The sequence below is a fragment of the Chroicocephalus ridibundus genome, chromosome 2 (assembly GCF_963924245.1).
Source record: "Chroicocephalus ridibundus chromosome 2, bChrRid1.1, whole genome shotgun sequence".
In the NCBI taxonomy this organism is placed as follows: domain Eukaryota; kingdom Metazoa; phylum Chordata; class Aves; order Charadriiformes; family Laridae; genus Chroicocephalus; species Chroicocephalus ridibundus.
The window spans coordinates 29,997,787-30,069,875 of NC_086285.1; positions in this window are offsets into that span (position 1 = coordinate 29,997,787).

Consider the following 72,089-nt stretch of genomic DNA (forward strand, 5'->3'; position numbering starts at 1 on the left):
ATCTGGGAAATATTTTCATTTCTGAATTAACAGACCTGTAGCAGACCATTTCAGGGGCTGATGGACAGACAGAATATGTATATACGGGAGAGGTGAAAATTCCAATTTCTTAGTGGGCAAAAAACCCACACTATTATCTGTCTGAGGCATGTAAAAAACATCGAGCTAAAATTCAATGGTTATTTACATAAAAAGTTTACAACCCAAAATCATAACACATTTGTCAACTATTAACTAGATACTTTATATCCAAAAAAGTTGGATGATAGGACTGGCAACATGAGATATTCAGGAAGTAAAATTCTTGTTTATTGGATGATTTGACTAGAAAAGTTGGCCTACAAACACAGACTCTACCACAGAAAATAAAGACCGAAGTGCTGAGATACACAGCACCATTGGGAATCTCACTAATCTTAGAATAAACAAGAATGTAAAATGCTATGTTATGTATTTCTTTAAAAATCACATTTGTATTACATCTGTTTGACCGTTGCAATATGAATCTTATCTACGCAAATGAAAATGGTTTCCCTTGTGTTCATTATATCAATGTGCAGTATTCTTTCTTGGTACTTTTTATGTGTTAAATATTAAAAGTCACATACTGAGGGCCTGAAAATTAAATCAGATAAGATTTCTAATGTTTTTATGTTTCTCCCATCCACACCATTAGAGCAATGTATTAAATGTCCCTCAGTTATCTTACTTTTTTATACAGTTAGGCTGTATTTTGTGTAGTCTTAGCAAACTTCTGATTAGTATAGTCACTGGCAGCAGGTACTTTCTTACAATCTTTTTTCACCAAAATGCACATCAAGACTATTTCACTGTGTAGCAGCTGACATAAACTGCAAACAGACATCCTACCTTTATTGTAATTATTTTCCTGCAAAAACAAGTTTATTGGAAAATATACCATTTTTTATTTTCTTTTCTCTGTGGTCTGTGAAGCCTATTTCCTTACTATTCAGATTGCCTAACAAAGTGCTTCAATATCTGATCCAAATCTGTGTACACCTTCAAAGTAAAATTTAATCTTGCTTCAATTTGAATGTGATAAATAGGCAATATAAATAATTTTTTGATAAATCAGATTACTCAATACAACTTCAGAAGTTCAGTTGAACTAAGAGTCTTATTTTACTATTACATACAAAATAGTTTTCAAGTTTTCCATGATTTTATTTATTAGTGAGTGGTAGTGGGAAATGAGGCTTGCTAAACAGGACTCCGAAATTATAATTTATTAAACAAGACTTAACAAGGTTAGATACTATACAAGATAATTATAGTTAAATAGAAAATTTTAATTTGAAAGTATATTCATTCTCTGTATAAGCAGTTAGATAGCTAAGATGAAGCTTGCCCAGCACAATGCAGATTTAGGTTGTGGTTGGTAAGTGGTCTGCAGTACAGATTCCACCTTCCACCTTGGGACTGACTTTTTCCCCAGTTTCTATTAATCTAGCCTTTGAGAATCATTTCACCAATCGGTTCCTCATATTACAGGATTACCCTACACGTACAGGGTATATTTAGAAGCCTTAAGAAGAGAATGCAAAAGGAACATCTTGTTGCAGTCTTTAGTTATGTGTAGGAGCGTATAGAGAAGACAGAACAAGACTTTCCTAGAGGTGCACAGTGACAGGTAATGGACGCAAGTTGCAGCAAGGAATATTACAGTTAGGCATAAGGACAAACTTTTAATGAAAGAGGTTCTTAAATATTGGGACAGTTGCCCAGAAGGTGGTGGCAGAGCCCAGAAGGCTCTATCCTTGGAGGTCTTTGGAGCTGATTTGAGTGGAGGAGTTGGACTGGATGACCTCCAGGGCTCCTTCCAACATGCTTGATTCTCTAATTCTACTCAACAAAGAAAATATTTTCCAATCATTAATCTTAGTATTTGTATGAATGAATACTACTTTTTAATGGGACCTGAGACATAAATACTGAATCTGTATTCCTACTTGCTGTTAGACATTGTTTTGGCAAAATCTCCATAGTCTCACATCCCTCACATATATACCAAAGCCTTTTCACACAAGTTTAGCAAGGTCTTTTCCCTTTCTCCCAAATCTTAGCTCTGGGTCAAAATTGAAGGAGGTTTGTAAGTGGACTGGTCCACTGCTCACTTTGTGATACACATTAGGGATCTAGAAGAGCAAATTCTTCAATTCAATCTTATGTTTTTTAAAATGAGGATATACCAATTTTTCTTGATGTAAAATTAGTGAATTAGTGGGTAAAAGTGGGTAAAGTGGGTAAAAATTGGGTAAAAAAAAAAAAACAACAATTATTCATTATCACAGAACCTTCACCTTATCACCAGTCTTAACATGTGCCAAAAATCACAGACACGAATGCAACTTCTCAGCTAAGCTAACCTGACAGCTCAGAGCTTGACATTCACTGTGCGATGGAGACACACTCTACATCTGAAATGATTATCCAATGAACTGCACAGAATCCCTAGAGTGATAGGGATTTCTCCTTTTCTTTGCACGTCTCTTGTATTACATATGGGCTGGATTCCAAGTGCTCCTATTATTGGGAATAATGAAGGTTGCCTTTATATAGACTTGAATAGAAATGAAGTTTGCAATTATCTTGCCTTTAAGATGTACAAGCATTCCTGTCCACAGGAAAATACTGCTGAGCATTTTCTGAAAAAAACAGACACATGAGGTAGCCACGCAAATTCAACACCAGGTGCTTAGTTCAGGATCAACAAACTAAATCACTTAATCTAAAGAAATATCATATTGACCAAAGTCAGATTTGCTTCTTAGTAAAAATGTGAAGTGAAACTTGACCAATAGCTTGAAAGAGACCTTATAGGCCAATCCCCCTTCCTTGAGGCAAGGTTAACAATACACAAACAATTCCAGACATGTCTAAGTTGACCCAATTTCTGAAAACGCCAGTGGACTTCCAGTCTATTCTAGTCTAGCCTTGTACTTAACTAATCTTACACTCAGAAGTTGTCCAAATCTCTTATGGGATTATTTTACATTCTACACACAGAAAACATGGAAAGGAATGTATTCTCTTACTTTTGCCCAGTTTATATTTCAAGGCTTACTAGGAAAAAATCTTGGAAGCAATCAGAGTCACCTCTTGGCTTTCTACAATGCCTAAACTAGCACTTCATGATGACCACCCTTGAAGACAATATGGATTACATTAGACATGCATTTCATCACATTGGTGCCAGAATAAGCATAGAATGACTTTCCACTGATAAAAGATAAAGCCTTTCTTTTGCATCACATACTTCCCTATGGCACATCAAACAGTCAAGAATGCCAGGCATTCCCTGAAACTCTCAGAGATTTTTTAGACATTTTTCTTTTAACCATTCTGATTGGAGTGATAAGGCAAGTAAAAGCACAAACACAACTTTTCTTTCAGCTTTTGGAAATTTATTCTGTGGTTTCCCCAAAAGACACCATAGTTATTTTTGTTGTGTTTTTTTTTTGTTTTTTTTTTTTTAACTTCTGTTCTTTCCATTTCTTTATGTTCTGGAAATATAATATATCACGTAAAAATCTGCACAATTACATCTGATCACAGGACCAACATTGCCCCTTGAAATCACATAGTGATGTATGGATACGGATAAGATTTTTAGGCGTTTGACTATATATATGTATCAGACTATAACTTCTGCTCTGATAGTTACAATGCTAGCTCAATGGCTATAATTTCTGTCTCTGTTCAGCAGTTTATTTAAAAACTGACTTTCCATTACTGTATTCAGATTTTATATGCTTAAGAATGTCTTTTTTAATTGAAGTTCTTCATAATTGAATCTTGAAGACTAAAAATGCATCTTTCTTTATTATATTTTTCCCATCCACAACTTTCTTGTCAAAGAAAGTCTGTTAATGACATATTAATTCAGCTGGCCCCTGCTCTACAAGTAACTACGCAAGCAAACTCTTGTAGCTACAGCAAATGTGTGGAGGCCCTACAATGTTGGACAAGCTTTCCAGATCCTAGTCCAGAAATCAGCTGCTTATTTAAGATTTAATGTGCCCTGCATTAGGTGCTGGATTTTGATCAGTGCAGCCAGTTTGCACAATATCAAAGCCCATGTATTCATTTATTAACATCTTCGTGATGCTGACCTTTCCTCTCCTCCTGTCACCAAATAGCAACGGTATCAGCACTTACTTTCTTATGTCTAGATTGTCTGCAGCCTAGGGTGTGTTTATTACGCATGGTGTATACCTTGCTAGCCCTCAAATGAGAATCCTGATTTCAATATGAGTGTCCAGAGGCTCGAAATAGAGCATGAAAACTGAATACCAGTAAGGCATTTTTTTTATTATATAAATATCCATTTACCCCCTTAAGCAAACCTGATAATTTTTACTCCATTGGAGTCCCACTTTTCTATTTTCCCACATATATTTGAGATTTTTAATAACTGCTAAAAGTTGCCAAGAAGGACATAAAACTTTAAAGTGTGAAAACAAATTTAGGAAAAAAAGGGATTGTTTTTTAACTGGTAAAAGTTAGATAATTCAAATACCAATTTGTGAATCATACAAATGCATAGTCTTGCTGCAGAGGAGGCCATGTGGGGTCATGTGAGGTTACGTGCTTAATTTTTAAGCCAGAAACGTGCAATGATCCTAAAGCATTTAAAACTTCAATGGGGAAGTGTTTAAAGGTTGAGGACAAACAATCAGAATTATTTAAATACATCCAAACCACAGCAATGTCCCAAGACAAGACATTCATACTCTCTGAATATGCTGCATATTGTTGAAAATCAGAGTTGACTATGACTTTGGGAACAGATACACGAATCTCCTTTGCTGCACATCTCTGCCAATTGGTGTCCTGTTTTCACAACCAACCTAAGGGTTATTTCAACATGAAGAAAGAAGTGATTTTTATACATTCACATTACAAAGCTTCCTGATACAGGTACATGTGAGGGTCAAATTTGTAAAATTATATGAGCCATTATTTTTTTTCCCTATGTTGATTGTAATTACAACTGACCACAGAATAGAAGCCTTGCCTCATGGCTGAAGTTCACGTGAGCTCAATCTTCCCCAAAGCTAGAAATGCTCAAGGACCAGCCATCAGTGTGGAGTTGGTGGGCTTCGGAGTAAAATCATGGTTATTCCAGAATTGTCCTTGAGAAGGCTTCTTGCATCTTCCTTTGCAGCGGATGTGATCGGTGATCGCCAAAGTTTGGGTGCTGGCAGAGATGAGTTATAAGGTTCATAACTCCTGTCAAATGTAGATAGTTATTTGTTCTGAGGGTCTGCAAGCTAGTGCAGATGAAAAATAAAAGACAAAAAAAAAAGGAGCAGTATCAATCAGATTTTACTTTCTTCCACTAAGAACTGTGCCACATAGGAGCTGAAAATTTTCATTTTCCTGTAGTGGTTCATTTTTGGATTTTACTCTGTTCCCTCTCCAGGCACATGAACCAGTACATATTGAAATAATTAACATGACCTGACCTGTATTTCTTTTTCCCATAGACTTGAGTCCTTGCTCAGATCATTTAATAAAAGATAATAAACATATATTCAGTGTTATTGGACAAAAGGACTGCATCCTAAGATTCACTGTAATGAAAGGTCTATCAACAAAAGGACTTAAAAATAAAGATACAGCACTGGAAGAGGAAAAAATGAAAAGAAACAATCCAACTAAGCAAAGAACAAGTGTGAAAGGTATTAAATTATGTAAAGTAGATGACAGATCCTGACTTTGATTCTCCCCCCAAAAAAGGAGACTACAATAAGGCATGAGTATTATACTGGAATTTAGACTGCTAAAAGCACAAAGTCATTGATCTTTAAAAAGCACTGCAATTATTTGAGCTTCTAAAGAAGCCAAGACATTTCCCCTTCCAGAGAGATTATTGGCACAAGTAGCACAAAAGAAAGGAGACTTGAGGGGAGAAGAAGTGAAGGAATGAATAGGGAAAACATCTGTGGGAAAAAAAAATCTGCGGGAAAACATTTTACGTCTATTTTTGATGTTTGAGTTAGAGTTCAAGAGACTGCGTGCAGGTAAGAAGGGGGAGATGACAGAAGGGAGATATTTATACATAAACACACGTGCTAGATATTACAGTGGCAAAATCAAATACTTACAACTACAAAATGAGAGAACTCAACAGTCTTTGCAGTCCTAGTTCTTTTCCCTTGAGGAAATCCATTATGACACAGGCTTTTAATACATAATTGCACACTGCATTTTTTCTACACAGGACCCCTACCCCATTGAGTGAACAGAATGGATGGTGATCAATTAAAAAAGAACAGCTATTCAATGTTTTGTTTTGCCCTCATTGTTCATTTTGTGGACTTAAGCCTTATCTACTGCACACTATTCAGAGGCTGCAATGAAGACAGAATTATTAATTTCCTCGTGGACTTTTCTCTGGCACTCAGCTCTGTGATGCTCCACAAGCATTAATTTATCTTCACAAAGTGCAATGTGATGTGAGGGGTTACTGTTATCCCCACATTACAGATAGCAAGCTGAACCAGCGAGACAGTGAAAATAAAAGTACCTGCTTGCTTATAGTACACAATTTAGGACTTAACAACTGATTTCTCCAATTACATTCTCAAATTACAAGTAGCACTTACCGTGTTCAAGACAATATTCCCATAGACTTCAGCTGTATCTGAGAATGGACAGAACAACTCAGAACAGCAGAAATCAGAAAAGGGAGAGCAGTGATTAGCTAATTCTACTATAACACCAAACTGTACCTCTGTAGCAGAGACAAAAATCCAAATTTCTGTTTCATTCACACCCCAACTTCATCAGTAAAAAGACAGGTCATATGAAATGCACCCCAGATTCACATCCCCAGAAGGTCCAGATAATACTCTGAATAAAGCATGGGCTCCCATGGAAGATCCAGTAAGTGACCATTGAATCAAAGTGACTATGCATATGCAAGAGACTTTTGGATTGGTAGTAAATTAAATTAATTTTCCCCAAGTTGAGTCTGTGATGGTAATTGCTGAGTGATCTCCCTGTTCTTATCTTGACCCATGGGCCTTTTGTTATATCTTCTCTCCCCTGCCCAGTTGAGGATGGGAGAGATAGGGTGGCTTTGGTGGGCACCTGGCAACCAGCCAGGGTCAACCCACCACACCTCATTGAATCAGTGACTTCTTTCTTTGGGCTAGGCCTAACAAGAAAGTCATGAAGACCATGCAAGAGGCAGACTTCAGCTCTGTGGTCAGCCTTAGCTCAGGCTTTCTTAGACAAGCTGTCAGCCTTCGCTACAAAGTCCTGCTTCATCCCTTAAGCTTTGGACTGGAAAATGGTCATTTTTGCTGTGGTTATCAGATGTTCTGAGAGAGTCTGGACTAAACTTATTAAGAACAGAATCTTCTTAGACTTAGCAGCTTTTTTTTTGTGGGCTGTTTACTAGTTAGTAAATCAGAATTCTGGATTATAAAAATTAATGGTCTTATCAAATTTCATGTAAATTGGAAGCAATCAACAGGGAAAATTTAATTTACATTATTTAAGTCTGAAACTTTACAGCTGAAAAGATCCTTTTATGAGAAAATTATACAGCTCTAACATAGATAGTGCTCCCCACTCTTGTTTTAATACACTTTGAAGAGTAAAAAGAGAAGAGATAGAAACATCACAGACATTAATTAAATTTAAGATACATAAGTGAAAGAGAGGTGACAGTTCTGGACAATTTCCAAAAGATATTGTTTAAACACTGTCTGTCCCATAAACACACGCTATTCTAAATCAAGAAAGTATTTTAGTATAGCCTGGATGCTAATGTATTTTCTATAATCAAATAGAAAAAGATCAATAATGTAGTGGCAAATTTGTGTCCTCTTTGTCCTAAAACCATGTTTAAAGGAATGGTTTCTCCACTGTCCCTGTGAACTGAGGAGTATCAGCCAGATCTGTACAAACATAATTTTAGAAGCAGCCCCTAATGACCAGGGTACATGAGTATTACATTACTTCATCTTCTGCTCTCCCCTTCCACCTCTCCAAGACACAAAGAAAAAAAAGAAAGCAGCAAAATGCATATTTAAAAGTGGAATTCTGTAATCAAGATCACAGAAAATATAGTGAAAACCACAGATAAGAGCTGGGAAACTGAACTAACTACTATTAATAACTACAGAATGTATTTAATATTAGACATATAGAATACTATTATGTAGTCCACTTTCCCTTCTCCTTATCTAAGGATGCAGATTATCCAAATCCTAAATTTTTAAGGAGCAGTACTTTTAAGACTATGTTAGTTAAGCTGATGATTATATATATGAAGACAAAATCTTGCATTTACTGCACTTGTGAAACATACTCATCCTGAGACACATCTAACCTTAGCTTGTGTCCAGATGGGTAATGTAAGCATAAGATTTTTTTTGTTCTGTTTTCTTCGCTGCATAATTGTTTTGAGTGTGAATATTACAAAACTGCAAGTATGTGTAGGAGCAAAATATGGTAGTAAGGAAAACTTTTTAAAAAACAATTATGACACTACATGTTGTTGTCCAGATGCAAAAGGAAAAACAACAACAGCCTAGCAGTATCTTTGCAATTATTTAAAGACAGGCAAGGATTAGAGTACATTCACTAGGTGTTTTCAAAGTAAATCAGTAATAAAGTCAGACTGATAATTTTATACTGTGTTTCTCCAGCAATCATTAGTACTTGTATTCCACTGTATAAGATCATGCATCCATCTGCCTCTCATACTGCACACCTTCTACTCTAGACAGCAACAAAGTTGAGTATCAGTATATTTCTAATCATATCACAAAACCGTGTAACAGAGGAATGGTGAAAGTGTAGCCCATTTTGAAAAAATATGGGTGCAATTTAGTATCAAAGGCAGAATATGACAGCCAGGTATATTTATAGCAGCTTTTCTTTGGATGAGGTGTTTTCAGGTGAATGCATCCTGTACTTGTGGCTTTCACTGACTTCCTTGTATATCGAAGTGAGGTAGGAAAAGTTTAAAAAAACTTTTTTTTAATCTCACAAGTACATTGCACTGATGAGAAAGCAATGCCATAGTCAGCTCAGATGTAATCAGAAGAGATTTTTGAAGGTGAAACTGACAGTGAGAAAGTAGAGGTTAAGTGCAGGACTCAGCTCTGCTGGCACTGGTGAACACCCGAGAATAGGAGACTCATTTTTATCAGCAAACTTCAGTGTGGGGTCAAAAGTAACAGAGTAGCTCATTCACTTAAAACTTTCTTCATTCTAAATGTAGAGACCATTGATCTTCAAACCTCGCAGGGACAATTCCTCACTCAAAATCCAGTCTCTAAAGTAACTGCTTCCCATAGAAAGAAGATGAGCACCTAGAAATAGTGTGAGTGATTTCCTTCATTAGAGAAAATACTTAACAGAAACCTCAGGCCATCTGTCCCCTGGCACAGCAGTTGAAGACTGAAGGCCATATTTTCAGCAGTTGCTCCAGAAGCGCCCTGATAACTACTTAACCTCTGCTGGTGAAGTCCTAAGACATCCTCACAGCTCTCCTGTTTTACCAGCTCTCTGCGTACCTCTCCATATTCTGTGATACTTGGAGAGACAAAGAGTAGCTTAGACTAGCTGAGAAGATGAATGAATGTACACTCCTTCTATGAGTGCAGAGACCACTTTGTGTACAGGAGACTGCTTCAAATATATTGCATCATTTTGTCAGTTTTTATTGAGATAATATGTTGTTGAAGTCAAAAGTGAAAATTATTTACGTTGTGAAGACCTCTAGCTCCTCACCAGACAAGGAAGAGCCTCAGACTTTCTTCCTGTCTTCAGTCTTGCTTTAAATGGAGAGGATCAATGAAAAATATCTAAGCTTCTTTATAAAACAATGGGTGAAGTCCACAAATTTTCCTTGTTGATGAAATAGCCTCCATCTAAAGACAAAAGTGTGTGAAGTCTTGGTAAGTCTTCTGGTTGTCTATTATTACACAAGAGCAGTGGTATGAATTTTAATTAAATTTGTTCGGCTCATCCTTTGGTAAACAAAACCTCATATATAGGTTTGCCTGTGTACTGGCCATGTTTTCAAATTAGGGTAGAGATTGTCCACCCTATTTTTTCTCAAAATATGGAAGGTCTATGAATTACATGCTAGAGAAAAATCCATAGACTAATGATGGAAGCTGTGTTTCTGTGATTTGAAGGACAACCAGTTCTGCAATTTGCATCATGGTAGCATCTGTGAACCAGATCAAGATAAGACTCAGCTGCAACACAATATGCGATTCAGTGTTAGTTTGGGTAAAGACAAACAAAATACTTGTTATTTTTTACCATCTACTTATTATATTCCATGTTTAAACAATAATGATGATAAACCTTGAGAAGAGACATTATCTAATGCAGTTACCTCATGCTTCTCTGACGGCTAAAAGCACTAATGAGCCAGATTCAAATGTCACTTCAAAATTAATAAAAACATTAAATTAGTCTCCCCTCTTCCACACATCAGGAATTTGAGATTATCTTCTGTATATATTTTTAAGGAGCAGTATTTCCCCTTTTGTGAAGGGACTCTGGATGTACAGAATAGAAAAAAACCAAAACTACAAAAGCAGAATAAGGTATAATAGACTTCATTTATTACTCCATGACGAATTGCTTTGATTGAACACAACTCCCTTTGCATCCCCCATATATCTCTAGAGATGCCATTTGAGGAAAGGGGCAGGCCTGCACAGTGGTTTGAGTGTATCAGAAAAAGACTTTAGTGTTTTTTAACAAGAACAAATTTTGTTGGGATGTCTGGTATCTAAAACACTTCATATTTATGTACTTAGAAGTCACCACCATTTTCTTCTGATTTCTGACCATACCTTTTTCATAACAATGCAATCATCTGTTTCTGTCATGGGTTTAGGAGTTTTAGTTCAGTAACATGGGGCTTTAAGAAACCTTCTGAGTTATCAAAAAGTTTTATCAAAGACATCTTATAATCCTATATAACTGTATCTTCTTTCGTCTTGAACTCATGGGTTTCCTTCTTCCACTACATCTTTAATTCTTACAGTCTTTTTTCTAATAGCCATCCTAAATGTATTTCATATTAATTATAATTATTTGTTCCTATATCAACGTTATACTTTAGTTTACTAATTTTCTCCTTGCCTGATACTCCCTTGATGTGTTAACTTAAAGTAAGTATTTTCCCTTCAGCCCTAGTTTGCTAAGTTAAATAAGCTGATCTTGCCTCCTTTCTTTGGGCAAACATGCCTTTCCCTCTGACATCTCAGTCATTCTGTAAACCTGCTCCAGTTGGAATTCATCTTGCTTAGCATGAACAGTTAGAATTTTACACAGAATTACAGGGGTGTTTCACCACATAAGAAATAATACATTTTCCCTCTAGTAGGAGCACCATGCCTGATAGTTTTGCAGGATTGTATCTGCCTTTTTCACAGCATTCTCCTAGTGGTGACTCTGCCACCCTTTGCCTAACTAACACTCAAGATTTACTACCTCGTCTTTCCAGAGGACAATCCCCTGACCTTAGGCAATTCCTTCCATTGTCATGCTTAAATCAAATTGGATTAGCACGCTTCTATTTCTCATATGAAAGTCATTATAAATGCTTTTTTATTTGCTAAAGTTAAAAAAAACCCATGTGATTGGCTAGTTTCCTTTATCTAGAAAACCAGCTCTCTGATAAATTGGATATATTTAGTTTGATCTGTGAACTTTATGTAAAAAATATTACATTTTTTTCCATTTTAATTTCCCCTTCCATTTTAACAAAAAACATTGAAAAAAAAATTAAACCAAGTACAAAATAAAGAGCATTTAATTTCCAGATTGTTTCAAACCTTCTTTTAAAAATAAATGCAGAATTCACTGTTTCTCAGTCATATAACAACTCCACTTTTGAATATTTCCTTCCTAATAGACACATAATTTAATCTGCTGGTTGTTTCAGAAATGTACAGTAGATTTGTTTTATTTATCCTAACCAGAGCAAGCTAAAAGTTTGAATTTTGTTTTGATATTGAAAGGAGTAATTTCCATGCAGTCATTCTCCTTTGCTATTAAAAATAAGATACTGTTTTGATCAGCATCACCTTTTTACCAATATTGAGACAAATATGTACCTTAGACTCCTTTTTATCTCAATAGCATCATTATTATGGCATTTATATATTTTTGGACTGATTTTATTTATTTCATTGCAGCATTTTGTAATATTTCTTTGCTTTCTTATAATGATTATGTCTCTCTCACTTTGCCAATTCTGCAAGTTTTGACCTTCAAGATGTAATTTTCTTGTTGATTATTACTGGTTTTTTCCATTCTGTAGAATCTTGACTCACTACTAATAGTCTCTTGAAGAAGTTTATTATCCTGCAAGTCTTCCATAAAAGGGTTTTTTTCCCTTTTATTAAGATGCAGTTCTAGACAGTGTTGACCTGAGGAAACTTCTACATTCAGTCACTCCCATTTGTATTGGCTTAAATAAAAGAAAAAAGCAGGGTAAGTTTTTTTGCCAAAACGTGCCTTGCTGAGTAAAAAAACAATCAGTTACTTGTCATTTTCTGTTTATCCTTCCATTTACTTTAATTTATCTTTGCTTAATGGTTTCATGCTATTTGCCAAATCTGGAGGTCAGAAGTTGCTACATATTCTTGGTTTAGTGATTATTTGGTGGTGGATTTGTTTGTGTTACAGACAGGTCTTCAGAACTTCCTGTTGGAAGCGCAGGTAGATGCCTATTCAGTATGTTAGGGGTTTTATGCTTTTCTTATATATTGTATTGCTACTCTATACACTTCATAGGGATGCTTAAAAAATGCTACAATACTTAGCAGTGTGACAACTAAGTCCCTTTGTGGGTTCAGTTCTTATCCATTAAAATCACATATTGACTGAATGCATGAAGCGTGCCCACTAAAATCAGTTAAGCTGATCTTCTGATCGCTTTCCTACCACTATAGAACAAATATAGACTGATATAGACAAATATAGAACAAATATCAACTGATTTCAGTGGAGTTATGTCTGTGTGTAGTAGCTGAAAATGAGCCTATAACTCCCAACTAAAATTAAGAGACCTCCAATGAACAATTTATTCTCAAAGAAGCTTTCTAGGAAGTTTCTCTCTTAGAAATATATAAAGCATAAAATGATACAATAAGAACACAACAGGTTAGTCAAAACCCCACAACAGTTAGCTTTGCCAGGTATCTGTCACTCAAAACTCCATTTCTCAAAGGTTTCCTCATGGCATCCATTACCTTTTCTCCATACTGTAACACTATCTAGCACAAATTCAAAATATTCCCAGGAGTTGCCATACAACTGTATTTGACATTTAGTTAAAGACCAGATCTACTAAATTACCAATTTTTCCTCATCTCTAGAGATGTTACTAAAGATATGTTTGCCTGTATCATTTCCTGAGTTACAAATAACGTTAAAGACTTTAAAAAAATGTTTTTATTGTGAAAATTTGGTTAGACAATTGCATGCTAGAGAGGGGTAAGCCAAGAACATTCCCCAATTCTATGATATAATTTTGGAAGTGTCTGTACTACACACTTCAATAAGATGCACTAAGTTCAGCTTTCCCTGTTGACTCGGGTCTGCTGACCAAGGTAAGCAGGACTAAGGATACTGTTTGCCATTTGTTCATTTAACCATGTTCACACCCTGGAGGAGCGCAGTAGCGCTGTTACCAATAGGTACTCTGAATCCTTATGACCCAAGAAATTTGTTATTCTTTTTCCCGCTTCAACTTTAGCAGGCATCCATCTCACAGAATATGTTCATACACAGTCTGGGCAAGTTACCATTAATACTTTTAATTGCCCTATAATGTTTTACAAAACTTCACCACAGTTTTGAACAGAAAAGTGTATATCTTTTCTTATTTTTAAGAAAAAACTCATCCTGTTTTTAAAAACATCTCCTCTTCCTTACTAACATTTGCATACCAAGTTGTTCCTTTTTTATGGGACTTCAAGTTGCAAGTGCCTTGCTGCACCTGACAAGATGTGTCCCAAAGTCCTGAGGGAATTGGCTGATGTAACTGCCAAACCACTCTCCATGATATTTGAAAAGTCATGGCAGTCAGGTGAAGTTCCTGGTGACGGGAAAAAGGGAAACATTGCACCCATTTTCAAAAAGGGGAGAAAGGAGGACCCTGGGAACTATCATCTTGTCAGCCTCACCTCTGTGCCTGGGAAGATCATGGAACAGATCTCCTAGAAGTTATGATAAGGCGCATGGAAGACAGGGAGGTGATTCGAGACAACCAGCATGCCTTCACCAAGGGCAAGTCCTGCCTGACCAACCTCATGATCTTCTATGATGGCGTGACTACATTGGTGGACAGGGAAAAGCTACAGATGTTGTCTGTCTAGACTTCTGTAAGGCCTTTGACATGGTCTCTCTAATTGAAGAGGTCTGGATTTGATGGGTGGACTGTTCAGTAGATGAGGAGTTGGTTGGATGGTCGCATCCAGAGGGTAGTGGTCAATGGCTCAATATCTAGATGGAGGTCAGTGACAAGTGGTGTCCCTCCTGGGTCCGTATTGGGAGCAGTACTGTTTAATATCTTCATCAATGAAGTAGACAGTAGGAATGAGTGCAGCTGTCAGCAAGTTTGCAGATGACACAAGGTCAAGTGAGTGCAGGGTCCTGCACCTGGGTTGGGGCAACCCCTGGTATCAATACAGGCTGGGGGATGAAGGGACTGAGAGCAGCCCACCCAAGAAGGACTTGAGGATACTGGTTGGATTAAAAGCTGGAGATGAGCTAACAATGTGCGCTCACAGCTCAGAAAGCCAACTGTATCCTGGGCTGCATCAAAAGAAGCATGGCCAGAAGGTCGAGGCAGGTGATTCTGCCCCTCTGCTCTAGTGAGACTCCACCTGAGTATTGCATCCAGCTTTGGAGTTCTCAGCACAGGAAAAACATGGAGCTGTTGGAGCAGGTCCATAGGATAGCCACAAAAATGATCAGAGGGATGGAGCACCTCTCCTATAAGGAAAGGCTGAGAGGGTTGGGGTCGTTCAGCCTGGAGAAGCTCTGGGGAGACCTTATTGCGATCTTTCAGTACTTAAAGGAGGAAAGATGGGCACAAACTTTTTAGCAGGGCCTGTTGTGATAGGACAAGGGGTAATGGCTTTAAACTAAAAAGGGAAGATTTAGGCTAGATATAAAGAAGAATTTTTTTACAATGAGGGTGGTGAAATACTGGAACAGGTTGCCCAGGGAGGTGGTAGATGCCCCATCCCTGGAAACATTCAAGGTCAGGTTGGACAGGGCTCTGAGCAACCTGACCTAGTTGAAGTTATCCCTGCTTATTGCAGGGGGGTTGGACTAGGTGACCTTTAAAGGTCCCTTCCAACCCAAACTATTCTATGATTCTAATTTTCAAACTAAAGCAGACGGAGCAAGGATTTAACTTAGAAACCTTCCCACTACTTGGTGACTAATATTAATGTCAGCAGAAGCCCAGATCTATATCTTACACATACATCATCCTACTGGCTGTTTTCACCAAGATCAACATGGGTTTGGGTTTTGACCAGAAATTCCATCTTGACTATAAGAAATCTTTTTGCAATTAATTCTTATTAAAACTGTTTTATCAAACAATATACTCAAGCAAAACTTTAATATCAATAAATTAAACATCAGAATAAAACATGTCATCATAGATTTCTAAACCAGGTGTTCTTTTGTGGGCATCTTTAAAGCACAGGAGTATCACATCATTGAAAAGTAGCATTCCTACTACTGAGATAAGTGGTGGTGTCTTTGAAAACTGATCCGTATTTCTGTAGTGGAAAAATATTTAGTCCTTCAGAAGGAAGGAAGGGGCAAGTTTGCTGACTGACGTTGTCCTTCCTGTCGTCAGTTTTTGCTACCCTTTTCTCTGCCGAGTTCCTAGCTGTTCTGAATGTCTGTAGTTGATGCCAAGAGAGAGTAAGGCATGAGCTGTTCCAAAGTCAACAGGATATCTGAAAGCACCAGAAAAAGGGGAAAAGCACATGTAATCAGCATGTTGTTCTGTACTTCCCATGACAACCATGTGTTGCTGCACAGATAAGCCAAGAAACTTGGCAGGGCTAATAAAGGTTGGTTCTATTAGAGGAGCTTTCCAAAGTCAGCTTGGAAAGATTACAAGTCAAAGTTAATTCATGCATAACAAAACTACTGCCAGATAGATAGATCTTTAAAAGAAAAGTAACTTCCCAAAATCTTAACTCGATTTTGGTATTATTTTCTTTCATATGAACTTCTTTACTTTAACATTTATTGCCATGTTTCTTTTCTGTAAATCCTTTAATAGAGACATTTTAGGAATAAATATGTCCAGACAAAAAGGGCATATGCATAATAAGCACAAAGAGAATTAATGAAAAAAACAAATTGTAATTCATTTATTATGCATTAGTGTTATGAGAGTGCTATAACTGTGGCTTTGTTACAAAATAAACCATGATACAAAATAGTAATGAGTGTAACTGGCAACAGATGAAGTCATGATCTGTCCAATTGGAAAAATTTTTGTGAAGTTTCTGAAATTATTCATTTATAATGAGGTAGTCTTTTTTAGCACTTGGTTATTTCATCTTTCCTGGTGAATAGAGCCAATTATGGTCTTATCTTGTTTACATGCATTCCTTTTGCTTGTTGCAGATCAAACTGATTGTGTGGAATCAAATAAAAACCATACTCCTGAGAATAAACCTGCTGTTAGTTGGGTGATATCTTGATAAGAATCCAAGATTATTCTTATGTTCTCATAGAAATAAAGACCTCATATTTTATGATACTTCCCTTGATTTCTTTCAAGTATATTAGAGCTGCTTGACATGTTCATGTCTGCTTTGGGCCTACCAACAAAGAGAAAGTCCTAAAATGTGTATTTCCCTGCAAATGTAAAGGGGGTGTTTCTTTTCATATGTACAAAATATGAATGTTCTCCTGCAGTCATCATAAGTCATACGTACACAGTCTTGAGGTCCAAGACACAGGAAACTCCCGCGTCTCTACAGCGCTTCCTGCCATCCTTGTGAAGCATCTCTGGACAGCTTGATCACATTCAATTTGTGATTAATTGTTGGTGTTGCCAGTAAATACTTCAAATGCTGTAATCTCTTTTTCTTTTTTTGACATACCTAAGCCTTTTCTTTTAGGAAAATGTTTCTCAGATGTAGCCATGTAGTCTGAACTACGTGGCATGAACATGTGAAAAGGGAAAATTCAGGATACGTGTGTCTTAGGACATGCAAGGAGCAGTGAACTAAACCCATATATCTTTATGTGTTCATTATTTACAAATTTGTGCATAAATGTTGGTCTGTACCTAAGAATAGTTTGGAACTTATCTGAGTTTCTTCCACCATTAGTGTTCTGGGCAGTAGCTAAGAAGCAAATTAAATGCTGGGAGCAATTAGGAGAATATAAAAAACATAACATAACTAATATCTGTGCCACTGTGTAAATGTTGGAAGTGCACAATGTCATGTCCATTTTCCATCCCCTCATCCCAGAGGAGATAGAGTAGAAAAATTTAAAAGAAAAACAAAAAGGTAGTTAGGAGGAGTCTCTAGAGGTGATCTAGTTCAATATTCATTTCAAAGCAGGGCCAGCTTCAGTGTTATGTTAGGCTGTCCAAAACTTTGTCCAGTCAAGTTTTACAAATCTTCAAGGATGGAGTTAGACAAGTTCTCTCCCGTGCTTGACCACTCTCACTGTGACTTTTTTTTCCTTATATTAGATGAAATTGTTCTTGTTGCAACATCCAACTGCAGCCTCTGCCTTTCCACAGTGTACTTTGGAAATTAGTCTTCTCTATGAACTGCTCTTAGATACCGAAAGACCACAATTAGGTCCTTCCTTGGCCTTCACTTCTCTATTGAGTTCATTCAGCCTGTCCTCTGTCTTAGTGGCTCTCCACTGGACTCATTCCAGTTTGCATATTTCTCTTTTGCACTAGAGGCTCCGAACTGGACAAAATACTCCAGATGAAGCCTTTTAAGTGCCAAGTAGAAGGGAATAATTGTTTTACTTTATTTGATTCCAATTTCTTGCTAATGCAGCCCAATATGTGGTTAGCCTTCATCAGCATAAGGTCAAACAAGTGGCTTATTTTCAATTTATTGTCCTCCATGACCCTCCAGACTTTTTCAACAGAGACACATTCTACCCAGTCATTTGCATCCCCGTATTACTGTAAAGGATTTATTTTATCCCAGGAACTGGACTCTTTTGTATTTGCCCTTGTTGAACTTTGTAAGGTTCCTACCAGCCCATTCCTCCACCTTGTCAAGGGCCATATGGATAGCAGCCTTTCCCTCCAGAAAATCAATACACCACACAGTGTGGTGTATCTGCAGACACGTTGAATTCCCTCCCATGATCCAGATTATTACTGAAGATGTTAAAGATTAATGGCCCTGTACCATCCCCTGAGGAACACCACTCATCCAGCTGTCAGTCAGACTTTGAATCGCTGATCACTGTTCTCCGAGTCCAATAATGCAGGAAGTTTTTCAGGCACTCCCAGATCCATGGTACTATAGCAGACTACATCAAGACCTTTGTCAAAAGGGTACTTGTCTAAAGGGGTATAGGACTTTCTGTGACATGCAGGGAGAAGAGTATTTTGAGATTGTGTAAAAGTTATTATGACATGTTCTAAAGAGACTACGGTGATGTGCAAGACTCGTTATGTGAAGTTTCCTAAAGGTAGGGAAAGAGAAGGATCAAGTGGGTTGAGGAGGAACAAGCAAGGGAAAAGGGGATAAAGGGAGCAAGTATGAACAGTGCTGGTCAGTGTGCTTTTCTGTCTATACCTTGCACTTCATCACTGCAGTCTGTCCTATGTTCTCATTAAATTCTGTTTCTAACTCTGTTTTGTCTAGTGGCACTCCCTATTCTAAGTGAATACCGTTGAATGCTAAAAAATTTCTCACTGGATGCGCATGAAAATAAGATAAGTGGCCTGACAATGAGCAATAGAAGTTGGAGTGTGAGCCTCAGTGGCTGGCAGATTCAAGTGCCAGCAATTTTGGCAGGCCAGGGATCCAGGAGCCATCCACTGGATAAACTGGGTATCTCAGATCAAATTACATTAAATTTCTGCGAAATTGTTTGAGGTCTGAGTATCAGCACTCAGAGTGAGACCACAAACTTTGGGGGCTCATGAAGCCCAGAGCCAGCAGCCAGAGGAGACCAGGGGACACAGGAGTCAGTATACCTTCAGTGTTTAAGACCATCTACTGAAGTAATACAGAGCATATGAATGAAGAAAAAATATGCAATCGATTCTGAATATGTGCAAAAACCAGACATATCAAGTAAAAATATGCAGATTTTGGATAATGTTTTCAGATTTTCAGATTCAGAAGATCGTATTTCTAAGAATAAAGATGTGCCACAAAGATACTAAACCTATCACGAGTGTTTATAGAAGAATCTGATTACTTAACAGAATATTCATCATATGCTTTTTAAAAAGGCTGTCCTTTTTATATATATGCTCTGTTTGGTATTCTCTTCTATTTAACTTCATGAAATATTTGTTAAATAGTTGGTTAATAATGAAGATCTGATAAAATAAAACAAATGTTAACATATTCTTTTTTCCCTTTATAAAGCGAAAGCTTTTCAATGTTCAGCAGTTTCTGAATAAAAATGCTAAATCATTCATGAGGTATCCAAACTAATGTTTGCAACTATATTAGTAATAAGCTCTGACGTAATGCACTCTCAGATATCCGATTAAGCCAATCTAGAATTCTTTGCAGCAATCTCAGTTTACCATTGGATTACAAGAGCTTTTGGCCAGTGACTCCTTGAATCTTTTCCTTACTAATACTAATTTATCTTTGACTATTAAAATTGAAGAATTGAAGTAAGAGAAGGATGTGCTTGTTATCAGTTTTGAATGACATAAGCACCTCTCTTTACATATGAGGTTAAGCTGTTGAATTCTAAAGGATTTGTAGGTGAACTTTCTTTAAGCAGTAGATAAAGAAAATTAAAGTAATCTATGTGTAAACGAGAAAAATATTCTGAGAACATATGGAGATAAAATTGATCCAATATACAGCCTGTACTGAAATGAGATCATGGGAAGTACTTATGTTTTACTTTTTTTCCCCATAGCTGTCCTCAGTTCAGGAAATGATTCTTTGTTTCTTGTAGTTTCTTTCTCTTATAATGAACAGCCCCACCTTCCATTTTTTCAGAAAACTGTATCCACACTTCTAAGGCTTCTACATGAGCAAGAAAGTAAAGACATTAAAAATTTTCATTTGTCTAGGAATTGAAAAGGTGTCTTGGGAAACACAATTCAAATGCCATTTCACAGTTTTGGTTTGAATTTGTGTGCCTCATTGCATGAATTCTCACATTGTTTTGGGATTCACAGTTAGACTGGGCTGTGCTTATTTGCAAGCAGACTATTTAAAATAGACTGAGGTGCATACATTTGTAGGTATGAGTGTAAATATTTGTAATAGCAAAAGCCCAAGTACATACCTATACTATATGTCACGACAGCAAAGATCGGGGTAGGCTGATGTAGGCATTTGAAATGTTCTTTCATTGTGCCAATTGCTGATGTTGTCTGATTCATTGCAAAGAGAAAAAAAAGAAATGGCACAATCCCCAAATTCGCAAACCTTGGACATATCATGTCTTAGCAGTCATAGTAATAAATTTGTAGAAAATGACACAAATGCTGTCTTACAAGAAATCTATGAGCATTTATTATGCCTTGAATGAGAATTAAATGCCACTTGCTGTAATCTAATATACCTCAGAAAAAAAACAGCTCTTAGGAAGTATCTTCATGAGCCAGAGATATAAGTTATCATTAGATGCACACCGTATCAACCTTCAGCTAAAAGAATGGGCTCTCCCAGAAAGAGATTACTTTCCCTTCAACCCTTTCAAAAATCCTTATCATGGTTCAGCATATATCAAAATAACCAGGGAATCTCTTCCATAGAGTGGAGAATGCATTAAAGAAATAGTAGGCTGCAAAATTTTACAGATTTCAGTCTGACAAATTCTGTTTAAAGTCTGTGTTTGTCTAGTTTTCAAAAAACAACAACAGCAAAACATTTCCACCTCAATAACAGCTTCCAAGTGATCAAGACCTGTTCACATGATTTTGAAACAGAAGGTGCAGAGAGTGAACTCATTATTCAATAAAAAAAAAATAAAAATTGTCTGTACTGGATCAGTCTTGCACTGAACACATTGCTATAGAATTTAATTTACCTTAGATCAATAGCTTCATTTGAACTTTCTCAAAGGCTGCAGCTCTTTGGGCTCTGCGTTTTATTGTGGACCTGTTTCTAAATTAATTATGTGGGACATTTGGCCACAAGCCTAAAATAAGATCTCTTAGAGTCAACACCAGGACCTGGGTGTAGTCTATTGCTGCTAACTTTTTTATTCTACAAACAAGTTAAGATGATTCTGATTTATTTTTACCTTATAGGAAACTTACTAAAAATGGTACCATAAATGTGTAAGAAAAACCTGCTGTGACAGTTCTAGCTTATTTGGTTAGCATCTATGAATACCTAAACAGCTGAGCTAGTGCCACCTTTTATAGCTATTCTTTTTCTCAGCTGGATGTTAATAGATTATCTCTTTTCTCTGAGCTTTTTCTTTTTATGGGCTCTAGACCTGAATTAACAGGTCGTTATTTTTTGATTTTTTTTTTTCAGGCTGATGGTACAATACAATAATTGCCCAGGCCAGCGTGCACATTTGAAGGTTTTTATTTTCTGTGTTTTCAGGGAGAAACACACTTGACTGTGATGTGTTGTTAGTGTAATATTACTTATTAATAAAAGTGCAGAGCCATTACTAAACAATGAAACAATATGGGTGATGCAGACTTTAAAAAGAGATGGAAGATTCCATTATTGAAAAGGAACCATTGTTCATTGTTCCAATGGAATGCACTCTAATCTGAGTTTAATAACTGAGGCTTCAGCAGACACCAACCAGTAAGACTTCTACTTACCTTTCACTTTTAGCAATGATACATGAATTTCATCTAAGTGGTTGTAATTTGTCAGGAATTCTTGTACAAAACATAAATCGGAACAAAATAAGCTAGACTGCGAGAGCATGAGAGTATTGAGCCTTAAGGGCATTACATACGTTAATCAGTTTTAATTATGTTTCTAAATCTAATTATTTGTGTTAAGGTGTCCTGCTCATCAATAAACCAAAATTAGTAATTATCACTAAAGACAATTACTTCATGGTTATAAATGTTGAATCAGGGAATCTCCTTTAAAATTAAGAGTGAGCAAGTTGTGCAGGGTAAAACCAGAATCAATATAAGCCTTGACCTCAAACTTGAAGTGCAGGTTGGGCTAAGTAAAACAGAACTATTTGTATTAGATATCCCCCTGCAAGCTTCAGCGGGACTCAGAATTCAGCAGGATTTTATCCCATTATAATTTCTGCTCAATAAACCAGCAGGATGTTTATGAAGAAGCTAGAAATATGTCAGACTTTTTTTTTTCCTTTTCTTTTTCTGGGAGCAGGACCAATACTGGCTGGTAGAGAGATACGAAGAACAGCTTTAGGACAATAACATCTCAACCATTGTTACTATTTCTACTGCAGAACTGGAAGGACTATGTATCTTTGATGTAACAGGAGGAAGCTGTAAGCCTTTTTTAGGAATAATAAAAAATTGAGAAAAGTTGAAAATTGAGGAGATGGGGGGATGGCAGTATGCCAGTTAGCTATAGTGAGAACATTTTACTCAGTATCCATAAATTTTCCAATAATCCCTTCCTCCTGGTTTGCACATGTACCAGCTCCACGTTAAAAGAACTACATTTACTGAAGGAAGTGTTACATCTTGATATTTATATTGATTTAATACTTCTTACAAATATTTTTTAATAATATTATCCCTGGTTTGGGGGAGGGTATTTTTGTTTGGTTTGTTGTTTGTTGTTCCGTTGGGGATTTTTTAATATGGCTTCTATCCAGTGTTGATTAAAACAGTCCTATTATAAACAAGGTGAAAGAGCATGGATACTCTTGATTTTTTTGGAGTCACTTACAGCTAGCTGAGCCTAAGGGTGAGTCCTTCCACTCAAAACACTCTGAGTCAGGTTTTAATTAATCACAAGGTTATATTACTTTTCCTGTGCCCCTTATAAATGTGAATTTCAAGTACCGGAGAGTTGTTTGTGACTCTTTGTGTGGCACACCACCAAAAACCAGTGCTATGCATTAACCCACCCACTTACAGTAACCTTGCAGGTTATCACAGTGGAAGTTAAGAATTAGTATGAAAAATAATACTTTTTCTGTCTCTGAAGCAAGACTTTACTTTGTATTTTATTTTATGTTGTTTTATTTTTCGAAGATTAGGGTGGGCATTTTGCTTCTTTGGAATTTTGTTGTTTATAACCATCCTTCCTGATGTAGCATCATGGGAAAGTGTTCTATAGTCTATTTGTACTCGTGAAGAACGCATCCTATCACATACAATGAAGAGAGGATGTAAACCTCTGAGCCTGATTTATCTTAAAGTTTGCTTGCAATGTAGACATCTATTAAAAGTATGAAAAGCAGAGAAAAGAGAAAAAAGGAAACTTTATTTTTTAGTAATGGTTTTAGTTGGCTGATGTGAACTACTGAGTAAATCTATTCAATGTAGTGCAAGAAATCATTTTTCGCTGAAGATGAACATTACTCAGACACTTTTGGAAAGGAACCTTGACTCTCATTAATTCTCTTTAAGTATGAGTATCTTTCTTTGAAACTGTGACTGCTTTTGTGCATTTGAATATGTACCCAGATGTACTTTCATGTGAAATAAAGAATTTATATAGTTTTATGTAAAATCATTTGTTGCTTTTACAATAATGATCTATTAATCTTAATAAGTAAAAAAAGTAACAACAAGTACAAAAAGTACAAAAGTTATGTGTACAAAAGTGACAAAAATAATCTTTTCAGGAAGGAAAAGTAACATATTAATAACAGACTTCTAAAAGAGAAATCACATTTTTCTCATTATAGTAAACTTAGATATTCAGTACTTTTCTTTTTCTCAGCTTAATTGAATGCTGTATTGTAAGTGTACCAAATTTTTACCAAATTGCATTGTCATATTACATCCAAAGACTTTGGAGATTATTAAAATTTTTATTTAGGCACACCCTCCATATCCTGTATCAATTTGTTTCCAAGTTAGCAGGTACTTTCACCAACCACACTGTCTTTTTAAATTGTGGATCGTCTGTTAATTCCACATTGCAAACAATATTACAGCAATGATAGCTCTGTTCCGGAAGAGTACACATTGTCTGAAGAATTGCCCAACTAGAATTAGGATAATCTTTTCCTCCAATTTTATTAATATCCCAAAAGAACAATTGAAAAGAGTAATTTTGGTCACTACTAGGATGTGAAATCATACGCCTAAAGGTGAGGCTACGTCTGTGTTTAGACATACTTAAAATTACTTTGATCTGTTGAGCAATGTCTTCTTGCACTTACTTGCATGCAGTCTAGCGAAGAAAAGAGGGTTAAAAAGGGTTAAAAGAAATTTTAAAAAAGCCACTAGCACCTTTTGGCATGAATGGCATACTCAGTTTTAATTTCCTAGCTTTTCTAGAGTTTTTGTTCTGGTGGTTTTTTGTTTTATACTCAACAGGAAAAGAACAAAACAGGATTTCCAGTATTTCCAGGGAACAGAAGATGAGAAATATCAAATTTCCTTTTCATCTCCTGCTTATCTTTGGGAGAAAACATCCACCAAAAAACAAGTCGAGTAAGACACCTCACATAGACACTCCTGCCTATATGTACTCAATTTAGCCTGTTTACCCTAACTTACAGTTTTGGTTTATCAAAAGGATTTCTTTGACTACTGTCACTAAGACAATACATTAAGATGTATGTTGAACTATGGCAGGGCTGTTACGAATCCTCTTAATTTCTAGGTAGGAAAAAAATAAGTCAAAATGATTTCTTTTTAAGCTGCTGAGAATGCACTGGGGCTTCTCAAAATGTCATTGTCCTGCTGCCTACATACCCTGGAGACTATTTTAAACTGCAGGGAGGAGGAAGTAATAGAATATTGCATTAATTATTCTTGCTGTTACTCAACCATGATGAGGTCTGAAACACCTGAAAAGAGATGGCTGCTCCCAGTTGGATAGTACTGTAGCTTAACTGGTAAGAGCTAAGGCAAAGAGTCCAAAAAGACGCAAGATTTCTCAAATCAGAAACATCTGAAATAGAAATAAAAGAGGAGAAAAAAAGCAGGCTGGCAGCCAGAAGCTTACGCAGAACGGCTAACAGACCTGGAACAATCAAATTAGATCTGTGCAAATGCTACTTTTATTTAATCTCGACAATCTCTCCATGCTAAAACAATCCTGCTGAAAAATAATTAAGCTGAAATATCATAAAACCTCGCTTCCTACTCTATTAAAGTTTTGTCAGTCTTGCTTGAAGGAAAGTGTGCATTTATTTACCTGTCAAACTGCAAGAGCTGGTTTGCAATAAGAAAAAGTGCTGAATGAGACGAAATGATTGATGAAGGAAAAAGGAGGTCAGTTTCTTTATAAGTATTATCAACAGAGAGAAGAAAGTACAAAGAAAATGAAGCTTGTGCGAGAGTGCAAATAAAACCTGTAAGTGAACATTTTAATATAAAGCTAGCAAAAAAAGGATATATTAAGGTGTATATAACTATATTTTCTTTGTTATTATTTTTAAGGCACAGCAGTACTGTAGAATTGTGTTTGAGGTACTGGCCTACAACATTTGACCGCACTTACAGTACAAGTGTAAAATCAATTTTCTGCACTCCCATTTATCTCCGTAGTGATGTTAGCTGGCTCTCTAACAGAATGACTATTGGAGAGGTTATTTTACTTCAGAGTGGCATTTCAGAAGCCTTAAATGGTCTGAAGAGATGGCATGTGACCTTTAGGCATATTTTAGCTCTGCTTTCCTCTGAAGGAGAATTATTTAACCCTATGTGGTTATATCTTCAGAAGTCCCTCACTGTTCTCTTTGTGCCAAATGTATATGGCACTGGCTTGTTTCAGCATAGTTGACTGTTGACCATACCAAGTTTTTCAATGGAAACTGGGGATAGAAAACTAGCTTGAAGGTACTTATCTGCTACTTTTTTTGTTAACATTTCGAGAGCATTAACTTTTTTCATTTATAATTTTGGAAGTAACATATCTGTATTTTCAAGCTTGATGATGTTTTTATCACTGTTTCAAAGATAGTGTTGGTGTTTGTTCAAATGAAATTATAACAGAAGACTTGAATTGCAGAGGTTAGTGATTAGCAACTGTTACTGATTAGTAACACTGTAGTTTAGAACAAAATGGTAGAAATTAGAATTCGTCAATACACATCAATCAAAACAATCACCAGTCTTTTAGAATACCTACCCAAACAAATGGCTCAAAAATAAATTCAGATCACGAAAAATGTCTTAAAGCACCTGATGACAATAGAGATCAATATCTAATTAACCCTAAGCAATGCACTTTTAAAAAAATTGGCTACCTAGCAAAATATAACGGGCAGCAAAACAAAAAGAAATATAAGCACGTAGTTGACGCATATGGATAACTGAAAGAAACAGAAAAGGAACAAAATATCATACATAAGTAAGTTTGTTAATAATAACTGGGTTAATCCACCAGATATTTGAGAAAAAGAAGAGTTTAAGATTCAAAAGCAATACAGAAGCTAACCACAGTAATGGGAGAATTGCTAAGAATTCCTTAAAGTACTCCAGCTATACCTTTTGATATATAAGAAATGCAAACTTTATTACTCATAGGACAGCTAAAGAAGTTAAAAGTCTTTGTCTTTTCCAGCGGTGTCACTGCAAAACTAATAGTTTCAAGTATAAATAGCACCTAGTTGAATTCTCAGTGTTATCAGACTAAAGCAAATTGCATAGGTCTGCTCTGATGCGATAAAACATAAAGAAATTAAATGTATCATAACTCACACAGTTTAGAGGCTTTGGCGTCTAGTCTTCACTTATTCTTATGGCATTTTTAAACTATAGCCTAGCAGAGCAATTCAGACTTCAGATTTTTACAGACCTAATACAGGCCCCGAAGTAGGAAGCTCAACTCCATCTAGAGCCACTGCAAAAGAAAGGCTCCTCTAGGGGCTAAGGAGTTTAACTTCAATGTGCTGAATTGTTCTCTAGAGCATCCCCTAGACAACTGAGTATAAGACAAGTTTCCTAAGAGAGGCAGCTAAGTTACTTGCCAGTAGCTATCGCATACAAGTATATTTCCTCTTTTTGATTAAAGCCCGAATTGAACTAACTGAGGTGGCTTTGCAAGGTGATTCTGAAGTTTCTTCTCATGCCACAGAACACAAATTTCAATTTTCCTAAAGAGAGAGAAGTCTCTAGTCATAAATGTTGCTGAGATAGAGTCCCACATACAGGAATTTACCTTAATTGGTGTAGTAATTTCAGCCTTAGATCTCAAGTTCATAAGACTACTTGTGGAAGGAAAACCTCATTTAGGGAAAATATGTAGCAAAGGACTGGTACATCAAAACTACTCCCATGCTAATGTTTTTCAGAGTATGGTCAAGATCCACTCTAATACCATTAGGCTTCTTTTCATTTCCTCTCCTGTTAGAAATATGTCAGAGCCTCACACTGATATTTATAAACCTAAATGACAATTTCAACCCTTTCATGGATAATTTTCCCATTTATTCTTGTGTCAACACTATCCCTTTATACTACAAGCTTTCTTCCTTATAAAGAAAAAAAAATTAAATCCTCCCCTCAGCATATGCTTTTTCAGATGTAGCAGCTTCCATAATTTCCTTCCTCTTAGCCATCCAACCTTTTTCTTCTCTCTTCAATATCATTGTCGTATGTGAAAGGAAAGAAAAACATTTCTTCATTTATTGCTATACCTAAATTGTCTTCAGTCTGTTTCTCATCATTTGTGCAATGTCTGCAGTTCTTACATTTCTATTTATATATTTCTTATATTTCTATTTATTTATACTGGAAAACATTTTGGTCTCTGTTATATAGGCATATTAAAATTTTGTTTCATTTTATATTATCTATCTCTCTATTTTTTGACTTCTAGACTGTAGTTTTCTATGTTCAACTTTATTTTGACTCCTCTCAAGCTCTCTTCTCACTGTGAGTTAAGTATATGCCTGCTATAAATCTCTATCAGGCAGAAAAAAACTGTTATGGGACATCGGAATGTGTTAAAAGATACATGATAGCATGCCATGAAGAAGCAGTAACGTGGTCATATTATGAAGATCTGTATCCTGTCCTGCAAGCAGGTGACATTTTGGTAACAGAAGTTTTTGCACTTAACATTTCTATTTCTTTTAAAAGTGGCCTGTGAAGCCAAAAATGGAGCAGCAGAGGCACAATTTGGGACAGGGAATACCTGACATTATACAGGACAACCAAGAAGCTCAGAAAATTTTGGTGAGACTGCTCACTTTAAAGATAAGGTTTTAATTTATGTGTCTTGCTGAATAGCGATTGCACCAGCTTAAACCAAGTGCCCACTAGCCCAACAGTCACTCTCTGACAGTGGACAAATGTGGCTGCCCAAGAAAAGGTAACAATATATGGTATTTCCTCTTAAGTATTTCCTCCATCAGCAGTCACTTGCAATACAGTTACTGCCTCAGCTAGAAGTAGCTGATAGATTTTTATTAATCCGCTGTGTATACCTGTTCCATGCACTTGTACGGTTTCTCTTGAAGCAATATAAACTTCTAGTATTTACAACACACTGTGGTAAAGAATTCCGTCTTAAATATACATAACTTGACTTGCCCCTACCCCTGCCACAATATCCAAGTTTGTTTTGCATCTGAAATTCTGATCCAAGTGACTTACCGAGAATGCTAAGAAGTTTTTTAAAGGGTCCTTGGTTTTTGATTGTTAGTCCCCAGGCCATTACTTTATCCATGTTGCTGGCTGTCAGATTACAGCCATTATGCCTTGACAAGAAAAGAATTGATTTTGGAATAGGTGATGTGCTCTGCACTCGGCCAATGCTGTTCTATTAGCCACGGCAGCATGCACCAAATGCATGTTGTTCTGAAGAACAAAGATGTATTTACCCCACATGCACCACAGCACTGAACTTCACGGACTGGATGCTCACTGTCCCTTCCACACAGCCCAGCAGGGAAGGGAAGATTTCAAAGCACATAGCCAGCCTGTGTTCTCCCTTCATTTTGCCAGCTTCCCAGGGTATGTGAAATAGCTAAAACTTCACTACAGTGGTAACGCTGCATCAGGAAGTGGTGAGCAGTTCCTGAGGTTGGAGGAAAACTTCTTGATCATTTTCCCAGGCTGGATGATTGGGAGAACTTTTCGCCCTTGGTCAGTAAAAGGATTATCATTACTGTCTTCAAAAACAACAAAAGAGAAACAAATCCTAAAGAACAGTCCCTGTGTGATAAAAATTTCAGGTGTTGCAGTCTTTCATGGTTTATCATCCTTTTTCTATCGCACTAAAGTACATCCAAATATAATTTAGGCAAAGCTTCTTTTTTTAATTTCTTTTTTGTTATCCATATAGAGGGGCTCCCATGAAGACAAGCACAGTTCACTAAATTAGAAAATACTTACCATTTTAGCCAAAGCTCAAGTCTTTATCTACTAGCGAGGCCTTTACATAATCTGGCAGTGGAGTTTCTGCCATTAGAGTCACTATCTCAGCAGCTCTATATCAGTTCATTTCTTCCAGGTATTTTAAGCTTTGCAAAGTTAGAGTTAACATGGTCATGGTGCCACTTCTTCAGATACTAGTATATGAAATTTCCTATTCTCATTGCCTTTGCTAACTAACTCACATAATATATCAGAACTGGGCAATAATAACCAGGAACCAATTATGTCTTAAATTTCTGACCTGAAAAATTTTTCAATTCCAGCTGTTGGTCCTTTAAGTTGGCGGAAGCCAGAAATACAAAACTACTTTCAATAGGAAAAATAAGTGTCTTCTTTGCAAGTGGCAGTGGCTGTTTTTTCCTAGCCTGGCATCTTGGTGACTCTTAGGTGCAAAGATTTTAGACAGCAGCCTAGAAAGCTGATTCAGCACATTTAACTGAACATACCTAAAGCTTGGTTAACCTAAACCCCTTAGTACCTAAACTCCTTTGTTAACCAAAAACCTCCACATGCCATGCCTAAAGTTAAGCACTCTACATGTTCATTAGTACCCTGCTGGAGAATTATTCCATTGCCATCCAGAGTTTAGACATGGGAAAAGGCAGCAACTACTTTTTGCCTAACAGCTCAAAGTTTGTGCCTGCTGCCATGATCCTGGTCTTAGGAACAGGCCCTCCTCAGAGGGATGTCTAAGTCTTGAGGAGAGAGAAGATCGGGGGCAGCAGCTGGAAGAGTAGGATTCACAATATTTTCTCACACTGTTGAAGTTGCCCCCTAAGCAGACAGAGAAGCAAGAGTCATAAAAAGTCAGATGGAGAGCAAGCAAGCGCACACAAGATATTAGTCTACAGAGCGGGGCAGGGGAGAAGGAGAGGGTGAGGTCCAGATCTGTGGCCTATTTCCAGGAGTTAGTCTTTCTTTTAATCCGGTGACTGTGTATTCAAAATATATAAACATTTTGGCATTATGTAATTTCTGCTTACACCACTTACTTGCTGCTTCCTCCTATGTCACAATCTAACTACACTGTCATAGCCAACACATGAATTTGTACATCATTAATCACAGTTCATTTTTTTTTATGTTTGGAAAAATCACCTTGCCGCTCAGAAAGCATTATTCTGGAAAGGACCACATGGTACAACTAACCTCGTTTTCCAGCTCCATCACATTAGGAAAGGCTGTCTTTTGTATAAAACTATATGTCAGAGCCTAGCAAAGTAATGCACGTGTTTCGAAGTATTTGGGGGAAATATTTCTCCTGAGTATAACTGGTTTTGGTTCCCCCCTTGCCTCCCATAAAACAGGAATAACAGAAAATTAATTAATTAACCAAAAAAACCACCTATATTTGTGAAAAGATGTCAAACTTTGCATATACCTCCTATAGTAAAAAAAATACAGGTTTAGACATATTTGCCTAAGTAGTTCTACCCACACGAATAAACTCTTCTAGAATAACGCTAACTTTGTTTGGTGGTAGAAATATAGCTATTGTTTTTTTCAAAACTCGTGTAGGTAAATTATATGAAGCCAGTTTGCAAGAGTTGATAGAAGTCATTAGCACTTTGCATTTCTTCTGCTGCTTCCGTGTATTGTAGACACACATTTTTAAGCACAAATAATTCTATAAACACTGGCTAACTGAAATGACCTGAATAATGGCAGAGTCAATAGTGTAAGTGCAATAATTGCTCAATTTAGCATGAATTTTTACTTAGGCTCCTCAATCAATAAGATATCTGTGATTAAAAAAAAAAAAAGACATCTACCTCAGACATAATGAAAATAGAAGTAAGGTCCTACTAGGGGTGTCTAGATGTGCATTACTAGGGGTCACCAAGAAATCTATTTTGCTTGTGCAATAATATTGAAACATTATTTGCCATCTTTCAGCTGTTCATTGTATTTCAAAGAAAAACAAAAAAAAACCCTCCAGGTCTACAGTCAGAAGTGTATAGCATTGTCAGTAGGTATGGACTTGCCTTAAGTGTCACCTTAATTTGCCTTAGGTTTTATATTGGGATTCATTTAATCTAAAAGTATAAATGTTAACTATACTCCCTCCCCAGTTGGTGCAGAAAGAGATGGGGATCTTCAAAGGGCAGTTCAGCCAAATTACCTTAGGACAGTCTCAGCTCCCTGTGAAGATGCTTATCTCTTTCCATGGACTATAGAGGAAGCCTGAATAACTGGCTTAAACTAAATGTCCAGCTTGGCAAAGTTTAAAGTTAGGAGAGATGAGGCCCACTTCAGGCACAGACGGAGGGTTATCATAGTACGGCCTGTCCCATTAACCCTTTACTCCAACAGTAATTACACTGACGTTATATTGGTACTGGTCAGAATGAGTGAGGAGATCAGACTTTGGGCTGACATGTTTAAAAATTTTGCAGAGGAGTTCTTGGGAATGCTCTGATTTTGTACAGATCAGTGGCAATTCTTGCCTGATCCTTCCAGAGGCAACGCAGAGTTATGCTGTCCATAACCCTGCTCTGTGTCTAAACAGCACATTTCAGCCCCTGGGTAATAACAATAGCAGATGCTTATTATATTTAATTATTAACCATCAGCTCTTTGAACTTATCACCTTAGTCTCTCAGCACCTGCATGATGGATGGCAAAATTCCTGTAATTTCAACTTCCATCAGTCAGTAAGTAAAAGGTGAGCATCTGCTAGTGCTCACCAGTCCCTCGGGACTATCATTATGATTGTTCCTAATGGTGTTTTACACAAAATGAGTTAGAGTGAAAAAGGCATGCTAGGTTATTTTACACATATACAATGTCAAAGTATTTATTGCCCTGCATATGGCAACTTTTAAATATAAATAGATAATACCAGTAGAACATTTATTATTGCATTTAATATTTATGCAGTGACATAAATTTACACATCCTTTTAAATGCTTTTGCCTTCTAGACTTGATCAAAAGCTCTGGTTAAAGAAAGGAAGGAAAGTTAGGGAAGATGTGGGGGAGCTGTACTCTACCCTTCATTGCTATTTTCGCACTAAAAGTTATGTCCACACCACAAAGTGAAGGAAATTATCTTTTGAAACTCGAAACAAACAAGGCAGGTTCTTATAATGCCGTAAGAAAGCTAGTAAATTCTGCTCAAAGGTTTTCTGACTGAAACACCGTGCCTACAAACATGGATATGTTGCCTCCAGGACTTGGGCATGTCTTTGGGTCAGAACCCTTGTATCATCCTTCACTGTGCCACAAGGAGGAGTTTGGAAGGTACTTACGGCAGCAGCCCAAGAGCCTCTTCGAGCTGTCCACTTCCACCAAACTCAGCCACAGGGGAGATTTGACTTTTATGTGCAATGCATTAGTAACTTTATCATTTAAAATCTGATTTTCTCTCAAAGTATTTTCATAAATTAGGGCAGAATAATGAAGCGCTTAGCATCAGAATCCTCTGGGAAGCTTTCAAGGCAACTGCTGCCACATTCTCTCCCAAGGCTACCCCCCAAAAGAGATCTCATTGCTAAGAGAATATCATATTCCCTTGCCTCATGCATGATGTGAAAATTATCTAGAAAGTCGCATTACTTATGTCTTGCAGGACTCAGTAACGAAGCTTGGAATTCACGTAACTCCAGTGCAAAATGGCAATGTAATGGCATACTGGTACACCAAAGGATTGTTCCAAAAAATTGGATAAGTTGTGAAAAGCTGCCCTGGTTTCTAGCTGGGGAGAGTCCCATCTACACATCATGCAACTGACACCACGTGGAGTAAGTGGATTGCACTGATAACACAACGAGCTTGAATAGGAAACCCCAGTTGCCCAGGAATCTTGGAAGTGATCATGGACTGGCCGGAAGGCAAAGATTTCAGAATATCACCAGAGAAGGAGGTGACACATACTGAAGTGGCCTCACCATATAATAAACTACCAGAAAATGAGAAGAAATATGCCTTGTTCATGAAGGATCCTGCAGAATTGTAGGAAAACATTGGAAGTGGAAGGCTGCTACAAGACGAGTTGCAGAAGCTGCTGAAGGTCAAAGTGAATCAAGCAAGTTTGCAGACGTGAAAGCCATCCAGCTGGCTTTAGATAATGCTGAATGAGAAAAATGGCCAGTACTTTATCTCTATACTGATTCACGGATGGTGGCAAATGCTCTGTGAGGATGGTTACAGCAGTGGAAGCAGAACAACTGGCAGCACAGAGGCAAAAATATCTGGGCTTTCCCACTGTGGCAAGATATTACTGCCCAGATAGAGAAGCTGGTTTTAAAAGTACGTCATGTAGATGTCCACGTACCAAAGAGTCGATCCACTGAAGAACATCAAAACAGCCAGCAAGTGGATTGGGCTGCTAAGACTGGAGTGGCTCAGGTGAATCTGAACTGGCAGCCTAAGGGTGAATTATTTCTAGCTTTGGATGGTACCAATTCACCGAGTAGTGAAAATGACCCATGACATTATTATTATTGTTATTATTATTGTTATTTTTCCTTTTCTGTAATTGTTTTTAGTAAACTGTCTTTATCTCAAGCCACGAGATGTTGTTTTTTCTCCCTTTCCCCTCCTTTTTCCCCTCTTCTCCCCACCCTTCTTGGTTGAGGAGAAAGATCGGGTCGGGTGGGGGTGGGGGTGAGAAGCCGCATAGTTCTAGTTGCTCGCTGGGGTTAAATCACGACAAGAGCCGCCCATCATGCTGATAAAATGGGAACAAAATTGTCATTAATTCAGAGAACAGTATTCTCTGAATATTCCACATAAGTCATTCCTGAGTACAGAATAGAACTGTGTACTCCGTTGCTGGTGCACAGCTGGCAGACAGGCAGATGTACAAAGGTACACACGGATCAAAGCTTAAGGTAAATTTCTGGTAAGAAAAAAGTGCAGTACTAGGAAAACAATTTCCCAGCCTTGTTACTGTTGTAGTAGGGATAAAATGCATTAAACCTCTATGATTGCTCACCAGACAAGCACATATGTAGAATCCATATTGAAAATTGATTATTGGTGAAGAACAGATTTTAATTTTTTTAAACATTTTAGTAAGTATATAAAATTGATTTTTACATTCATAAGCATATGAAAAAATTACTTTTCTTATTTATTAATTGGCAATTATTGTAAGTGGTACAACTGTTTATGACTTCTTATATCTACCATTCCCAAAAAATTCAGAAAATGAGGAGATGGCATACGTGCTTCTTTAAGTACTAAGATGTTTGGAAACCAGTTAATGAAAGTTGCGACTCAGGTAAGGACCATCTTCAGAGAGGCAAAAGGACATCTCTGTATTTGAGAATTTCTTACTTTCACTGGGTTTTTTTGCCAGTTTTCTCTTGCAATTTCAGGAAGAGTTGAATGAGTCTCCAGTGAAGTTCCCCTCTCCCATTCAAGGACACCTCACTGAAAGAGAGCCTTTTGTAGAACAACCTCCCTGGGGGATCTCTGGCTGTGAAACTTCTGTTCTGTGTCTTGATAAATGCAAATTCGTTCATCTCTAATAAGTTTTTTCTCCAGCTGCTGAAAGAGAAAAATAGGATGCTTGAAAGCCTTTGTTGGCATTTTAGAAGGTCTCTACTGGTTACAGATCAATTAGCTTTATGACAGTGTTTCAGGTTATGACATAGTCTTTCAGAAGTAATTTGAGGGTAATGTCCATTTTTTGTATGAATGTCTAGGGCAAGTCAGGCAATTAAAATAGTGATTGTAACACAATCGTAAAAGTATATATCAGAGATCCTCTGGATAAGTGGTGGGATTAATTTTTTCAGATATACCTTCTGAAACTTCAAAAGGTGCTCATGTGCTCTCATCAGTTACCCCACATTGCACCCTCCTTTGAAAATTCTCTGTAAAAGTATTACATATTGGAAAAAATCTGTCAAATGTCTGTGTAATACAATAAAGCCATTCAAATCTTAATTACTTTTTTTAAAACAATAGAAGTGATACTGAGATTTTTTCTCAAATCCGTTTTGATCTTTCTTAGCATAAAATCAACAGAGAAAAAAATGTTTTCGTCTTCTGCAGTATTTCAGTCACTCTTTGTCTTGCTTCTTACACACGAAGCTGAATGCAAATGTTTGCCTTTGTGTTCTATAATGTGGCCCATGCATTTTAGAACCCCAAATCTGGGAGCTTTCAGAACATTCTGATTTTCTAATTTTATTTTTCCTGTGTTGCTCAGCTCTCTGAAGATCCCCAAGCAATCCAAATGTAATCTCCAAATAAGTGACAGTGAATCTAAATTTTTCCACAGCACAGTTTACGCTAGTAGATATCGCAGACTAACCGAGGGTATATAGATAGATTTGCAGTTTAAAATTTAATGGATTTTTTTTTTTGCAGTGCCTGACTGCATGATTTAAAATGATCATTTTTTTCCGCAGTTTTTCTACCCATCTTTCCCTGCTAATGCTGAGTCAGAGAGTTCAGAACTGTTTAATTGAAAATGGAGTGACAAGTCTTTACGGCCTGATTGAAAACCAAGCAGAGTCAATGGGAAGACATCCATTGACTTCGTTTAACTTTAGAAAGCTGTGCCAAAAGCTTGATGTATGTTCAAAGCCTATTTATTAACACCATTCAAAATTCCTTCCAAACTCCTGTTATCGCACAGTCTTAGCTAGACATAGAAATGGAGAGCTTCAGCCCTTCTTGGGTAAGAAACTAACCTTAGTTTCCCTTGGTTTTGCTAACCTTATTTTTAGAAAAGTAATTACATTATGGCAAGAAACATTTGCCACTAGTGCTGGGGGCCTGGTGCAAGAGTTGAAATGAGGTACAGCTGATGCAGCTTCTCCCCCTTTCCCACAGTCAGCAGCCTGGGAACACTGCTGCAATTACACTGCCAGCCCATTCGGTAGCTCGCCACTGAACTGCAGAATGCCCAATATATATCTGCAATATCTGCGTCCCAGATGTAAAAGAGAAACAGAGCAGTGGCCCTAATTGTTTGTGTTTATTCTGGTGTGCAGGAGCAGCTTTGAGGGCTAACTCAGGACTAAATCCGCATCTTACCTGCACTATTTGTCCTCAGAATCACCTCTTAGGTACTTGTGGTTAGTACTCCCTGAACAGAAATAGCTTGGTTTTTAACACAAATTCATGGCCTGCTTACTTGCTGCATAGGTAAATAACCACTCTGGTGGGAGGGCCCATTTGAATCCAGGGGAAAAGAACACTTCCTCTGGGCATTGGGCTCTTGGAGGCAGCTCTGCTCCAAGGCGTCGTGTTTTCACTTTGGGCTTTCTGCTTCTACATGATGTTGGACATCTGCATAACGACATTCCTCCCAATCACTATTAAAAGTGGGGTTTATACCCAGATGTCACCACAGGCCACATATTACCTAAGTTAAAAATATCACAATATACCTTTCCAGCAACTCCAGGTATCATCTGCCTCTTAGCTGTTGATCCATGGGCCTGCACCCAGGCTTATTATGCCAGTTGTTGTGTGGTCCTGTTTGCTATAACTTGTTGCACTCAGACCCTGTCTCCATTGCACTTGGTTCTTGGCCAAGGAAAGGCTGCGATAATCGTTGTGTCAGGCCTCCGCCCACCCCGCCCGCCACGTGGTGGTTTTACATAGCCAGTGTCAGCAGACACAAAAACACAGTCTTCTTTCCTAGAACCTGATAACTCCTGCTGCAAGACAGGATACGAAGGCATCTGATTCCCTGTAATAAAGATTAGAGATAACAGGTTTTTAGGAGAACTCAAAAGTTCAGGCCATTCTCAGTACCAGAACCAAAGCAGGCATAGCCACAAAATCTCTTGTGAATACATTTACTTCAAGAGGTAAATCTCTCTGATGAGACAGAGGACAGCTAAGGCCTGAGAACTTCTATCTGGTCTTAGTGGTTCTATCTGCTCCCTGTACACACTGCTGAGCCCCCACTGCCATCTTGTCAAGACAGTCAGGTGTTAGGCTCATGGGAAGAGTCCAAATCAGGCACTCTGAAAGTCCTATGACAGTGACAGAATTATCAGTAAGGGTGTTTAGTATCCTCCTGACAGTATAAAAGATCCAAATGAGATGATGTCAAGGATGAAGAAAAATAAGTAGGTTTGTAATAAAAAAAGAGAAAGGTTGTAAAAGGAAGAGAATGAAGCCAGATTTCCCTCCATTTACAACTAAAACCATCTCCATACAAATTATCTTGGCTTCATGATCTGAGGACTGACAGAAAGTGAGAGTGTCATTGTCCCATTTTCAAACAGTAGAGCTAGATGACAATGTGACAAAATAAATAAATCCAATGTCATTAATAATATCAGCCACTTTTTTTTTTACAGTCGTGGCACTTTGTGTTATAGAACTACAGCTGTCCAAGGCTTTCCACAGGCAAACAACTGCAACGGGCTCAGCGATAAGAGACTTTTGCAGACAGAAAGGATCTTCCTGACAGCATTGATGGGTGACTGCAGCCACTCTAGTGAACACCATCATAGATATGGTTTCCTGTGCATCATTTCACACTGCTTACCACATGCTTAGCTGACTTTTGTTCCTTTGCGAAATAAGATAAAAAGAGAAGAGGTGAGGAGAGGAGAAAATGTATTTTTGTGCACAGTCTATATACAGTAGGGCATCGCCTTGATCCTTCTGTGGGTTCTTCCAATGCAAAAGCCTGAGGCATCTTAGCAGCCAGAATGAAATAAACAGATGTTTTCCTGGTTTTATTTATGTGTACAATGGAACCTCACTAATTTGTACCCTTGCATGGGAAGACCCATTTTAAATGACAGAGTAAATGAACACTTTGTAGGTCAGAATTTTATTCATCTATTTTCTAATTGTCATTTTCTTTCAGCTATTTGTGATAATACATCATTATATTGTTATTGTTATTTATATTATTACCATTGCTACCTCAGTAAAAATCAGTTTTTTAAAAAAATCCCTAAACCAGTATTCTAGTTAAATGGATATAATCGTGCCTAGAAATAGACAAGGACTAATTAATGAAGGAATCCTATCTAGAGCATATGTAATTTTTACAAAGCCATTAGGAAAACAAATGTTCAAAAGTATGTTGTTCAGATGTCAAACACACGAATAAATGCTTTGGACAATGGCATGTAAAGCAATGTCATATTAATATTATGTCTCAATAAATCTCTGTTACTAAATCTTTACTGGGATATAAGAAAATGATAGGTAATGTTTTAGGCTGAAAGTGTGCTTCTTCAAAACACTGTTTTAGGCAATATTTACTTCCACTTACACACCCATAAGAAATATTACAATGGTTCCCACCTTGACCAACAGCTAGCATATCCAGTAGCCAATTTTTGAAGTTTTTAAAAAATTACTTAGTCATTGAATTAGAAAGGTATTCAAAAACTGGCTTGTTTTTCTTTCATGACCTTTGCCTAACCAGAAAGAAATCTTTTTGCTCAATAATTACAGGTTTTGCACCCAAATTTGCACCCCCATTCATTTTTGTATGAAGCAGAAATGGTTGAATATGCTGCCTGCCCCCTGAACTATTCTGAGAGTCATGACTGATATAATAAGCTCCTATTGACTCTCAGAGTGCCTCCAGATAGCTGTACAATCCATGTCCAGAAGACTTAAGAGACCTGTTCTTCCCCGCTGTGTTAGTATAGGGTACCACCTTTGTGAACAGCAGTTAAAGCTAGTATGCACTTCTATAACTTGGAGTGGCTTAGGAAGGGGTGTATGTTTGCCATTGTCACCTCGCTTATGGGCACAGTAGCCAAAGGGTATAGCTGAGGGCAATAACCTCCTTAACATTTTACTAGTGGCCACCTGAAGGCACCCTTCATGGTTGAGAAATCCAGAAAAACTTTTTAGATTTAGCTTTCTAGTTCACTTAAAATAAATCTAACTAGTCTTTATGCTTGAATATTTTATCTGCTTTATGTATTCTATTAAATCATGTCTGAAGGCTATTGAAGACCGAAGAATCTTTGAGGAAAGCATCTTCTTCAACACATGCTACACTTTTCTTCCTGTATTCCTATAAGCCCATATAGCCTGGAAAACATAACTTCTGTACAAAGATTTATCAGGCCTTGAAAAATAATTAGGTGGTTTTCAGAGCCAGACAGCACAGATGAAAGTAAGTCTGTAAAGAGTGAGTACTTCATGGCTTTAATAACGAGAAATAGAAATTTCATCTCAAGGATAAAAAAATCATTTTTAGTTTGAAATCAGTCCAAGTTAATATTTATGGCTTCTGAGTGAACCTCAAAAGATTTGAAGTTCCAGAAATCAGGTTTATTTTTGAAAATATTACATTCAGAAATCAAGATTTTGCTTGAGTGAAGAATGTATAAACTATAACCATGGAGCTGAAATGCCAGCAATAACTCTAGAGACTGACTCATAGAGAGGCTTGCTGGCTATATGCAAACTGTCTTCTTTAGGTAGCTCACATAGTCCCTATAGTGCTTAAAGGCTAAATGCCTAGCCCTGGACTAGCCTTCATTCTCTACATTCCTTTTTTTCAAATCCAGCTAAAGAATTTAAAGCCAAAAGATGAAATAAGCTCATCTAGTCAACTGCAGCATATCAAGGTCCATTGGATATACAGTATTTGTTCTTACATTGACTGCAATAATTTGCATTTGGCTAAAATCTAACTTCTGTATAAAAAGTGTCTTCTAAAAAATGTACGCTCAGTCTTAATTTAATGACATCTACAGATGGAGAATCTGCTTTGCAGTTTCCTACCATGATTAATCACTTTCTCTGTGCTTTACTTCTCTTTAGTGTGTGCCTGGCCCTAACTACCAGCCACTGGTTCTTGCTATGCATCTCCTTGCTGAACATCATATTTTCTCCCTTGGAAGAGTGTTATTCACTGCAGTTAAGTGCATCCTATATCTTTTCTGTGATAAGTCAATAACTGCAAGCTCTTTAAGTCTAAATGGTGGGGAATTTTCTAGTTTTCAAATCAATTCTGTGGCTTTTTCTACGCCCTTGCCAGTTTTTCAAGCTGTCCAGAAGCATACAGTCTTAGCTTCCTCAGTGCATGTGAGCTATCTATTATCCATCTGCTTACATATCTTGGAATCATATCACAGTTCTTTACCATGGCACTGCCCTTAGGAATTGGGAAATCCTATTGCACTCCAAGATCATCACTGCCCAAGACTCACCTCACCTTTTAGTCCTCCAAGATTTAATTTTAAAAACAAACTTCTGGATTTGTCAGGTTCAACATAATAATGTGCCCCGTGAACCAGCCAAGCTAGAGTGACCTGCTCTTACCATTATTTCTCATCGCATTCTTCCCTGTGCCATTAACACTAATATAATAGTACACCACTTCTTCCAAAGAGATATTTCACACTGACAATTGGGTTTTTTCAGACCAGTTAGTCATCTAGTTTAAATCCATGTATAATTGACACTGTATACTGCTGCAGAGTTCTTTAGTTAGATACAAGGAGGTATTAGCTTATCCACGTTACCACTCTGAAGAGATAGATTTACCATTTTCAAACACAGTTACAATGTTATCACACAAATGAGTTTACTTTTATGAGACCTATTATCTAAAAAGCAATGTTGACTACCATTAATTATGTCCTTAGCTTTAAATACTTTATGAACTGAATCCTGCCTCATATTTTCCATTATTTTTCTGCACCTGGTGACACATTAATTTTACATTCATACAGTAAAAACAATCTCAGATTTTCTGAATCTTCCAAGGACTCCTCTATTTAATAAATATTAATACTGTCAGTCCAGAGACATCCTTAGAAGAGGAGACAACTTTAAAGTATTCCTTTTCAACTAATGAGCCAGAAAATACCTCAATCTGCTATGTTATACTTGTTTCTTTGCAAACGAACACTCATATTTTTTGAATACTTATGTCTTCTCTTTCTCCCTACTAATGATTTTGTAATTTCCTGTTAAGAATAGGATATATGTTTGTTTCTTCCTCTTGAATAATTTCTTTTCTTTTGTACTCTTGCTGTGGTTTCCTGTGTTCCTAATATATATTTTAAACTTTGACTGTGATTTCATAAAAGAAAGTGATTTCTTCAGTGTATTTAGCTTCCCTCATTAATTTTCTCTATAAATTTCCATAAACATCTATGTTTAATATCCTTCTTTCTGGAATATAATTTCTTAGAGAATACATAGAGGTTATGTAGATATAAATGTATGCTCTCACATTAGCCAAAGATAATTGGTGTAATGAAAGAAAGTGACAATCACTTTGTAGGACCAGTTGTGTGTCTTTTCAGCTGGGAGTAATTATCAGTGATGGGAGAAAAGGTGTAGAGACAAGAAAAAACATTTCTCTTCTTCATCCATTTCCTGCATATGCAGACTTTCCTCTGAGTCCAGGAGAGAGCTTCCCATGGCACCAGTTTCCTCTGGGGTTTTGAATCTTTCAGGTCCCAATAGGCTTAGAGTAACTTCTCTTTTGTTCTTCATCAGAGACTAGCATCTTCCTGTGCCTGAATCTAATACAGTTCTTACTCAAGTTCTCAAGATGAAATTTTCTGAATATCAAAAACAAATCAGGTGCTTAATTGCAGGTCGTAACTTTTACAGCACAAAAATATTCTACCAGAGTCTGATAGGACATTTCCACAAAAAGCCTGTAGTTTACTCACATGGATAAATTATCAATCTTTGTCTTCATCTGTACGCAGCTAAAATCTAGTCCGAGCCCCTCAACTTATGCTCATTATACCAGGGTACTATTTTTTTTCCTTCTTAATTGGAAATCAGACAGTAATGATAGTTGTATCCTGTGTAAGCATCTTCACTTAGGAACAATAAGTGATTTCAAAGCAGTCTGCTACTAGTGGAGCTATGATAAGAGAATTCAAACATCTATAAATATCCTATTGTCTTTGATTTGATGCTTTTTTGGTAAAAAGAATGGATGTTTTCCTCATTCAACAGATGCTGAGAACCATAATGATAGTACATTTCATTGCATTTCATGATTTCTGCTTGTGAACATTGTCCTTTCTTTGTTCAAGACAAGAGTTCAAGAATCACCACACTTTTGAATAAATATTCACTTTGGCTAGAGCTGATGTATAAATCTCTCCTCTATAAAATATCTCTAAATACTGGTCTAATTTACTAAATTTGGTGAAAGTTGTCTAAAATACAAAAGTCCTAAAATACTTAAAAAGAATCATAACTTGATGCCTTTGTGATGTTACATAAACGTACATGTGTATAATACTTTATAGTAACCATATTACAATATTCTGAATGTGTGCATGACTTAGTACTAGAATATGACTGATAACCTTTAGGCACACAACCGTCCTAATTTATTCTTGCCATTTGCTACCATTATTCAGTTCCTGCCTGCTACATCCATCCTGGCTTTGACAGGTTTTACTTTGAAGTTACAAAAAAGTCAGAGATAGGTAGAACACAGCAAATTCAGGACATCACCAGAATATCTAATCTGTAGGCGTGTCACAGGAGTGTGGAATACAGGGTGAAATATGTACAATACAGGGTAAGAAAGCCTCCATATACCATCCCTGAATTTCAAAAACTGAAAGATCTCACTAAGAAACAGACTCACAGCAATACAGCTATAAGATTTTGTACATCTGTTACTGTTCAAGTGCTTCTTAATTGAGCGTTCTGTAAATGTTATCCCCAACCTGAGACTACAGGATGTAGGATTATTATAGTGCCTGTATTTAAATTTAATAATGCAGAGATTTTTAATTATTCTGCATTGGGACTGAGAAACAATTACAGTTCCATTTTGTGAATTTCCTTCTTAGATGGCATTACAACGGAGTATGGAAGCCTCGAGGTATTTTGACATAGAGGTTGTAGTTTCAAGTTTTTGTGACAGCTAGTCTTAGCATTTTATTAACACTGACTAGATATAAATTTTGGTGGGAATATCAGAGAGCTCCAGAGATGACTCGCCGCTTGCTAAGAAAAGCATTTTATATAATAAGAGAAACATTATATATAATAAGAGAAACAATTTCACAAAAAGACTTCCGTGCAACATTTGAGCAGCTCCATTAACAAGTGAGTTAATTAATGTAATTTTGAACTCCCATTCAGTGTTTAAGAGAGAGTGTCAAGTTAAAAAAGTCAGTAACATACTTGAACCAAAAGTACTAGGATAAGCCCTCCCTTTCCAAGGAAAGTCCTTGCTCTGCACTAAGCTCCAAACTCTAGGCACAATTCCGCCTACTATTGCTTCCCCACCAATGCCCTCTGTCAAGGCTTTTATTCGCTGCCTTCTGCTCCAGTTGAGGTCCTTTTTGAGGGTGTTGAAATGTAAGAGAAAAAGATATGTGTCCAACTATAATAATTTTTAAAAGAGCATCTATTTTTTCTGATTTAATGAATACAATGAAAAAAAGAGAAAGAATTTGCTAATTACCTGAGTAAAACATTATCAGTTTCCATGATTCAGTGCGTGAGAGTTTGCAGAGGACTCAAAAGTTCTTCCCAGATTTTTTATGGAAAATCTTTCACCCAGCCATGAGAAAGATACTAATTTCTGTAGTTTCATCTCCCATCACTTAGTTCCCCAGCTTTGATTGCAATCCCATGTACTTTTTTGCCTTATAAAAATTGTAAGCACCTTGGGGCACAAATAAGTCAGTTTAATTTGTCTATAAAGCACCATTCTCACCTAAGGCATTGAATTAATTATATATGATAATTTATAAAGAAAGTATTTGCAAGTCAGAGGGCTTGACAGCAGGCCAGTGAATTAAAAAGAAGCAAAGTTAAAAAGACCTTCCTCCTTTAAGCCGAGCTGGTCTTAGCAGCCAAGATAGATACATTTTTTGTTTGTAAGAATTCAGTATGAGAACACTGTCCCTTCTCAAAGTACTTCCTCCAAAGACGGGGCAGCTGGATGCACCATCTGAGCTCACACTGAGATTTGTGAACACTGTGTAGAGCACAACTAGGCTAACTAGGCCAGCAAGTGCATCCTTCAGAGCAAAATCTAAACCTAAAATGTAGCCACATTTAAACTGCAGGAGTGGAAAGAAAACAGAAAAAACAATAGAATGGTACCAAATCTTTTTTCTTACTTTTGCTAAGAGAAATGGTTACACAGTTAATGTGATGCGTATTAAAGACTCTGCAAGTACTTATTTATCAAACTTAAGTTCAAAACAATCTGCTAAAATACATTCACTCAGCACTGCATCAACATTAACATGCTCCTCTCAGACTTTCTTCCCATTCTTCTGACTATATTTCACCAGGCAACTTTTTTTAAAGCATGACAAGACAAAGTTCCTGTATTTCCATTCAAAAAGTACTAGATTTGTTGCAGAGGCCATGTGTACAGCTTATGCTCAAAAGCTCCCATGTATCCAGAAAGCATGTCCCATTGAACTGATGAGTCATGTGAAGGGGCCGTTTGTCCTGGATTTTCGGACACCCAATAGCCTAGTCAGACCTATAAATTTTGATTGTAAGTACTTTAGGGTAAAAATCTGTCATTTTAATCTGTTGAGAAAGCACCATTCTTTCCTAAGGCAAGGTGTGAATAATACATGACAGTTTAAAAAGGAGCTGTTTGCTACTGTTACTGCTCCTGCAAAACCTCTAGATTCTCAGACAAATGACCAAAGTGCTCTTAATGTACTCAGGCTATATTTTTAGGTGCAAAGAGAGGACATCTACTCTAAAATCCAGTCTTATGACAAGTTAAATATTCAGTGTTCGGTTATATTCAGTCTCAGGTTATTTGGTATTTTATTTAATGTCACGGCTTGTATAGGCAAAGAATTGCAGTTCTCCCTTTAATTTCTTATAAAGAGCCTAAATCCTAGTGAAAGCAAGGACTTATATACCTAAATGCTTTCACAGATCCTGAGTTACTCTTCCCAGTTGCAAAGAAAACCCTGAAAATAAACCCCACCTGCGAAAAGCAAAAAAAACTAAAAAGAGTGGGAAAGAAAAAAGAACCAACTGAAAACAAAAAAAAAACCAACCCCCACAAGAAACTGGGGGAAAAAAAAACCCACATTAAATTAATAAATTTTAAAAAATAGTTAACATTTTGGTTTCTTATATTTCTTCAATTTCCATATTTCTTCATTAACCATCACCCTATTACTTAAAAGTACACTGCCAAAACCAGGCATGAACATGGCATGTTGTTGAAATTTTAATAATGCACCAATGATAAAGCTGTAACTTGTAGATATTGGTAGAAATTTGTTCCTAGAACATTGTGTCTCTGTGGGTCTGTAAATATATGTGTCTTCTAGAACATTGCTGGTTTTGTAAAGTGGGCTAATGATTGTTATGATTATGTTAATGATTAATTAATCATTATTAATTATATGGATTTAACGTGGAATTGCAGAGTAAGGAGTAGTGCATGTTGGAATATGCATGTTGGAACAGACCCCAGAGTGAGTAGAAAGAAATCGTCACCATTAATATCATTCTCCTCCTGGCAAAGAGGAGGAAGAAACCCCCAGAGTTAACCTGGTTCTCCTGGTGAAGAACTTTGAATACTGATTACTTGCCATGAAACCTTCCTTTCTTCTTCACAGGAAGCACAACACCAGAGAAAGAGGTAGTTATTAGGAAGTTTGTGTACACCAGTTTTACCTGTATTACTACATTAATGACCATAGTAATGGGATAATTCAGATTGTAAGTGCTAATACCGTTGCACTTAGATTAATAATAAATCTGTGATTAAACCATTAAGGCTTTAATTTAAATTGTGACTCCATATAGAAGCTGTGTTTCTTGAGCCCAAATAAATCGCACAGGTGTTTGTATTGGTTGTTAAGTCTGGGTGCACCACTGCTCACATCACCTCCATTTATGAACAGTCCCTGGTTTCATTATAAATCTTCGGAAAGGCTTGGATATCTTGTATAATGCCTGGAGTTGTTTACAATATTCTGAGAGCTAGAAGTGTCAGTAGTTGTACGAAGCACATGAGAATAAAGAATTAAGATCCATTTCATGAAAAGGCTTCTTTATTTAACTTTGGTTTAGGAGTGGGCTGTCAGACATCCATTTTCTGCGCGTTCAGATCAAACCCTTTGTAAACCTACCATTTAATTGCTAAAATATCATAAACTCATTGTTCCAATACAAATGAAAAAAAACAGTGGTGCTTCATTTGGCTAAGACAGTTCTCCAGAAGCCCCAAAGGACAGAGCTTCCAGAGGAAAAGACATGTCCATCTCCGTGGATAAAAAGCAGAGGTTTCTCCAGTTATACCTGCATGTAGTCCCTACCTGGAACACAAGGAATGGTAATGACCTGAAATAAACAGGTGGTAAGAACAGGGGACTGAAAAGCATCCCTACTTTTAGATAAGTTTTTAAGTATGTGAAGGATATAGAAACTGTATGTTACTATTCTGCCTTTAGCAATAAAAATAAAAATGTTACATGGTATTTTTTTACTCGAGACAATGCATAGGAAGGTGCTTGTTGACGCTACAGTTGACAGCAGCAGCAAAAAAAAAAGGAGGAGCAGGGCTAAGTAAAGTTCAGATCACTCTAGCTGGGTTAAATAATGGAGTCTCTGAACTGGACCAAAAGGCACTTTGCAAGAGATGGCACACAGGCCTGCTCACCAACACACTCACTGTCACAGCTAGCAAAATATGGAAAGAGAAAGCAATGAGGCAAATGAACCTGTACGCGCTGGTCCATGAGCAGGCTGAGAACCAAGTCTGTAGGCTCTTCTGAAGTCATTGTCGGGGTAACTTTTTAATATCACTCCTAGTCATACATTTCTGAGATGTGTTACTAAGCTCCTTCTCTCCTTAATAATGATTTCCTCACTTCATGTGAAGATTTAAAAATTGTGATTGGGCAAATAAGGCAAATGTCTAAGGTTTTCAGTATTCCTGGGCAGAGACTTGAGGATGGTTAGTTGTTTGGCAGCCAGAAACCTTGTTAATACCAAATGAGTTACAGTTTGAGTGTGTTCCGTCATGCTGAAAGCTTATACAAAAGTTTACATTTCAATTTCACAATTAGGCTCTAGCAGTACATTATTTTAACATTCTTATTAAAATTCTGTATTTTCACATATATATGACTAGCCTGAAAGTTCTGCTTTTTGACTCAGATTTTCTATGCTGGATCTCAGCCCAAAGGTGAATATTTTAATTTATTTTCTTTTTGGTGAATGTGAGCAAAATCATTTCATTTACCTATGCAAAGATTAAAAAAAAATATTCTATATAAGGAAGTTAGATGTTTTATGTATGCAGAAAGCATCTGAACTTTAAAAGCTGAAACTTACCAGGTTGATACGGAGGATTAGTCTCCAGGCCAATTTGCAAAAATGAAGTATTAACAAAATAAGAGTAAAAATCTACCAAACCCAACTATGCAATGTGTTACTTAGTTACTTGTTGCAAATTCATTTATTAATTCTGACTTGGTCAATTAGTTTATAATTGTGTTGCTATTTATCTGTATTCAGAATCACATGTATGACACTGCTCTTGCATAGCAGTATGGGTCTGCTTGATATGTCCTTTCATCAAAGTATTTTCTGGTTCATAATTACAGCACAGTATGTTCCTAAGTAAACTGTGAATTCCAGAAATAGTGTAAGTGTTCTAACTTCAGTTATTATCTTTCCTCCATGAGAAAAGCAAATCTGAGTTTTAGAAGGCTTTGCATTTGGCAGCTATTTCTGGCCACCACGGTAGTCTTTTGTCATAAGTAGAATTTTTAAATTCCCCCATAACACTGTGGGGTTGGGACACTGCACAGATCTAGAGAAAATTATTTGATAGTGCAGGTAGAAAATTAGCTTCTTATTCAAACGGGAAAGTGAGGATTTAAAAGAGATGATTCTCACTGTCTTCCCTAAACACAGAATTAAGATATCAACCAGAGCAGTGGCATCTGAAATACTGAGATTCTTTCGTAGCCAGTGGAGCACTGAAGTTTGACACCTATAGTTAAAACAGATTAATAACTAGCAGACAGAGAGCACCTTGTCCAAGAACAATATGTGCACAGACTCAGCCAATAACACGTGGGATGTTTGTGGTCTACAGAAATCTGACCAAGGATCTCCTGCACTCTAGCCAAAACACTTACTCATCCCTGTTCTTTCACCTCATACCCTAATCACTGGCTCCTTCACCAGCTCTAGAAGATGTACACGTAGACTGCTGTTTCTTCCCTGTAAGATTCACAGTAACCATGGCCTCGGGCAGGTAGACATACCTGTCACTATGAAGAGGGTGTTCCCTTCCCTTCCCTTCCCTTCCCTTCCCTTCCCTTCCCTTCCCTTCCCTTCCCTTCCCTTCCCTTCCCTTCCCTTCCCTTCCCTTCCCTTCCCTTCCCTTCCCTTCCCTTCCCTTCCCTTCCCTTCCCTTCCCTTCCCTTCCCTTCCCTTTGCCTTGCCTCTTTTCTCTCTTCTCTTCTCTCTTCTCTTTCATTACACTTGCCATTTCTCTGAAATAGATTGGCTCCTGAAGGTTTGCCGCAGGTAGCAGCCTTCCATGCAGAGTTCTTGTGTATGGTGGGTTGTTTCTTATGTAATATCCAGTGTATGGAACATGAAAGATGTAAGGCTACAGTTCTTAACAATGACAACTATAAATGTGTCTCCACACAGAAATTTTCCTGCCTGCAATGTACACTTTCTCCCTAACGCATAACTTAACATCTGTCCTTTTACCTTTTACAGGTCTTTATAGGACTGATTGAACAAATTTACTAGGGCACAAGGACAAGCATCGTGGGATAAACTGAACTGTCCAACTAGGTATGCATTTAGACAGATATAAACAAGGAAGTAAGTTTTAGGTTCAGAGAAGTCACCAGAAAATGCTACGTGCTTGAGTCAGGATTGCAAAATAAGTTTTAGATGCTGCTAAAAATCACCTCACCATTTTTTCCAAAAGTGTCCTGCCTCACAATCATCTGTTAATTCATTCTTGAATGTCTTCATTTCATTTACATAACACAGGCCTTGTCACAGTGTGAAGTTACCTAAAATAGTTATTATGTCTTTGGGCAAAAAAAGGCAGACAGCAGCAGAAAGAAAGACTGTGAACATTTAGATCTCCTACTGAGACAGAGATTATATGTCTGGTTTCCTAAATATCCAAAGTGAGACTAGACTAAAGCAGTGGTGTTTTGAGACCTCCCTAATTTTGCTTGATGCCTTCCAACTTACTTGCCTTATATCAATACTGAGTTTACCCCAGTGGGTTTAATTTCACTCACTGTCACCATTCTTAGTGGAAGTAGGCTGAAGCATTCACATTCTTGACTCTATTTCTGACTTAATGATTTTTCCAAGGTTATGCATTATAAGCGGTTTCAAAAGTGGATTTTAATTTTGCATGCCTTGATTTCATGTTGTTCGTACGATGGTCTGCAGGCAGATGCATGAGATTCAGCCTGCTTATAATATTACAAATATATATTACAAACAATAAACACATATTAGCACTTCTGTCTTTAGTCATTCTCTTTTCCCAGAACTGAAGTATGTCTAATAAGTCTTGCCTTTCTCACAAAGGTATTGTAAGACTCAATTAATTAATGTTTGTAAAGTACTTTGAGATCCCTGTATTATTAAGTGTCCTGCTAGTCCACTTCTCTTAGTGACTCAATACTGCCATAAGCTGTATCTCCTGCCAATTACTAACAGGCAGGCAGCCAAAGGAGCAGTGGCAGATACAGAACCTGTACGAGGACAGCTTGAACAAGGAAACTTATTGAAGTAAATAGTCCAGAGCGAGGGACAGGAAGGGAAAGAAGACAAAACTGAGGACGAGGGAGTAGCTAAGCCCATCCTCTATCCTCTTTGACCCTACAGACGGGCTTGTTCTCCACCACCTTTCTTGCTTGCCCTTTTTCTCTGAGATTTATTGGGACATTTTAGTCCCTTTCCTTCCACCTTCTGCCACAGTATGCTGTCAGGGGCCCTTTTGGGGAGTTGAGCAGGATGCTATTAGTTAGATTCACTGGCATTAAAATCCCAGCTTTGCCACTTGCTTGCTGGAGGGGCTCTTTCTCTTTCCTAGTCTGTATTCACCTAGGCCAAATCCAAAGCTCATTGAAGTCATTGACAGTCTATCCCTTGATTATGGAGGATTAGGCCTCTGTGCACTCCATGGTGTTGCTAAATTTAATTCAATAATGTCTGTAGAACCCTCTGGAAAAAAAAATGAAATCAATTGCTATCCAAGGAGAAGCTGGTATTACCATTTCCTGGAGAGATGATTACAGATTTGTTTTTTTGTCACCATACTAGGCATGCAACTGCAAAGCCAGTGAGGGCGCTATGCCAGTCCCATGGCAGTGAAGGAAGAGTCGTGATCTCATTTCAGTTAACAGAGTTTAGAATTTGTTTCATCAAAAGTAGCTTGACAAATGCATTATTGTTTAAGGACTGCTGATTACATGTCCAGCCGTAGACAAGACAGGTAGTAAGACAGGGCTTATCCCTCAGCACATACTAATGAGGCTATTCTGCATGCAGCTCCCTGTGGCCAGATGCTGTACTTGGATGGAGTCCCACTGGGATTCTTTGTGGGTGCAGATGCAGACAGTCGGTTACAAAATCACAGTTTAACAATAATCTTTGCTGGAGAAAGCCAGGAATGAGTATCAAAAGTAAATGATACATTGCTTTGCTGATGAGGATTCCACATCCCGCTCTAATCTGTAAATACAACAGTACGTTACTATGCTAGCTTTTGCCTAAACCCTAAACATTCAAGCTTTTGAGTACAAATGCATGGTAGGATGTGTTCAACTACCTCAAATAAAAACAATTTGAAAAGGCTACTGAGACTGCAAACTTTCAGAGACCATGCCCGTATACTTGTGGCATCAGCGGGCAGCACAGCAGGGCCCCTGATCTATCTTGGCCAACAGCCTTTACTCATACTGAAGTAACATTGCTTCTCTCTGCAAAACAGTCACTTCTCACTGCAAAACTGTCACTAACTATTGCCAGTCCTTGAAGCATCTCAAAGGCTGTCAGGAAGCAGACTGGCAAGAATATTGCCTGCACATTTGCCCAGGGAAGTGGGCAGCATGGGTTCCCCTGCAGGTTTAGACATGTCCAGAGAAAGGACAAGTGATCGTCGTCTCTTCTGGATGCTTCAGACATCACGGCATGGATTACTTGGTCTCAGCAGACTTCAAAAAGCTTTTGTCATCCATCAGAAGTGGCCTCGTCCTTCCCCACGTGCCAAGCAGTGCCGTTGTTTTGTAATGAACAGCTTCTATCAGAGCGCACAATTTCTCATCCTGTCTGACTCTGCTGATCATTCTTGTAATTAAGTCTCTTTTGATTCTCTTTGGCAGCACACCATCTGCACAAGAAGGCACACCTGGAAAGCGGTTTTCCTCTGGTTTCGCTATCCTTGATTAAACTCTGTTTTAAAGCAGAGAACCTTAATCAAAAGAATTGCCTGACTGGAGGTTGCTGCGCCTGTCTTACTTTTGTCACAGATTTCCTCTAAAGGCTGCAGGATTTGGATTTGCATAACAATTTCCAAAAAAGGGTGGAGGGGTAATATTTTCAGAGGACTTTGCCGTTAGGAACAAAATCCAACGGAATGAATTAAAGAGGAAAATAATGGGATACCATAGAAATTTCATAGGTTTCAGTAGTAACTACTATAAAATCCTATAGAATTTATGAGAAAAAAGATTTGATTTTTATAGTATTCTTTTATAACTCAACGATAATCTCATTCCTGAGTGAGTTCAGGAAAATGTAAAAAGAAATATTAATCTTTTAATGAAGGGCAACTTTAAATTGAGGCTACCCCCATAATTTTAGGAACTGGAGACCAGGTCATTGCTGCACATTTTATAAGGCACAATGTAGCTAGGCAGCATGAGGAACAAAAGAGAGAGGGATCTTTTATACTCTGTTGTCTTTGATGGGGGGGTTAGGAAAAACAAAACTTTTGTGTTCTTTACTCTGTGTTGAATCAAATGCCAAAAGGGATGCCACGTGGACTCAGATATATGTATGAACACATACCTGCATATATTCCAAACAGGTCCCAGGGCCTTCTTCCAGCCCATTCCTGAACTAAACTACACCTTGTTGCCAGCCAAACATCAAGCCCCATGCTGGTGCTCCTAGCTTATTATGGGTCTCTAATGGCTTCTGGTAGAGTATAACAAAGCTCTGAGTTCCTGTACCTGTTAATAAAATGACAAGCTGCTTCCTGTCTCTGATCTCCCATCATGACCTCTGCACCCCGTAGAAAAGACAAGAAACTTTATCTTTGTCATGTGAAAACTTTTTCCCTGGTCATTTACAGTACCCAAAAGCAACTAGATAGAAAGGTTGAGGCAGGAGCCAACAGGTATAAAAATAAAAACTGAAAAAAATAAAAGTACAGTTTCTGAAGTGAGCAAATTACACAGAAAGGGGTGGTTTTTAAGTTTGCAAATAGTTGGTGACAACCAGTCTGAGCTGCTTAACAGCAGTGATACAGCTTTAAAAAGCAACAATAAAAAAGCACTTAGTTTACTAAATAATACACTTTTTTTACCCTTGATGAAAGGCTGCTTCTTATCACACAGATATCAAGGCGAGCCACCTAATGGCACTAATTTCAAACCCCGCTGCTGTAATGTTTAGTGCATGGGATACAAATTACAATGGATTCAAAACAGCTAGTGGTACATTTAAAAGAGGAATAATACTGAAATGCCAATTTATTAGCTTCTGAAATATGTGTACAAATTTTCACAAAATATCTGCTAAGAACTGGCAAGAATCTGTAACACTGATAGCTTGGGCTGGGCAAGGCTTAGAAATAAAAGTAAGTACCTGAAAGACCTGTCACATTCTCAGTGGGAGTTATGTTATTTACATGGTTTGTAGTTCACATTTATAGCAGTGTGTGTTGCTCTTTATTTCTCCCACTTTGCATCCTTTCTCTGCAGTTATCTGTTCATTCAGCAAACATGTTTCAACTGAAGCTTCCTTGACCTGATTTATATCTTAGAAAATGTACCTGTAACAAGCACAATTGAATGCTCAACTCCTACTTTTACCTCTGACACTATTTCTTTTCTTCACCCCTTCCTGGCCAAGTCTAAATACATTCTTTCCCTTGCTAAGCTCACATAAGCACAAGCCATGCTCGCTAACAAATGGCTTTTTCTAGTAGCTTGTTCCTGTAGAAAAAAAGGAAGAAACTACAGATCAGAATGATCTGCTTGCTAATAAATGGCTTTTTTCAATATCTTCCTTCCGTAGACAAAAAGGAAGCAAAAAGGAAGCTTTCACAATACTGACTTACACAGTTATTCTTTTTGTTAGGACCTGCACAAACTGGACTTAGTTTTGAAATTTTTCACTGCTTCACTCCCACCAAAATCATGGCACTGGCATTTCTAGTACCACATCTTCTAAATCTGCTGTGAAACTGGGCAGTACTCAAAAGACCAATTCATTCTCCATGGTATCACTGCTGCGCAAACAACTGTGCAATGGTGTCAGGAAAACATGTGGCAGGCACATTTATTACCCACAGGTAAAGGAAAATGTTCTGTGTGCCTATGGCTGTTGCAAATCTTTCATGCAAAACTGTTTAAAGACGTGAAGTAAGCGGTATAAAGAACATCTCTTCCTTTGATTTACTTACTATAACAGGAATGCTTATAAATAGCTATCTGGGGCTTTTTGTTTGCGTACATTGCTAACTAGCGACTGTGAGACTTTACATAGGGTATATATTGAAACATAAATAATACAGCCACACAGACATCAGCTTCTGTGAAGGCCTTTCACACAAAAAAGCTGCTAAAAAGGCCGTCTTCGTGAGTTGTTCCACAATGTTATTCTCCATTCTCCCCAACAGAAGGCTTCAGCCAACACAGGATTTTGTTATCACTCGTATTTGTGATCAGGCAATACCTTCTTTACCCATGTAAGAGCTGTTCTTCCTAACGAAGTGCAGTGATCCTGGCCAGGAGACCATCATACCTCAAGGAGGTAGTGATCCACATCACAGTTAACCTGAGCAAGTGAAGACCAGTGCTGCATTGTCCTGCGCTGCACCTCCAGCATCAGGCTGTGCTGTGCTGCTCAAATCTCTCAATTGCAGGACAACCTCAGCCAACTCTTCACAATAGTGGAGCCCATGGGCAGCTCCCACTCAGCACCCGCAACTATGCCAACTCTATGGCCTTGTCTTTATAGAGCAGTGCAGCAGGAAGTTCTCATGAGACCATCCCTTCTGATTGATGTTAGCAATGATAAATAAGATGTTTTCTTGTAAGAAAATCGTATACTAGCACAAGTGACCAAATAAGGGAAAATGTCTTCATGGATGAGATCTACACAGCAGGCTATGGGAAAATCCACATGGGGTCCACCCAATGCTTGCATGAACGCAGGGTGCCCAGAATCTGAAGCAATGTAAAATTCACTCATTGTCTGTGTCCCTCTTCTTATTCTTTCTTATTAAAACAGATGTTTTATTAAGCCTTTTGTTGTTGGGTCTTTCTTATTGAGATCCACAAAGAACCTCTCTCTCCCTTTCTCTCACCCCCTTCCCCTGGTGCAGAGCACAAGGAGGCACCTTAGCTGAAACACAGTGGACCATATATTCTGCATGTAAGAAGACAGAAAGAAGGAAGAAGAGTTCCAAGTGATTGTAGTGTTGCTGGTATATGGCTAAGCTTTATTCAGTGGCAGCAGAATAACTAGAGGCATTCACTGAAATTAATATTCAGGAGGTCAGTGGTTCATGTTTAATGACTGATAGAAAAAATACTTTGAATGGGATATAGCTACAAATGAAAATATCTACATTTAGATGTTTAAAAGTATGTTTCTACCTTTGATCCAGTAGTCTTAACTTCGTAACAGAGGGAAGAGACCTAGAAAATACATTCACCAAGTTCTAGATATTAAGTCAGTTCGCTCTAAGGTAATCAGAAAGGTCTTAATTCATCTGTTGAGTGAATTGTGCTGTCTGACATATACTAAGATATCAGCGGCATCCAAGTGGGAATAGCAGATATAAGGAGACAGAAAATTTTCCTGACAGATTGGAGTCCAGAGGAGGTTGGAGTGTGTTGAAGCCCCCCATATATTGCTCTTGTTATACCATTAATTTGTGCAACAGATTCAGAGAACACGAGACACACAAGCACTGTGCTCACCTGCACAATGATGTGTTTGAAACAAACAGAAGTAGAGCTGTTATGGACCCCTCAAAGAAGCATGAGTTTCAGAGGAAGTGCAACACCAAAATTTTGTCTGCAAATTCATTGGGCATTATTTTCTTCTATTTCACTTCTTTTCTCATAGTATTTTAATTCTCAGCTTGACATTTGCTGTATGAACACTTGATTCAGAGTTAAGAAAACAGCTTAACGAGGAGAAGAGATATGCAAAATTAAAGGTTATTTATATCATAACCAGCAAAGTCACTTAGATGCTTGGAAGACTGTTAAAACTGATCTGAATCTCAAAACTTTTTAACGCTACATTCAAAAATGTGGCTAGCACCTTGCTTCATTAAAGCAGCATTACTAAGTTTGGTAATAGAAGACCTGAAAAAACAGTGAATAAAGGTGCTGCTTGTAGGGGGAACAACAGAGGGCAGAAAACAGTTAATTATTTCCCTCACCATCATTGTTTTCAAATCTGGGGGGAGCTGAGCAATTGGAGCTGTCAAAGATACAAGGAGGAATCTCTGGAACTAAGGCTACTGATGTTGAAATTATGTAATGGCAATCTGGACAGATAAACCTGGAGAAACGAAGTTTACTTTCTTCCTCATCCCCCAGCAAAAAAAAACCAACAAAGTAAACCAAAACAAATCACTCTATCTTTTGCATCAGACTTCTGTGAGATTTCTGTTGAAAACTTTAAAGGAAATGCTGAAGATGGAGAAGAGATGGTTTGAATTTCACTATCTAAACCAGCATAAAATAGAAGGAGACTATAGCTTTTGAAAGGCAATCTGATAAGTGGTCCACAAAAACTATTTTTTGTGAAAAAAAAGCTTCCCCCCCACCCCCAGGAAGTCATTACTCTTCAAAAAAAGTGTCATGTTCAACACAGTCTAATTAGAAAAAGATGTAAGTCCCTCGTAGAATAAGTTATTGAGGTAGAATAAGCTTTTGATTTAAATTTGAGTCTTACTATCTTCAGTGGGAAAATACCTGGTCATTTCCCCATTCCAAGCTTCAGGGTGTCCCCTGCTGATCTTGTCACAGTTATAAGTACAATTCTTATTAGAATTACTTGCAGGGTGTTCAACCTCATCTCCTGAAGAGAGAGTGTATCAATGCAGTATCTCATTACATATGAGATTGCCAGGTTATTCAGCTGTCACTCCCTAATACCTTCTGAACCCATTGATGAACTTCAAGCAAACTTGTCAAAAAAGTCACCAAATGAAAGTTTTAATGATCAGTTTTACAAAAAACAGGTAGTCAGGTAGAAATGAAACACTCTTCATGAAGTCTCAGTCAAAAAAAAAAAGCTTCAATGAAGAGCTACATCTTATTAAGCATCAAAGACTACATCTGTGATAGCAGGTAGTATAGATCAACAGGAGCAAAGAACTTGTGTGGGTGATCAGGTAGCCACACTATACATATAGTGTATAGGGATGTTGCAGAAATTTGAACAAGCTCTTATTTGGTTTATGAATGGAATGCCTATTAGAAGCTATTTTGGTTTTGTTTCATCAAGTTCAAAGACTCTACGATGCAAAACAAAGTGTGGTAAGTGGGGATAATGTGAGATTAGCTTCAGAAGCTCCTGGTTCTACAGTGCGCCCAGGGAACCCAGTCAGAGACACAACCCAGAGGAAACCCATCCTACTAATTCTACTGCTGTTGGCTCCGTTGCAGCAAATGAGACTACAAGTGATTCGCTCCTTCCAACATTTCTTGCTAAACATGTAGGGATGAATAGAAATTCATCAACTGTGGAAACAGTAAGGTACCAGTGGAAACTCACCTGAGAGGTAACTTGTTCCTTCTGCATGAAATCAGATTATCAGGTAAGGATAATAAGAATTAAACAATATGGCCCAGGGCACCATCTGGAGAAATGCAGAGATAGGAATACTAACCCTGCCGTGCTTTTTCCTCCAAATGAAATGGCACATGACAAGAGCAGAAAATGAAAAATGAACATATTATTCCCAAAGCAAGACTATGGGGAAGATAAATTAATAGAGGAAGGGACTGGATATTCAGATACATATTTAAAATTGTGGAAATTTATCCCAAAGCTCCAAACGTTTGGCAGATTGATGTCAATATAAACTATCATCAGATTTTTCCAAAGAAGAATATTACAGTTAATAGGCTGCACAGGTGGAAGTCAAATCAGGCACTTTTTAAACTTTCTTCTATGCATTTGACATAGAGGGGTGACTGACCAACAAGCTGATGACTGTGCCCTTCAAAACAGGCTCTGGCCTCACCCTCATACAGAGGCAAAAAAGTGAAAAAATGGTGATTCACTGGCACTTTTCTTACCCTGAGGTACTGATTTAGTACCAAATATGTTCTAAGACACAATGCTCACACTTTTAAAAAGGTTAATGTTAATGGTAGTGGCCACTTAATTGGCCTAGCTTGCCTGCTGTGTCCACTGTCCCTCTAATAGAAGACAAGAGAAGTAACGATGCCTTGCAGTCAAATGGTCAGGCAAGATATAAAACAATTTCCAGCAAACAGCCATTTATACTGAGGAGAAAATGAGAGAAAAGCTAGGGAGACAGACTGACAGCTCAAAGGCGCGTCAGAGAATGAACTTTTAGCATATGGCAAGAAGCTGAAGGAAGCCGTGAGGTAAAATAGTAAAGATTGCTACCAGTTTTGGGGCTGCTTTAACATATTTTGTTGTTGCTCTTATTTCCTACAGTAAATAGAAGCTGGCTTTTTTTTCTTGGCAGTTTTCACCTTCATTGGTAATTCAATGCAAGTGACATTATAAAGCCATAATATGAAACAAAGCCAATATGCATTAATGGTTTAAACTTCAAAAAGATCATTAATAACTTAAGTAATCCTTGAATTAATGAGCTGGAGTCTGCAGACACTTTTTTGCTGTTTCTTCTCCTGTTCCTTAATGCTGAGTTGTTGGACATGAAAGATTTTTTTTCTAAGGGCAAATCACATCAAATGACTTTATCACACTCCACCCTCCCCAGTGCAGTTGAAGCTAATGACTTCTTCCATATTCTGCTTAGATTTGATACTAAAAGATTGCACAAAAGTTGAAAATACCGTATAAATATATACTTCATAATAAAATTAGTTTTACTATAGTTGTAATTAGAATGGTGCAAGAGTAAAGAAAGGTAGTTCAAAATATTGTTTAACAACTGGTAGCAGGTTTTTTCAGTATGAAGGAGAACAATTCCAGCTGAGTTTCAGCAAATACATAGTTTCTGTAACAGGATTCTTAAAACCATCCTGTAACGAGACAGTGGGGTAGCTGGAATAATTTAGACGTTCCTTTAAACTTCAAGTTGCATCAGATGGTGATGTCATTACAGATATAAAAAAGTTAGTCATATTCTAGTTACAGAGTAATTATACTGCAGATAACATACGCCTATGAAAAAGTTATAACTGAAAATGTCCTAGAATGATAGAATGGTTCGAGTTGGAAGGGACCTTAAAGATCATTTAGTTCCAACCCCCTGCCATGGGCAGGGGCACCTCCCACTAGACCAGGCTGCTCAAAGCCCCATCCAGCCTGGCCTTGAACACTTCCAGGGCTGGGGCATCCACAGCTTCCCTGGGCAACCTGTTCCAGTGCCTCGCCACCCTCACGGGAAAGAATTTCTTCCTAATATCTAATCTAAATCTACCCTCTTTCAGTTTGAAACCATTACTCCTTGTCCTATCATTACACTCTCTGACACTGACACCCCGCTATTGCTCAGTTTTGCTATTTATCTTCCAGATAAAATACATATTTGCCAATTTCTTGTGCAATATTAAAACAAAAAGGAATGGCCATCATTTTCATTTCTAGGCATTATTTAATGAGAGACAAATACTAGTAATGCAAAGGAATGTCAAAAGACTATTTCATTTTGTTGATCTGATGGCGATTAAGGTTTTCTCCCTTGTCTTCAGAGATTCAGAAGGAAGCATTCACTGCAGCTGCTCAGAAAGGGAAAACATTTTCCCCTTACCGCAGCAGCTGCTACCTTTTCAGCCTAACAGTGAACCCAGCACTGAAGCTGCAGGTTTGATACCTTGAGACTACTGAATGGACAGAGTAAATTGACTCGATATGGTTTATTAGCAGCAGTGAAGCAGCACAGTAAGCATTCATTCTATTCAACACAATAATAAGGTTTTTTTACATTTATTTGGTGGAGATATTATTTAAATCTCTCACTTACAGTGGCTTTTCCGCAGTGACTACAAATGCTTTTGTGGGAAATTCTGACTACTTGAACAAGGATGAAATACTGGCAGAGTATACAAAGAATATAGGCATCAGGTCAGGAAGATTGTAACAGTTATTCATTTGGGGTTCAGACAGAAGCGAGTAATCCGACATGCTACAATTTTTACTGTGGCGTTTTTCTGTGTGACAGGCACTATGCAGAAAAATAAGCAGGATATTGGCAATATATCTCAGTATTCAGTAGAACGGCTAGTCCTTTCTATTTCCATTAAAATTTGACTTTGGTGGGGTTACATTGATTTATTCCAGCTGATGATAAAGTCCTTTAGACTTTAACAATTCTTATAGATGTAAATTTGAAAGCTAGAAACTGCCAGTGCTGCTTGGCTGGACATGGATTGGTGGCCTGCATTTCTTAACACATCATGGATTTTTGGTGAGTCCTTTATTTTTTACTTTAAATAAAGGTAGACTTGATGTTTTTCTTAGGGCTTGTTTAATGTTGCTATACTGGTTTCTCCTCAGTAAACAAAGATGGAAAAAGGACAAAGTGAGCAGTGACTGTGCTGTGACACAGTATGACAGAAGCATTCTTTGTCTTTATCTCTCTACAGACTGGAGATGATTAGGAAACTGCTATTTCATCTTTCATCTACGTCACTGTCACCCAAACACTGCAGGATTAATATTTGGGGATTTCTTGAGAATTTTTATATTTGTGTTTGCATTATAAAATGTGACTTCCCCCAACTGAATTATTTTCAGTTTTCAGAATATGAAATCCCCAAACCTTTTGATACACCAGCAAATTTCCACAGAAATAGATTTCTTTGTTCCACATCTGAATCTAGATAGAAAGCCACTTTGTAATATATGTGTACGTGGGTGTAGTACGTACCTGTGTGCATGAGTGTGTTTATATATCTGTATGCATAGAAACCATCTGACTAGCTCTCATATGAAAATGATGGTAAATAAGATACCAAAAGAGTGGAAAGCAAACAGGAGGAAAATTCATGTTGCATTACATATCTGGATCCATAATCATAAATCCACAAAACCCCATAGAATCATTCAGTTGGAATAAACTTTATAAGGTCATCTGGCCCAGCTCTTCCACTCAAAGCCTGGAAGTTAGACGGAACTTCAAAGTTAGATGATATTGGCCCAAGTTACATCCTCTTAACATCATGTACTGAAATAAAAAATTAATATATGAAACTTAAAAAGTCACTACTCCATCCCCTCGTGCTGAGGCAGCTTTGGCTCTACCATTTCTGATCTATGCTTCTCTAACATGCTTTTGGAGAATGCCCATAGAAAGATTGCTACTGCTTGTCCACCTTCTTTCAGTACTTGACTGTCCATACACTTAGAATGTAAAAAAATCCTAATACTCAAAATCAAGATTTTAGAGCTTTGTTAACTTATTCTTGTGTTCCCATAGTATGCAAGCACAAGAAATTCATGCTGTCATTTTAAAACAAATCATAAGGTTATACTATTTTCAGTAGGAATCCAAAACCTACTTCTTTCAGGCTACCTACAATTGTAGCTGAATATGTTAAAAAACAGTAACTTGAAAATCCAGCTTCAGAAATATCAGAAAAAGCGTTATTTTGTGAATGCAGGAATTGATTTTTCAGACTTTTATGGAAGTCATCCACATTTTCATTACAACTTGTAATATTCAAAGCTGACCGTAGGCCATTGACCCAAGAATTCCAACCAGAATGGCTGAAAGAGTGGAAGCAGGGTTAAAAATTATTTTTTCTCCCATGATTCTTCCTGAATTCTTAGGACTGTTTGTAAATGACTGAAATTACTTGAAAGAATAACCAGTTCACATCTTAGACCATAAAAAGAGCTGAAACAGAGTCCAGTAAATGGTTTCCAGCCCTGAATCATCTCTAAGCCAGAATAAGGGAGCCATTAGAAAACAGACCATAAATCCTTTCAAAAAATAAATAAATAAATATATATATATAAAATTTAAAATAAGAATTGTGATATTCTTAAAATTTACAGGAAAAATAATATATGGAAAAAACAAAAAAGAATACCAACAGAAAGGGGATTTTAACTGTATAGCATTATGTTTAGCAACCTGAAGAAAGATTTTGCGCTACTGATTATTCAGCCTCTAAGTAGAAGTGCTACAGTTGCATCTGATAGCTCCGTGCAACAGGTTTATCCTGTTAGCTACATACAAACACCTGGTTTGTATATGCAGAAACCAAGTGTTCACGGCTCTGTAAGTTTGACAAGTCTTTTATTACATGAATAGCAGAAGACGGATTTTCTGTCCCATTAAAAAAAACATTAACCCAGTATAGCATGAAAAGACAATATATCCGAAAAAATGAAACTAATTTCTCCCTTCACCTACCCAAAGTAATACTCATAACCAGTCCAAATTTGTTTTCCATATAAATGAATCCTAACTTTTTAAATAAAGTATATTTTTGAACAAAATTCACATAGAATATATTCTTGGTTGTTATACAACATGCTTAGTCTGTCATTTAAAACCTGTTTGAGGACATTGCCAATGTATATTCTTGTTAATACCTATACCTGATCTTAATCCTTCAACAAAGCTTTCCTTTGCTATTCATCACTAGAATCCACAGGCCGCAGTCACATCTCTGTGCAATTTTAGTTCCACTAAAACAGGCCCTGTGTGCCATGAATCCCAAATGTCTTCACAGTCATAAGGCTGAGAAGAAGAGTACTAAGAAGCTCCTTACCTCCTTGGGGTATCAAATAGGAGTACAATCATTCTGCACCCCCTTTGGCATTCTTTTCCCTGTCATATTATGTCATAACACCCTTCTGCACAGAGTGATTTCTTCATCTCTTTCTCAGGACAGTGACAACATATTTCACTCTATGGAAATTTTCAGCATAAGTCTAAGTGAGATAGCTCCCAAACTATACTACATTCCCCAGTTTTTATAGAATATGAACAAACTTCCCCTGATTTTATGTTTGAGAGTGAAACAGGTGTGGAACACAAAGATATAGGTTTACGGTTATTCATTTAATGAATAAATTACAAATAAAGATGATGTGTGTCCCTCACAAACTTGATCTAATGAGAGCCAGCAGCAAAGGGCATTGCATTTTTCCCACTGCCTTTCAGACCCAGAAGAGGATCTACATCTTCTTTCCTTGGCTTTGACACACAGAATATTAATAAATTGGAATTTATAGGTGCCCCATCTGCCAACACATATAAACATATAGAATTTACAGAAATCCTCACCAGCCTTACATTACTGATTAATCGTACTCTTCTTTCAATCTCTGTATCTTCCCAGTGATTTCAAGCTCTGTGGGCTTGATTTTTAAAAGTCATATTCCTTCCGGAGTTTTTTCAATGTTTTCTGTTCTGTAGCTTGCCCACTGAAGCTTTGTGCTGTGCTTTTACTCCCTCACCTGCTCTTTCAGTTCATTGCAGGTTGCTCATTTTTTAAGATCTCCTGGCTAAACTGGGGTCTACCAGGGAGAATCTAATGCCTTCCCATTGCTGTAACCACAAAAGACTGCTTGGAAATTACACAGAGACACTTTATGTGAGGTTTTAAAGGGAAATATAAGTTATTAATGAAGCTTTCAGAACAATCAGAAGCAGGTTGAGCAGATGCCTGCTACTTATGTAAAGATTTACACGTAAAGCTGCTTGAAAATGTTTGATTTGCCTTAAGTAGCTTTTAAAAAATCCAGAAAGTATTTTTCTAACGTTCTCAGATTTCTAAGCAAAACTGAAACATCAAGAGGGTTTGGTTTTTTGTTGTTTTTTTTTATTTCCCAAAAGAAAAAAAAAAAGAGCTTTAAAAATGGCAAAGAAAATTTCAAAGACTTTTTTCTCCATTTTTTTTCCAAGAAATTTCATGGAAATTAAAATAATTTCCGGAAAAGCCTACTCATAAGAAACCAGGTGCTTACAGCTTTTCTCTTTTTTTTTTTTAATACATATTTGTAATTATCATTATGTATTACCATATTACATTTATTCATAAAATCACTGCATGATCTGAGGAATGAAAGTTGCTTATCCCTTTGAAGAGTTTCAAGTAATAAGATATTTAATGAAAAAGCAAAGTATCAGCAGTCTGACATCCAGTGCAAACACATGCCAGACACATACTCTCCTCCAAGGCAGATTTGGGTATAGAGGAACCCTAGAATATTACAGCAGCTCTTTGCCAGTTACATTAATACAAAGTGAGTAAGGAAATATTTCTTTTGAATATCACACTCTAAAAACAAATGTTTTGTGATTTTCATTAAATGGTGATTTACCAATAGCACGGTAATACCTCAACACTGAAAGCAGGACTGGAGTCAGTGCAGACCGCATCTGATTTTAAAAGCTGTACTTTTGTTCCTTAATCCTGTATTCAGGGAATACTGCAAGTTCTGATAATCAGCCTGCTATTTCACTCAGACTTTGTTGTTATAAATGTATTAACTTTTTCATAAAGCAATCTGTATTTGCAATTAATCAAGTGAGTTGTCTCTTTAAGATAGTAGCCTAGCAACTTCCCTGAAGCCAGGGGAAGTCCCAGTTGGTGCTGCAGACCGACACAATTATTATCTCAAGCCTGATCTAACTTGTGCGAGTGCTTCAAAGCATCTTTCTGATTAAAAGGGAGGAGAGAAAAAAGTTTGGTGGAAGCGGAAAAAACAGGTACATGTAGGTGAGTATTCTTTATATGCATGTCAGCTAAAGAATTTTTCAGGGGGCAAATAATATTTTTATTTGTCTAGAAATTAATACAGATTTGTTTCTCATTTCCAAAAAGGTCCAATGATGAAAAAAGTAGTTGACTTTCTTCTCATTGTTTTGCTTTATCTCCAAACTAACCGCACATTGAAGTGGAGCAAAAGTAGGATGCTGGCAACATGAAAACGTATTTTCTAGTTGAGTTGAACTGAGTGTGAATCCACCTCAGTGGATTATATTGAATTCATCTCAAGGCATCTAGATTCCCAACTCCATGCAAGACTAAAACTTGATAATTTTGGATTTGACTAAGCCTTTCACAGCTTCATGGCATGGAGTCTGGAAATACTGGAGTCCCGAGGCTCTAAGGTGCCTCGATACCATTACTCAATCAGAGTTGCAGACTTTAGAAGTTTAGGCTGAAAATGGCCATGGGGCCACCCTTGTGTCAACAACAGATATAGATCTTTGAACAGGAGCAAATGAAACCTCAGGGACAGAGACACATCAAGGTTTCACTTCTGCACACACATTGTGCATCCTTCATTATATGTAATGTCTCCTTTCAAGTTTCTGTTAAAACAGAATTCTGCTTCCCCTGCCCTTTATAGAAACACAAAATGTTGTATGCTACAATGAACAACAGTAAATATGCTTCTTTCTTCTGGGAGAACAATTACTTCTAGCAGGTAACGGTCAACAACATACAAGACAGGCCTCTCTGCCTCTGCCTTCCCTGAATGTAAGTCGAAAGCTTTTTAGCATTTTCAATAAGATGGACATAATCTATGTCTGTGCAGACGATTCAAAGGATCACGCTGGGGGAAAGTTTTCTTAATTTTTCAGTTTGCTTTCTCTGAGCACCTGCCAATGGTCAAAAGCCTCAAGCTATGCAGGGCTAATTTTAAACTTTCAATTTAACTTCAGTTCACGGGGACTAACCTGAAGACGAGTTTGTCCCTCGTGTAAAGTCATTTTTGTTGTTTCCCTGAATATTCAGCCAAGCAGCAGCTGAAACTCCTTTTCTGAATCTCCTTGTGTTCATTACCAGAGAAGCAGAACAGTTTTGATTCAAATTGTTGAAAGGATTTCATTTAAATCAATATATATTGCTTCGGGGCTTTCTGTCTGGGGTCAGGGATGAAGATTGTTGCAAGGAATAGCAACTCTCTACCAAAGACAGAGATGCTGAATGTTGAGAGGCCTAGATGACTAGTTTGTATAATCACCTAAATTTATGTGGTTTATATGAAGCTGAGGATGTTTTTCTTCTTTTGGTACAACATGATTATCAAAGCGTCCCCTTACTACACAATGCTTTAAACTTACTCAGTTACAGAGGTTATAATAAGTGGCCAAGAGCTTATGTTGTTCTCAAAAGTGATGAAGTTAAAATTATTCCAAAAAAAATGTAACCCCTCTTTTATCTTTTCAAGGGACTGGCTAAAAGGTCAAATTCTATAAATCCAAGTTTGACCATCTGTGGATTAATATCATTACTACATCTTGCTACTTAACTCCTAGTATATCCTCTCTGTCTTCCAGATCTCCTTCCAAGGTGTTATACTACTAAAGACCAATGGATTGTTCTTTGAGCCAAAAAGCAGATTTTTTTATGTAATTTTTTAAACATTTTTTCATAAAAGCTGGGTAAGACTCAGTGTTCTTTGCACAGCAATCAAAGACGGTTCTCTCAACTGCAAATAGTCAATGACTGATTCATGAAGACTAAAGCATGAAGATTTATAAGGGATAGGAATCAATACAATGAAGTTGAAAGGAGTGGAACTGAGTTAAATTTGAAAGACAGAGGGCTGAGAGAGGATGTTTACCTACCTGCTGACTTCACCTTTGCAATTCAATTCCCAGACTAGACCTAAACAGTTCTACAGTTAGAAGGCTTTCAGGCTTGTACTCAGATATATGGGAAGTGGACAGATAACTGAACAAAGATGAGCACATATGATGTAGAAGAATCAGGCCAAACGGCATATTTGGCATCTTATTTGTTTACATGATATGGGAGTAACATATTTATTCTACAGAATTGAGCTGTTCTGTACATGCAAAGCATGGCATGGTCTCCTGATTATATCCTAAAGAGATATGGATATTTGGGCTTTAATATAAAGGTCTAATACTTCCTAAAAATAACCCTAGTCTGTCAGTCTCAATCATACCTACTGGGACACTACTACGCCCCTGCAAACAGCATAAATTAAATATCCTTCACAGGGATGAGCAGGGAAGCATTTTGTTTCATCAGTTTTGAGTACTTGTCATCTAGCTGCACTATATGACCCATTTACACTTTTGTTTTCTAAGACAGGTTATACAGTAGCTTTAAGAGAACAAAGGATCTCACCCTTGTGTTATGAATAGCACGGAACCTCTCACCCTTGTATTGAGTCATCAGGGACACAAGACAGCTGCTGTCCTTGCAAGCTAGGGGATATTCCAACAACTTTTGCATAGTTGCTCTGTTTAATAGTAACTTTCTTCAGGAGCTCAGCTGCCTGTTTCCTGTGTCACAGCACGTGACACAAATTTACCCAACCTTTTCACACAAAGCATTAATCTATCGATCCAACAGCCCAGGCTGCTGTGAGTCTGGAAATCTCAAACAAGTAAATACAGTGAGTGTCTATCCAAATATGTCCAACCAATTATACTGTGAATTTGTGCTGCATGGCTGACACATCATATTTATTAAACACAAGCAGATCAAAAGCCATATAGACAGTATGCCCAAGCCATCACTGGTCTGTATTACAAGAAGGTAACTGTCTTTCCCAAAGCTTCTAAGGGATGTCATCTAAACAATGCTTCCCTAAGAAGACACTGGAGTTGTTATAGGATCATAATCTTCAACTCTTGGATATCTAACTTCAGATGAGAATGGAAGAGTATAAAATACTGCAGAATAGCCCAAAGTTGCAGGCTTTGTGGCCATTTACCAATCTGAAAGTAAGTATCAGCACAACTTACGTACTTTGTTTTCCAAATTCATTAGAGAAACCAATGTTTAAAAGAATATTCAGAATGGCTGTCAGACTGTGGCTTGCAATGCTATGCTATGCCCACAAATCCACAAATGTTCCATTTATGTGCTGCTACCATAATATTCACAATTAAAATTTTGATAACTAAGAATTCACAACAGTTTCAAGGGCTGACAGTGATCTGTATCACTTCACCAGTAGTTCCCATTAAGGAATCACTAGCTTGGAAACTGAGCTAATCTATCATCTAGAAATACTCTTCAGATTGGCTTTAAAACATTGGTAGTTCAGCATGGCATGCTTTCACCACCTGTTCTGCAGATAATTAGGAGACTTTCATCTGATGGAAGCTGACATATCAGCACTTCCTAAGAACACCATGTTCTACAGACGTACTTCTAAAAAGGCGATTTACATGAAGAGTGCAATGGAAACAGTAAAACAAGTTCCTTGGGTTGTCAGCAGGGGAAAACTTCTCACCTAATGCATGGCTGGACTAATAAAGAATTCCTAAAGTCTATAGAATCTGGATTTTTATTCTTTTGGAGGTTTTTTGTTTGTTTGTTTGTTTTTTAGAACAAGATTACAATTGGATCATTATAATAAAAATAATCATATACTTGTGTTCTTGCATCCACAGACTCAAGCACTGATAAGGGTTGTATAATGGAGTTGGTACTGGTATCGATTGCTCATTGCTTAAAAAGGAACTTGCAGGTTAATCAGATCTGCAAGTGTGTTTCTCATTGTTTACATTGCTGAAGAGGATTAAATATTGGGGGGAAAGACCAAGGTTTGCTTTGCCAGATAAATAAAAATCAATTTGTTGTCATTAGTAAATGTGTTGAATGTAGCAAGGTAACAAATCCTGCAGCCCCCTCAGGGATGATCTTTCACGACAGACTAGCCTCTGAAAGGCAATAAAGACATGGATGTGAACAAGGTACTATGTAGGAGGTATTGCTCAATCCCTCTTCTGGTTAATTCTTCTGTTAACCTCATTTCCAAATCTGATTTTTCATGTAATGTGTGATATTAAACTCCACAGGGGATGGACAATTACACACAGCTGTTTCTTCTTTTAATCTTGTTTCCAATTCATAGCTTGGACATTTCTTATGCAAATTGTTTGTGTTCATGACATTCAGGTTCTCTAACAGATCTGGAGACAGCTAATGAGACTGGATGTAGATCTTGATGATTTTCTATAATGCCAAACACCTTCACCACATATTGTTTTGCAGCTGTAGTTGCAAATTCCATATCCTTGTGTGCTTGCATCCCTCTGACTGGTTGCAACACAAACTGTTGTACTGCTGATGGCCAAAGTTTCTTTCTTGGCAAACTCTTTTGCCAAGTTCCAGCAGCTGTGGTACCATGTTCAATAGTAACATCCCTTGGCTTTGTATCAGGCTGCAAAGTACATGGATTCATAGATTAGGGAGAGTTGAACCTGATGTGAGGCAAAGTTATAAGCAAAATGATATTCGTATTTAAGTCTGCTTTCTCTAAAACTGTCCTATGCTGGAAACATTTTTCCTCTGACAGTGTATCTTCCCAGACATGGATACAAACAATTTGTATGAGGGTAGGTTCTTGCTCCTCACATACTGGGATCTAGTTCTGCAGTAAGGGGTATACAACATTTCCATGCCCATGTAACAGCAGAACAGGTTCTTATCTCACTCAATTGCCTGACAGACAATGCAAGTCAGAGAGCACACCTTATCAGCATTATGTTTGTTTATGTCTGTGTGTCCATATACTATATAAATCTCTAAGTCCATTTGGCTGAGATTAGAATGGAAGAATCGACAAAGTGACATGGGTGAAATGCAGCTTGCAGTTTGATTGTGTATGCAATAGGTTTCATTTTTAAGTATCTGAATAAACCAGATTGCAAGGAGAAAACAAGGTGCTTGTTCTGCAGTTCATGAGCTCAATTTGTTTCCCAAATTGGAAGCAGAAAGAGGATTCACCTTATTTTAATTGGTAATAATTGAGCAAAGACTGTTGGGCTACAGTGCTGAGGAGGCCAGACTATGTTGTAGCAAACAGCTTTGTGCCATACTGTGAAAAGTTAAGGATATTCAGCACCTTACAGGACTAAAACCATAATCCACCAACATTCAGTACAAGCAAATATATTTTTAAAATAAAATTCCTATATACAAATATATTTAAAACTTCCCTTTCTGCTGCATTTTACACATGAGAATTATCATAGAAATACAGAATGGTTCAGGTTAGAAGGCACCGTAAGGATCATCTGGTTCCAACCCCCTGCCATGGGTAGGGACACCTCCCACTAGACCAGGTTGCTCAAAGCCCATCCAGCCTGTAAAAACAATGATTTCTGTGATTTACCTGAACCCTCCTATTTTTCTTCATCAACATTTTAGCACTTTGTCCTTCAACACAAATATGATTTTTTTCACGTTCTAAATTCTTTGACATGGAAATTTCTTCTAAAAACTCCTGGAGATTATATGTCTCCAGATTTTCTTCTGTGGCACATGCTGTCAGGATCCTGTGTACACTACACCCAATGTGGAGGTTTGCCTTTCTTTCCTGGACCTATGGACCTACTATGCTCCCATACTCAGGCCTGCCCTGCTCCTCTCACTTGAGTGTGATGGGACTGTGCCCTTGGCAGTCAGGTCTCTGCCCTTGCCTGCCTTGGTATCACCCTTGGCTCCCAGCTCCCCTTCCCTTGGGGAGCAGCTGGCCCGTGCTGCTCCTGGATGCATTCCTTTAAGGACAGAACATCTTGAAATGTTAGTTTTGAATACTCTAAAGCCAGAGCTGCTTGGATGAATGGCTTTTGATTAAGTTTGTGTTAGGCATCAGTCTACTCACAACTCGTGAATTTTAATCTTTTTATCTTAAAAATTGATTATTCAGCAATCTACCTACTATGCGCACTATCATGAGATCACCATGCTGCTTAGTCTCCAGTCTTGACAGCAAAGACTTATCAAGAGCTGCTTTTAACATGTTAGACCAATTTCCTCTGTTAAAATACAAGAGAAAAACAACTCATCAGCTATGGATGTTTTGCTGATTTCCTGGGTTTTCTGATAATATATTGCACCTGTCCAGAAGAAATTAGAATTAATTTAATTTTATGAATTCAATTAAAAGGATTCATAGCATGTCATTGTTTTTGCACTGTAATCTTTTTTATAAGAATAGGATGTTAACACTGCAGTCCTCCTGCAAGTTTCCTCTGATGCCTCACTTTTATTCCGTGCAAGACATTGGCACTATCTGATCTTTTCAAGCAAAAGTGTTTACTGCCTCAGCCCTTCAAACAGTTTCTCATTAAAATGGCTCCCATGACTTCCTACTTCTTGCAAGTTCTGCAGTTCTGCCTGGAGCTTGCACAGGTCATGGCAAGGGCAGGAGGTATCTTATTGCTCCTAGGTACCTCTGAATGAGCTGATTTTCAAGCTCCTCTTAATTACTTAGAGTAACCACAACGCCTCACTCCTGCTCCAGTTAGTGCTAGAGTAGCCAGTGGGAAATCCACCTTGTTCTGGTCATCCTCACAAAGTGACAAGTCACAGTGTGCTATTGCGACACTGAAGACGAACAGCATATTGGCCTGCATTAATTAGCAAAAGCATCATCAGCAGGTTGAAGGAAATTATTATTTCCCTTCATTCAACCCTCAGAAGGTCACAGCTGGAGTCTTGTATCTGTGTTTGGGCCTCATCAGTGGAAATGCACTATCAACAACTAGGAGAGAGTCAATGGAGGGTGGTTACTGTAGAGGGAGGGCTGGAGCACACAGGCATACAGGGCCAAGGCAGCTGCGTTTTGTTTGGCCTCATGAGGAGACAATAGAAGATAGACTATTGCTGCTGTGCAGAAAAAAGCAGAAGCTCAGGGAAACTCTCATCCTGCAGCATTCTTAGCCAGGGAGAAGTAATAATCACAAAGTCTTTGTGGTCATTTTACTTCATCCATGAGTGGTGAAAAACCAGCTAGGGATTTAGCTTTGATTTTCTGTTATCAAGAAGAACAGTTTACCTTCACACACAAATGCATTTTCTCATGCTTTACCTGTGCTTCCAAGAAAAAGCATTGAAGAGTAATGTTCTTACTTTGAATAGTTAGTGGTAGAACTGCGTAGAAGATGGCAGCAGTGTGTTGCACGTTTTGAGAAAGGATGGAACTTAGGACGACAACAGCTGCATTCAGCCTGTGTATATAGCACAGTACAACAAAGCACAGCATGACAAGTGGTTACTAAATCCAGTCTCAGAAACAGGAGAATAGCCGAATGA